General features: G+C 40.9%; 1 long non-coding RNA gene across 1 annotated transcript; it reads right to left on the bottom strand.

Annotated features, from left to right (window-relative positions):
• Positions 1-31,156: 31,156 nt before the first annotated feature.
• LOC139037027 (uncharacterized) lies at positions 31,157-69,421 on the bottom strand. The gene is made up of 3 exons (XR_011489808.1): positions 69,215-69,421; positions 33,006-33,199; positions 31,157-31,337 (listed from the first exon to the last, which is right to left on the bottom strand). It is a non-coding gene; the product is annotated as an uncharacterized lncRNA (long non-coding RNA).
• Positions 69,422-72,089: the final 2,668 nt, after the last annotated feature.

Below are 72,089 nucleotides of genomic sequence, written 5' to 3'. Positions count from 1 at the left end.
TTTATGGCTGAATAATATTCCATTGTATATATGTATCACAACTTCTTTATCTATTCATCTGCATTCATCATTCAAAGGGCATCTAGGTTGCTTCCATGTCCTAGCTATTGTAAACAGTGTTATGATGAATACTGGGGCATGTGTGTCTTTTTCAATTATGGTTTCCTCAGGGTATATGCCCAGTAGTGGAATTGTTGGGTCATACGGTGGTTTTATCAGTAGTTTTTTTTTTTTTTTTAAGAAATCTTCATACTGTTCTCCATAATGGCTGTACCAATTTACATTCCCACCAACAATGCAAGAAGATTCCCTCTCTCTGCATCCTCTCCAGCATGTATTATTTATAGATTTTTTAATGTAAACTTAAAAGATTTTGCACAGTGAAGGAAACTATAAACAAGGTGAAAAGACAGTCCTCAGAATGGGAGAAAATAATAGCAAACAAAAGAACTGACAAAGGATTAATTTCCAAAATATACAAGCAGCTCATTCAGCTCAATACCAGAAAAACAAACAACTTAATCAAAAGTGGGCAGAAGATCTAAACAGACGTTTCTCCAAAGAAGACACATATGACAAATAGACACATGAAAAGATGCCCAACATTGCTCATTATTAGAGAAATGCTAATCAAAACTGCAACGAGGTATCATCTCACACTGGTCAGAATGGTCATTAACAAATTGCTATCTTTAAACATTGCAAATCCTGTCCTGCTATTTCCATCTTTAAAACCACCCACTGCCTCCTAATAGCCTGAAGCTGAACTTAGCGTAACCATAGGCTTTCTTCTGTGCCCAGGAGGCTGCTGCCGCTGCTAAGTTGCTTCAGTCGTGTCCGACTGTGCGACCCCATAGACGGCAGCCCACAGGCTCCCCTGTCCCTGGGATTCTCCAGGCAAGAACACCGGAGTGGGTTGCCATTTCCTTCTCCAATGCAAAAAAGTGGAAAGTGAAAACTAAAAGTGAAGTCGCTCAGTCGTGTCCGACTCTCCTCCGTCCATGGGATTTTCCAGGCAAGAGTAATGGAGTGGGGTGCCATTGCCTTCTCCAGCCCAGGAGGCTAGGAAAGTACAAACGTAAAACAGAGTTTATTAGGGGAAGGTGGCTTGGATAGCTTTTCCAGCTTCTGGGCACTAGTATTCTCTCCTCCGCTCTTTTGCAAAGTCATCAAAAACATGGCTTTTGTTTGGATTTCATACTTTTCAAAATACGACTGTTCCTACCGCTCCCTTACTTTTCTTTTAAAAAAGTGGGGATATATTTGCTTTACAATGTTATGTCAGTTTCTGCTGTACAACACAATGAATCAGCTGCAAGTGTGTGTATACACACACACACATACATATATATATACCCTCCCTCTTGAGCCTCTCTCCACCATTGCCTATACTGCTGCCCCCCATCTAGGTTATCACAGGGCACCAAGCTGAACTCCCTGCGTGTACAGCAGCTTCCCACTAGCTATCTATTCTATACTTAGTAATGGATATGTTACCCAGTCTGGGAGTAATTGACCGGCAGTCAAGTCCAGTCTCCCATTTCGTCCTGCCCTCTTCTCATCTCCTCTCCCAAGTCCACCCTTACTTTTATTTGAAGCTTCCTCTTCTTATGCCTCTATAGTCCTTTTCTGCACAGTTTGGATTTTTACTCCCAGAAGTTTCTTCTTGGCGCAATGCTTTGCCTCAGAAGCAAGATTTTGTTGGTTAACTCCAAGTTTTAGGGTCCAGACTGGTTCAGCACCATCTGTCATGATTGTACTCACCCACGTTGCACAGCCAATATTGCATTGTCTCTTTGCATGCACCCACAAATTGGCTCTTGTAGAATTCTTCCCCACTTTTGGCCTCTGTTCTCAGACTGGGCCTCCAGAATGCAAAAACTTTTGGCATCTTAAAGTTCTCATATCCTTGGGGCCATGAAAGCTCAACTGCCTTTCCTTTTTTCCTTCAGCACAGATGTTAATATCACTTGTTCTGATGATATTAGACTATTCTTTGATGGTTTGTTCCTACATACTGGGTATATATCAGGATTTCATGATTTCTCCTTTTGTTATAGATGTTTTCCATGATTCTTTGATTTTCATATTCCAGTTGCTATGTCTTTTTTTTTTAATGGGGAAATTAATGGAAAAAATGAAGATCATTCCATTTTTGTCACCATCTTCTTTTTAAAATATTAAAGGAATAGTTAGAAATCACTGATGACTCTGAATTCACCCCTACTTTTGTTAGAAAAAAAAGGATCTTATTGAAGTCTTGATGTTATGAAGAATGATGGATTTGCAGGGATCTCTTCAGCAACAAGCCAGCACCCTTCCTAAGTTGACAGTTTTGGCTTGGGTCCACCCAAAGTTTCCTTAGTTGGGCCCAATACAGCCTCTTTCTACTCATTGCTCTTTTCCTGTGGAAACAGATGCCACTTCTGATGCTCTTGAAAAAATTATAGGTGCTTCCTATGACATTACTAAGAACAGAGGCTAAGCTTTGTCATTGATGGTGTAGATGAATTCTATCTTTCATTTTCTTGTCACTTACTCAAGAGTTAAAATCTGGGGTGGGGAGGTTAGGTGCATCTTACTGGCAAAGTCTAGGCTTGTTCCTGTGATTTCCTTGCTAGGGAATAGAGGATGAAACTGATATTTCAGTGTCAGTAGTATAGGAGGTTAAGACTGCATAATAGGTGATTCCTTTACAATGAGAAAGGAGTTTGATGTCGGAAAGCAGTGGGAAAAGCTAAATCTCTATTGCAGTCCATCCCTTTGGTTGGTGAAAATCCATTTACTGTTCCTTAAATCTTAAAATTTTATCAGGAACAATAAAAATAAACAAAGGAGGGAAAGAAGAAAGGAAGAGAAGCAACTCAATAAAAGACACCTATCTTTTATACAAACAAAATGTCTTCCTTTGATCAAAGATAGACAGACTATGATCTTGCAGCTCTTGCTCCAGTTTTGGGTACAGGATTTTGGTGATGCTGTCTTAGGGTTGGCTCACCAAGTTGTGAAGTTCACCACCACCAATGCACATTATACCAAATCATGAAAAAAAGGAAAGAAAAAGAAAGTAAAATATATTACACCACAAATAAAGAAAGATAAAGGCTATGTCTGTTTTTTCCAAAGCTGATTATGACATTGTAGTTAATTTTTATGACTTCCTTTCTCTATTACCAATTCCTGTTTCCATGCTCTTTAATTAGCACCTTAACTAGTTGGAATTCCTTCCTGAGTGAGGTGGTGCATATGACGTTCATTTCTGAGGGACGTGAGCTCTTGATAATCCTGAGCGTAGAGCCTTCTATGAATTTTCACCATTGCAAACAATGGTACTGGGAGGAGTACTAGAAGAGCCTCTGAATTACTTCTTTCTCCTTCTTCCTCCCCTTTTATAAGTCACTCAGTTGTGTCCAGCTCTTTGTCATCCCATGGACTATAGCCTTCCAGATTCCTCTGTCCATGGAATTCTCCAGGCAAGAATACTGGGGTGGGTTGCCATTCCCTTCTCCACCCCTTTTATAGTAGAAACCTTATTTATTTCATCTTGATACTGAGAATTAGCCATCCTATATAACACTACAAAATTATTATTTTTTTGCATGTTGTCTCAGGAACATGAGAAACCTGAAACATCCAGGAGACAATTACAACTTCCAACTTGATTAAATAATTGTATTTCCTCATGGGAACATTCCTCCATTGAGAGGTATTGTAGCATAGTGGTTAAGGGCCTGAGCATTCAAACTCCAGTTCCACCATTTACCACTTCACTGCATTCAATTTCCTAATGTGCAAAATGTGGACAATATAGTACTTCAGTGGAGTCATTATGATGACTAAATGAGATATTCCACATAAGTCACATAGGACAGTGCCCCTCACAGGAGTGTTTTTAAAATATAAACTTTTAATTACCACTGAGGTGCTAAACACGCAGAGTACAGTTACAAGAAAGGGAAACAAACAAAATCAAGATTATGGGTGTAACAGCCCCTCACCACTCTATGTACATACATTTTCACATCTTCATTTCTTCATTAGGTTAATAGAAATAGCACCATATATCTGTTGCCTACTCAAAGCACCCAATTTACCCTATACCACGTGCTATAACCTCCCAAGATTCCCCCACAACTGGCACTGATTTTTATAAAGGTCCATATTCTTTTTCCATAAAGTCACCTATTTCTGGGTGATGTGCATATGTTGTGATCAATGAATCCCATGGGTATCGATCCATTGTCAATTCTTTCCTGTACAAATATCAATTATTAATTCTATTATTTGAATTATTTGATAAGAAATAGTAATGTGTGACTGTCATTATGATGCATAAGGCAACAATTAGATCATAGATGACATGTTAAGAAGGAAAGAAACTCTTAATGCAGAATAACTTTCTCTTCCATAGGGGTAAATCATTGCCCCTTCATAACAGAAGGGTTCATTGTAATCAACCTGCCAACAGGAGGCTAACTGGGCCTTTGATATATCATATTAGGGGATAGGGATATTGGTTGCTGCTCTACAAATTATTGAGGATAATCCTTATTCTTAGTCTGTGTTTCTGTCAGCTCTTGGTCCCATGCTTATATGGATCTGGTGTTACATGTGTGGAATAGCACTCTATATTGTCCACTCATTCAGATCATCAGCATGTACTCTGAAGAATAGAATCCCAATAACAACTTTGCTTTGTTCATAAAAATAATAAGCAATGTTTAATTTTCTAATGATGTCATAAAAATTACCACAGATTTAATGGCTTGAAACAATACAAATTTTTAATCTCACAGTTCTGTAGGTCAGAACTCTGACATGGGTCTCTTGTATCTAAAACCAAAGTGTCAGCATGTCTGTATTTCTTTCTAGAGGCTCTAAGAAAAATCTGTTTTAATGCTCATTCAAGGAGTCAATAGAATTCAATTCCTTGAGGTTGTAGGACTGAGGCCCCTACTTCCTTGCTGGTTGTCAGTTGAAGGTTGTCCTCAGCATTTAGAGGCCCCTGTATTGCCTCCTCTATCCATCTTCAAATCTAGTAATTGTGAGTTGAATTCCTTTCACACTTTGAATCTCTCCTGCCTCTTTTATTACATACCTCATACTCTTCTTTCAGGAAATGTTCTTTACTTTTAAGGACTTAAGTTATTTGATTGGGTCCACTAGGATACTACAGGATAATCTTCCAGGCTCAAGATCCAAAGCCTTAACCACATCTGAAAAATTCCTTTTGCTAAGTAGCAAAACATAATAAGGTCCAGGGATCAGGGCATGGCCACCCTTGAAGAGCCATTATTTTGTCTACCACAAGCAAGCGTTGTAGAAGAAAGCTAATACCGTCTGACTCTCTGCAGTAGGAAACTTTGATGATTATTCACAAGAGACATAATATCATCCTTCCAATCCCCAAATGTTGATCCTTCTCACTTATAAATAATTTTGCTAAACCATTAGCAAACACCTAGTTCCTTAACTCAGCTTATCACTCTTTCCAGGCAAAGTGGAAAAAGATGTCCTAGTCAAGGAGAGTTGAGACATCTCTGAGAAAGTCATAAAGGTGTACATTTGTCCCATCAAGTAAAAGAAAATTGCTTCTAGTGTCCTCCATTTGTTGGAAATTGAGGAGAAAAAAAGCATTTGTCAGATTAATAACTTCATACTCAATATCAAGGGCTGTACTGATTTGTTCTAATAAGGAGACCATGAAGGGAAATGTACCTGCAGTTAGAGTCATACATTATTAAACTGACAATAATCCACTGCCATTCTCCAAGGTTCATCTACCCTTGGCAGGATAAACCAAAGAACCAAACGGGCCTGTGGATTGAAGTGCTTTTCGAGTATTTTATGGTGACACTGATTTCCATGATTCTCCTAAGGATGTGGTTTGTGTTCTGGCTTATTTTTTTGGTAGGAAGCACAAAGTGTAGAGGCTTCCTCTTGTCTCTTTCTTTCATGATCTCCCTGCCTCCATTGGTAAAGGGTACTGATAGAGGATCATTGCTGTGTGTATTTATTTCATTTATTGACATGTGTTTTGATAACCATTGGCCCACTACCATGCTTTAGATCAAAACTCCACTTGTCACCTGCCTTGTGTAAGCTTCCATTCAGGGTATTAGATCACTGTGGTGTTCTGAGAACATAAGCAGTAGTGTCAGTTTAGACCTGATGGGTAATGTACATAAAAAGTTTAGATATCTATCTTTTTCTGAGGATAAATATCCATATCTACCTTTGGAGAAGAATAAGGGGAAGATTCTAAGTGTACACTTGGATATTTTTGCAGGATAATCCCTCAAGTGTACCCAGTCTTCATCTGCAAGTTTCTGTTTCTTTGAACATGAGTCTAGGAATTGCATGAAGGATCAGGATTATCATAACATGCTGGTAGTTGAGGTCAGGCCTCCAATTATTCAGTAATATCCATAATGTAGGACTTCAGTAGGTATGGCAGAAAAAGTAATGTTCACAAGTATTCTATATGGTCTATCCATTTCCCTTTCCCCTTGTAGTTAAGTGCTGCCATGTGATTAGCTCTGCTCAATGGGCTGTGAGCAGAAGTGACATGTGAAACTTCTGGCTGGAGCCCAGAAAAGCAGGCATAAGCTCTTGATGCGGTCTCTTCCTCTACCATGGAAGCTAAGAGATCAGATCACAACATGAAACAAACTTGGCCTCTAGTCACTCTATGATCAAAAGCCCAAGGGAGTCACTCAGACCTATAGCAGACTTATGTACAGGAGAAATAAACTTTTAACTGCTAAACCACTGACACCTGGGGGTCATTTTTATTAGCATAGCATTTCCTCATTCATTCTTCATTGGGGAACCAGTCCTTACAGTCAAAGGATCCCATGAACGATCAACCATCATCAATGATCTTGTGGGTTAGACCATTTTATCTACCATAATGATACTTCCTTCTGTTAATGGTAATCAAGCTCATTCTGCCTCTGCCAGTTAAGTGTCTCTGCTTTTTTTTTTCCCATTCTGAAATCCTCACATCACACTGAAACCTGGGGGCCTATTTTAACTGTAGCATCTTCCTCAACATCTTTGGACTACACAGCCATCAGAGTGTTTCTCAAAGATGCTCATACTTCTTTTACCAATATTGATCTCAAGGTTTCATTGAGGAGAGATTTTTTTCCTGGGTTCTCCCTAGGGACTTAGGAAGTGGGTGGTTGCATTGTGATTAATTTCAGACTTCCTACATCCCTCCAATTAAACTTCCTTTATATACATTAGATCAAAATATTTTCGGTATTTGGATTTTATTTAGTGAGGATCAGCTAAGAACATAGATGCAAACGTTCATTAACAAGATATACAAATTACTACAACACATACCAGCAAGAACACAAAAACTGGCTGTCTAGTAAGCCCATTCATAGTGATAACTTGAGTCCAATCTAAAGCTAGTTTCTTCCAATTTGGTGTGTGTGTGTTCAGCTGCTTAGTCATGGCCGACTCTTTGCAACTCCCTGGACTGTGGCCAGCCAGACTCCTCTGTCCATGGAACTTTCCAGGCAAGAATACTGGAGTGGATTGCCATTTCCTACCCCAGGGGATCTTCCCAACTCTGGGATAGAACCTGCATCTTTTGCTTTGCCTACACTGGCAGACAGATTCTTAACCACTGCACCATCTGGGAAGCCTCCTTTCAGTTTGGTGAGAACCCTCTAAATTTGTTCCCATACACATTCCAAAGACCTTTGCAAATAAAATGGAAGTCCTGCAATTCTTTGGAATAGATTCTTCTCTTTGATTTTATTTATCATTTCCTGCTTAGGGTATGCTGTGATCTAATTTAATTGTGACTTTGGAGAAAAGAAGGGTGTGTGAGGGGTTAGAGAGGGTAGTTGAAAGATAAAATGGTTTGTTGTTGTCAGGTAGCTCTTTCATTCATGGGCACAGGAAGATTATTTCCAAGAGCATGGGAAGTTCAGTGATGGGTAAGGGTTCTATATACCAAGACATCGCCTAATCCTGCGACATACATCTAATCCAATGTTTCAGTGTTCTCTTTTTTCCTGATACATGGCCCTACTGAAGAGACATTACAAGCTGGTTAATTCAACAGATGTCACAATTTGGCAGTCCGCAGGGGAAAAAAATTATCTCTGATAAATTTGGTATTCACTTATCTCAGTCCTAAAGATGCAACTAAAAATTTATTCTTTCACAGTGTTCGTAGAAAGCCTGAGAATTTAGAAATTTAAATGCTTCATTTTCTTTTTAAAAAATCATCAAATCCCAAGATAAGTAATTCCTTTACCCTCTAGTCTTTGCATTAGCAACAACAATCTCCCAAGCTTTGCCCTCCATGAACACTTTATTCTGATAACTCTGGGTAATCTTTAACTATTTGCTGCTGTGTGCCATAAACTAGGATTCCATCCTGGAATTGTGATAGGATGTCCATTGCTTTCTGCTGTATCAGGCTAGATACCCAATCCCAGCTTTTCTATACTTTATTGGAGATGTGTTAATTACAATGTGCTTACTTTGTGCCAGGTGCTGTTCCGAGTTGTTCTCGGAACACATTAACTCTTTAAGCATTAAAACAAACCAGTGAGATTGGCACTGTTATTATCCACACTTAAAAATGAGACACTGATACATCTATAGGTTAGTTCACAGAGCTTGTAAGTAGCAAAGCTGGAGATTTAAATCCAGGCAGTCTGACGCCTCCATGTGCTTTGCTGCTTCTCAATTTGAAAGTGAATTCTTATCAGTTAGTTTGCTGTCATTTTGTGAGAAATAGAAACTAATTTTTGCTATCTTAACAAAATGATGTTTTATTGGAATGTCGTCAGAATTGACAGAAAAAACTACAAGAGCAGCCTTGGGTAATAAACAAGATGGAGCTGAGGTCTCTTTAGTGGGCCAAAGAAAAGAAAAGCAGTAACTATTCTGCTGAGAAAATAGTCTGGCCAGGACACCACTCTTTTCACTACATCTGCCATCACTGCTAACTTCATGACAGAGTTCTAATCACTTCATCATCGTACTGCCACTCACTCGCGTGCCAAACTTCAGGGCAGAAGCCTCTGATGTGCTGAGCTTATTCACCTGCCTGTACTGGGGCTGCCAAAGAATGAAGAGAAGGAGGATTGAAAGTTTTTGGCTTCCTTAGTGGGAAAGAGATGAAGCCTAGCTTCACAATGAGACTAAATACAGTGAGGAAATCTTACAAGTGGTAAAGAGGTTGCTTAAGAGACATCAAAATACTAACTGATCATTGTGATTTGTAAAGATCTGAAAGGATCGGTACCGTATAATCTCATTTGTGTCTGAAAACCAAGAAACCAAACAGATATTGCTCAGCCTTCCCACTCTCCAAATCTCTCCCCGCTCCACTGTATAGTTGGATAGACTTCACTGAAAAGAAGTAAACCAGCTCTCCCTGACTCCATCCCTGAAACACAGCAAGCTAGATTCAAATTCTAGGCTCAGTCCATTTAATAGGAGGCTATTTTTTTTTTTTCCAAAAATTTTGCAAACCCAAGACACACCCTTGTCTATTCTGAGCTTGGGGCTGTTTCTCACATTTCTTTGTGGAAATGGTTACCCACAATCTCAGCAGTCCCAGACCAAGCCCCAAACCACTGAATTCAGCCATCAGACTTTCAGATAAAATTTGGTAGAAACAGCCCTAAGTGGTCCAATTTCTCAGAATAGATAGGTCCCTTACACTTTCTTTGCTCAACCCCAATCTCCCAGGAAATACTGTAAAAGGAAGCAAGAAGACATAAACTTGATAGGTGAGGCTGTAGATATAAAAAGAAAATAAGGAGTGAGTGAGAAGAAAGAATGTAGCTCCATTCAAAAGAAAAATGCTTCCCAAATTACTCCATCTCCAGAGTGCTGCCCTCTTATTTTGGAAAATTTCACTATTCCTAGCCCATCTGCTTCCGAGAAGGCAATGCCAACCCACTTCAGTCCTCTAGCCTGGAAAATCCCTTGAACGGAGGAGCCTGGTAGGGTGCAATCCATGGGGTCGCTAAGTCAGACACTACTGAGCGACCTCACTTTCACTTTTTACTTTCATGCATTGGAGAAGGAAATGGCAACCCACTCCACTGTTCTTGCCTGGAGAATCCCAGGGACGGGGGAGCCTGGCGGGCTGCTGTCTATGGGGTCGCACAGAGTCGGACACGACTGAAGCAACTTAGTGGCAGCAGCAGCAGCCTGCCTGCTTGCCTCCTGTTTACCCAGAAGCCTGCAGATAACTGCCTATCAACATTTGCAGTAAATTTTCCCCATGTGCAGTTGCAAACATAAGGACTGGGCTCATGAAACCTACATCAGCTTACTAAACAAATGAATGGGGCTCTTCATTCATAAGTATTAATAAACAACCACTAGATATATGACTAAAACCTATGATAGGAAGTAAACGTGCAAGGTGAACAAGAAGAGCTGACCATAGATGAAAGAGAGATGATAATGGAGCAGAAGAGAACTTGATATATACTTGAGAGGTCATTGCAGCCATAAAAGGATGCAATCAAAGAGCAACAAAGAGTTAGCAAATCTGTTATTAGTGTAAACTGTGAAGGGAAATCAACAAACCAGTAAATAATAAAACGGACAAAGTAAGCTGGGTACTTCTGGACAACAATTGAGAAAATCAATAATATAATAAATGGATTATATTACATTACAACAAAGTTGAGACTTGGTGAATAGAATTCTGTTCTGAATAAAAGAATTTCTGGGGAAAAAAAGAGTGGAGAAAATATCAAACATAAACAGAAAAATAGTTTCCAGAAAAAAACAAAGACATACACTAACAATAATTTTGATTTTTCCATGTTTTCTTTTTTTTCTTATTGTGAATGTATCTCATTCCTATTTTCTGTCCCTTTAATTATCTGTTTCTTCTGTGGTTTGTTCTGTTTACTTTGTAAGTGTGAGCAAAATTGATTTTAAAAGACTACACCTGAAACTCTGGTTCCAATCAGATTGCAGTACCTTCCATAAACAACTCTAAGAGCTAGACAAAAAATATAAAAACTTTTTCTAGGTATTAGAGAACAACTATAGCAGAAATATAATATAGGAAGTGAACACTTCATTTATACTCACTCTGTCTCCAAAGGCATTTTCTAAACTGAGGTGCAGAGAACCCACACAGAGAGTGGTGGTTTATTCAAGCAGAAGAGACATTCATTGTTTAGATCTGCCAAGAGAACTTTAACTGAAAGATTATAACAGTAAAGGAAAGACCTGCAGTTGAGTCTCTATAATATTTTCCTAGTTCTTTGAATAATTTCTAAATTATTTGTGCATAAGGAGAACCTCTCGAAAAAGAACCACAATTTGGGAGGTAGAGATTAGAATTTTGACATAAATAAAATGGAAATATCTTGGTGAACCCCATAGACTTTCAGTCAAGAGCTAAGAAAGGTCATATCCTAATAAGCGGCAAATGTTAGGAGTCCTAGCTACATCCTCAGAATAGTGCAAAACTGAAGTAAACCTGATTAACAAATCCTAAAAGGCCTCTACAGGATAAAACTGATCTTCCAGTAAATTTTTCTATTTTATATTTAAAATAATTTTACTGACATTTAATTTACATTCAATAATGCATTTTAGCAACTGGTTTGAATTGTAAAACTTCATGGCAAATGCTTACATCCATATAATCACTACTCCAAAAAAGATATACATGCTTTCTATCACCCCAGTTTTCTTTTTTTAAAAAAATTTTATTGATATATAGTTGATTTACAATGTTGTGTTAATTTCTTCTGTTTAGCAGTGTTTTGATTATACATATATATTTAATATATATATATTCTTGCTCATATTCCTTTCCATTATGGTTCATTATGGGATATTGAATATAATTCCCTGCACTATACAATAGGACCATACTGTTTATCCATCCTATATATAATAGTTTGCTTCTACTAATCCAAAACTTCTAATCCTTCCCTGTCCTACCACTGCTTCCCCTTGGCAACCACAAATCTGTTCTCTATATCTGTGAGTCTGTTTTGGTTTCACAGATATTGCTTCGGTGGTTTGTATTATATTTTAGATTCCACATATATTTTAGATTCCACATGTAAGAAAGTCTTTCTCTTTCTGACTTATGATAATCTCTAGTTCCATCCATCTTGCTGTAAATGGCATCAAAAAGAATGAAATAATGACATTTGTATCACCCTAAAGTTTCTTTGTGACTTTTTGCAGACAATGACCCCTCTGATTCCTCTAGATTTCTCTAGAAAACTACTAATATGCTTTTTATTAGTGGATAAATTTTGCCTTTTAAAAAAGAACATCTTTTCATGTCTGGTTTATTTCACTCAGCATAATGTTTTGAAATCATATATATTGTTGTGTGTATTAGAAGTTTGGCCCTTTTGCTTTCTGAATAGTGTTGCATTATATAAATATACTACAATAATTTACCTACTGGTAGGCATTTAGGTTATTTTCATTTTTTGCTATAGTAAATAAAGCAGCTATAAACATTTATGCATAAACTTTTCTTATGAGACTTTTCATACTAGCCAAAGCTATGGTTTTTCCATTATTCATGTATGGATGTGAAAGTTGGGCTATAAAGAAAGCTGAGAACCAAAGAATTGATGCTTTTGAACTGTGGTGTTGGAGAAGACTCTTGAGTCCCTTGGGCTGCAAGGAGATCCAACCAGTCAATCCTAAAGGAAATCAGTCCTTTCATTGGAAGGACTGAGGCTGAAGCTGAAGCTCCAAGACTTTGGCCACCTGATGGGAAGAACTGACTCATTGGAAAAGACCCTGATGCTGGGAAAAATTGAAGGCAGGAGAAGAAGGGGACGACAGAGGATGAGATGGTTGGGTGGCATCACCAACTCAATGGACATGAGTTTGGGCAAGCTCCAGGAGTTGGTGATTGGCAGGGAAGCCTGGCATGCTGCAGTCCATGGGGTTGCAAAGAACTGGACATGACTGAGTGACTGAACTGAGCTGAACTGAATGGGTATGGAATACTTTTCTATTTGGTTTTTAATTTGCATTTCCCTGGTGACTAATAATTTAAGTATGTTTCAGATGGTATTGGTTATTGCATATCTTCTTTTGTGAGGCTCTGTTCAAATATTTAGCCCGTGCTTTAAAATGCAGCTGTTTGTGCTTTTGTCATTGAGCTGTAATGTTTCTTTATGTGTCCTAGATGCAAGTTCTGTATCAGATAAATATATATAGTGTGTGTGTTGTGTGCTTAGTCGCTCAGTTGTGTCTGATTCTTTGTGACCCCCAGGCTCCTCTGTCAATGGGGATTCTCCAGAAGAGAACACTGGAGTGGGTTGCCATGCCCTCCTCCAGGGGATCTTCCCAACCCAGGATCGAACTCAGGTCTCCCACATTGCAGGCAGATTCTTTACCATCTAAGCCACCAGGGAAGCCCAAGAATAGTGGAGTGGATAGCCTATCCCTTCTCCAGGGGATCTTCCTGCCTCAGGAATTGAACCAGGGCCTCTTGCATTGCCATTATGTGTATATATATATATATATATATATGTATATATATATATATATACACACATAAAATATCTTCTCTGAGTGTATAGATTGTCTTTTAACTTTCTTACTGAAATCTTTTGAAGAGTAGAAATTTAAAATTTTGATGAAGTTATATTTATAATTTTTTATTTTCTCATTTGTTTGTGTTCTATCTAAGAAACTTTTGCCTATACTCAGGTCACAAACATTTTCTCCTCTTTTGTTTCAGAGGTCCATAATTTTATCTTTTACAGAGGTTCATGATCCATTTTGAGTAAATATGTGTTCATGTTGCGACTTAAGAAATGAAGTTCATTTTTATCCAAACAGATATCCAGTTGTTTCAACACCATTTCCCCATTGGATTGCCTTGTTGAAAATAAATTGAACATGTATATTTTTTTCCAAGTGAACTTTTGATGTTTCATTTGTTTCTGTTTTAGAATTGCAATTAATATAATTATTATGATTATAGTTTCTATAAATTCTTGAGTTTTTAAAATAAAAAAGTGTTTTAAATTGTTTGCTAGTTACATCATTTTTCTTATTCCTAACTATGCTTTGTTAACTGATTTTCTCCTGATTATGAGTTGTATTCTCCTACTCTTGATATGTCTATTAAATTATGATTGTATACTAGACGTGAATGTTACACTATTGAATGACTGGATTTTGTTAATGTCCTTAAAGAGCATTTATTTGGGGCTGGGGGGGAGGGTGGAAGTAGATAAATTATTTATTGTTCAGCTTAATCCTTTTGAGATGTTTCAAAGACTTTTGCATGTACACACCTTTAATTTACCTACTAGCAAATGATTCTATTGAGATCTCTATTTAATATCCTGAGTATTCAATAAATTCTCTCTACTGTAATTGACTAGAATATAGATGTCTCCCAGTTCTATATGAATTCTAAAGTGTTTTTTTTAACTTATAGCAAACTAAAGATTGTAATTTTTGCAGCATCAAGGAATTTCACTTGATAATATGTAATAAATACTCAGCTAAGAATCAAGAATACTCCTAGGTAGATTTCTGAAGCTCTCCATCTGCATAGTTCTCTCCTCTACAGTACTATGCCCTGCAAATCCCAGTCACATTAGCCTCTGGCAAATTCTGCTTATGTCTTCCCAAGTCAGCAAAACTCCTTTTGTCTGCTTGAGTTTCTTTTCCTTTGAAAAAGTCTAGAAGTCTCTTCCCTGGAAGAAGGCTAGAGTGAATAGAGCTTAAGAGACATGAAGGTATCTAAAGTCACATATGTACTTGATTCACCAGAAGAGAGGATATATAATGAAATGAGGCAATATTTGAAGAAATAGCACTGAGAAATTTCCAAATCTGACGAAATCATCAACCTACAGATTCAAAAAAACTCAGAATATAATTTTAAAAAGCTTCATCTAAGCATGTACTAGTCAAAATGCTGAAAACCAAAAATGAGGAGAATATCCTAAAATATTCAGAAAAAAAAGACAAGCAAAAACAACAATAAACTGATAAATTTTCAACATACATTATAAAAGTCAGAAGGCACTCAGTTCAGTTCAGTTGCTCAGTCATGTCTGGCTCTTTGTGACCCCATGAATCGCAGCACGCCAGGCCTCCCTGTCCATCACCAACTCCTGGTGTTTACTCAAACTCATGTCCATCAAGTCGGTGATGCCATTCAACCATATCATCTTCAGTCGTCCCCCTCTCCTCCTGCCCCCAATCCCTCCCAGCATCATGGTCTTTTCCAATGAGTCAACTCTTCACATGAGGTGGCCAAAGTTTTGGAGCTTCAGTTTTATCATCAGTCCTTCCAATGAATATTCAGGACTGATTTCCTTTAGGATGGACTGGTTGGATCCCCTTGCTGTTCAAGAGACTCTCAAGAGTCTTCTCCAACACCACAGTTCAAAAGCATCAATTCTTGGGCACTCAGCATTCTTTATGGTCCAACTCTTACATCCATACATGACTACTGGAAAAACCATAGCTTTGACTATATGAACCTTTGTTGGTATGTCTCTGCTTTTTAATATGTTGTCTAGATTGGTCATAGCTTTTCTTCCAAGGAGCAAGTGTCTTTTAATTTCATGGCTACAGTAACCATCTGAGAGATTTTGGAGCCCAAGAAAATAAAATCTGTCACTGTTTCCATCGTTTCCCTATCTATCTGCCATGAAGCAACAGGACTGGATGCCATGACCTTCATTTTTTGAAAGTTGAGTTTTAAACCAGCTTTTTCAGTCTCCTCTTTCATTTTCATCAAGAAGCTCTTTAGCTCTTCTTTGCTTTCTGCCATAAGGATGGGGTCATCTGCATATCTGATATTATTGATATTTCTCCCAGCTATCTTGATTCCAGCTTGTGCTTGCTTCATCCCACCCGGCATTTTGCATGATGTACTCCGCATACAAGTTAAATAAGCAAGGTGACAATATACAGCCTTAAGGTGTTCTTTTCCCAATTAGGAACCACTCCGTTGTTCCACGTCTGGTTCTAACTGTTGCTTTTTCACCTGCATACAGTTTTCTCAGGAGGCAGGTAAGGTGGTCTGGCATTCTCAGCTCTAGAAGAATTTTCCACATTTTGTTATCATCCACACAATCAAAGGGCTTTCCCAGTGGCAGGTAAAGAATTCACTGGCAATGTGGGAGACCTGGGTTTGAACCCTGGGTTGGGAAGATTCCGTGGAAAAGGGAATGGCTATTCACTCCAGTATTCTGGCCTGGAGAATCTCATAGACTGTATAGTCCATGGAGTCACAAAGAGTCACACATGACTGAGAAACTTTCACTCACACAGTCAAAGGCTTTAGCATAGTCAGGAAACAGAATTAGATGTTTTTCTGGAATTCTTTTGCTTTTTCTATGATCCAATGGATGTTGACAGTTTGATCTCTGGTTTCTCTGCCTTTTCTAAATCCAGCTTGAACATCTGGAAGTTCACAGTTCATGTACTGTTAAAGCCTAGCTTGGGGAATTTTGAGCATTTTGCTAGCATGTGAGATGAGTACATTTGTGCAGTAGTTTGAACATTCTTTGGCATTGCCTTTCTTTGGGATTGGAATGAAAATTGACCTTTTGCAGTCCTGTGGCCACTGCTGAGTTTTCCAAATTTGCTGGCATATTGAGTGCAGCACTTTAACAGCATCATCTTTTAAGATTTGAAACAGCTCAGTTGGAATTCCATCACCTCCACTAGCTTTGTTTGTAGTGATGCCTCCTAAGGCGCACTTGACTTTGCACTCCAGGATGTCTGGCTCTAGGTGAGTGATCACACCATCATGGTTATCTGGGTCATGAAGATCTTTTTTGTATAGGTCTGTGTATTCTTGCCATCTCTTTTTAATATCTTCTGCTTCTGTTAGGTCCATACCATTTCTGTCCGTTATTGTGCCCATCTTTACATGAAATGTTCCCTTGGTATCTCTAATTTTCTTGAAGAGATCACTAGTCTTTCTCCTATTGTTTTCCTCTATTTCTTTGCATTGATCACTGAGGAAGCCTTTCTTATCTCTACTTGCTACTCTTTGGAACTCTGCATTTAGATGGATATATCTTTCCTTTTCTCCTTTGCCTTTTGCTTCTCTTCTTTGCTCAGTTATTTGTTAGGCCTCCTCAGACAACCTTTTTGCATTTCTTCATCTTGGGGATGGTTTTGATCACCACCTCCTGTGTGATGTTATGAACCTTCATCCATAGTTCTTCAGGCATTCTATCTATCAGATCTAATCCCTTCAATCTGTTTGTCACTTCCACTATATAATCATAAGGGATTTGATTTAGGTCATCCCTGAATGGTCTACTACTTTCTTCAATTTAAGTTTGAATTTTGCAGTAAGGTAGTTAAATATAGTCATATTAATTTTTTAAAGAATTTTTTTATGAGGACCATTTTTAAAGCCTTTATTGAATTTGTTCCAATATTGATTCTATTTTATGTTTCAGTTTTTTGGCTGCAAGGCATGTGGGATCTTGGCTCCCAGATCAGGGATTGAACCTGCACCCTCTGCATTGAAAGGCAAATTTAAAACACATGTCAGATTTAAAACATATAGAACTAAACTATTGGGCAACAATAGCACAAAGAGAATGAAGGGAATCTCATTGAATTAAACTGTTGTAAGAGTATTGCATTGTTTAAAAATTAACGTAAGCATTAATTTAAATGCACTGTAATAAATTAAGGATAAATACTGAAATATTCAGTATTTAAAAGAATATAAAATCATTTTTTAAATTTCCATATAAAAGAACAATAAAAGAATATACAAAAAAAAGAACAAAAAGGGAGAAAAATTGAAATATGAATAAACTTGATTGATTATAAATAAACTTAATTGATTTAGAAGGGAGCAAGAAATTAAGAATAAAAAACAAATAAAAACATGAAACAGAACACAAAAACCAAAATGAAAGACAGTGCTGACTAGATTGGTAAGCTATATTAGGGATAAATGATTTAAAGAGTTACATTATAAATGAAATCATTAAGTAGTATAATTAAAACTGAGCTTGTAAGAATGGATAAACAAATAAACTTCAGCTACATGCTATTTATAAATGGTATTCTTCATTAAAAGCCACTGAAAATTAAAAATAGAAATATAGAGAAGGATATTCTAAGTAATCACTAACTCAACTAAAGCTGGTATAGTTAACTATATAAATATCAAGTAAAGTAGACTTTAAGGCAAGACATCACAAATACGCAATATCAAATGTAGCAGTGGTAGTTTAGTTGCTAAGTCATCTCCAACTCTTGGGACCCCATGAACTGTAGCTCACCAGACTCCTCTGTCCATCGGATTTTCCAGGCAAGAATACTGGAGTACGTAGTATATATAATTAATGCCATTTCATTTTGTAATAGTGAAAAGTCGACAATCAAAAAAAGATGGAAAATATTGCATAATTTGTGTGCAATCAATAACAGTTTCAAAATATTTGGTTGGCCAAAAACTTCATTTGAGTTTTTCTGCAATAGCTGAATTTTTAAAAATGTTATTGGCTCTAAATGTAAGACCAGAAACTATAAAATTCCTAGAGGAAAACATAGGTAAAACACTCTCTGACATAAATCACAGCAAGATCCTCTATGACCCACCTCCCAGAGTGATGGAAATAAAAGCAAAAATAAACAAATGGGACCTAATTAAACTTAAAAGCTTTTGCACAAAGAAGGAAACTATAAGCAAGGTGAAAAGACTGCCTTCAGAGTGGGAGAAAATAGTAGCAAATGAAGCAACTGACAAAGAATTGATCTCAAAAATATACAAACAGCTTATCCAGCTCAATACCAGAAAAATATAAACGACCCAATCAAAAAATGGGCCAAAGAACTAAACAAACATTTCTCCAAAGAAGACCTACAGATGGCTAACAAACACAAGAAAAAATGCACAACATCACTCACTATCAGAGAAATGCAAATCAAAACCACAGTGAGGTACCATCTCACACTGGTCAGAATGGCTGCTATCAAAAAATCTACAAACAATAAATGCTGGAAAGGGTGTGGGGAAAAGGGAATCCTCTTACACTGTTGGTGGGAATGCAAACTAGTACAGCCACTATGGAGAACAGTGTGGAGATTCTTTAAAAAACTGGAAATAGAACTGCCACACGACCCAGCAATCCCACTCCTGGGCATACACACCGAGGAAACCAGATCTGAAAGAGACACATGTACCCCCAATATTCCTCGCAGCACTGTTGATAATAGCCAGGACATGGAAGCAACCTAGATGCCCATCAGCAGATGAATGGATAAGGAAGCTGTGGTACATATACACCATGGAATATTACTCAGCTATTAGAAAGAACACATTTGAATCAGATCTAATGAGGTGGATGAAACTGGAGCCTATTATACAGAGTGAAATAAGTCAGAAAGAAAAACACCAATACAGTATACATGGTAACGACGATCCTATGTGTGAGACAGCAAAGGTTACACAGATATAAAGAACTGACTTTTGGACTCTGTGGGACAAGGTGAGGATGGGATGATTTGAGAGACTAGCATTGAAACATGTATATTACCGTATGTGAAACAGATCACCAGTCCAGGTTAGAGGCATGAAACAGGGCACTCAGTCGGTGCACTGGGACAACCCTGAGGGATGGGGTGGGGAGGGAGGTGGGAGGGGGGTTCAGGATGGGGGACACATGTCCACCCGTGGCTGATTCAGGTCAGTGTATGGCAAAAACCACCACAATATTGTAAAGTAATTACCCTCTAATTAAATAAATTAATTTTTAAAAAGTTATTTATTTTTAATTGAAGGGTAATTGCTTTTCAATATTGTGTTGGTTTTTGCCATCATCAATATGAATCACCCATAGGTATACATAAGCCCCTCTCTCCTAAACCTCCCTCCCACCATCCCTTGGAAGAACTTTTTGGTAAACTCAGTATATAAAGCCAAAGTTGACAGAACTAGGAGGAGGCAGATGAACATACAACCAGCTCTCAGTGGGAGAGATTATCATCAACAACGTAGTAGGTGAATAAGTACACTTCAGAGGGTAGCACCATGGCTGGCCAGAGACCAGAGGCTCTGCGCCTATCATGATTGCCCTGTGAACCCCGGAACGTAGACAAGGTTGTGGGAGAAGGGCTCAAAAGGAAGAAATCTAGAGTTACTGACCTTAAACCTGAATTACTGAGTGAATCCTAAAATGAGATTACTAGAATTGACGAGGTTATCTTTCCAGTTGCCACACAAAATAAGGAATTGAAATACAGATTACTTAGAGTTACAGAAAATAGTAGAGTCACTATTTTTTGCATAATCCATTATGTGGCTATAAAATTCAAACCCCATATAGTTCTCTAATTAAAAATGATAGGTTATGATACACTGACAAAAGGGATTACCATACAGAAGTTTAAAGAATAAAACATATCTGTAGGTACTATCATAGGAGAGATGTTGACAAGATATTAAATTTTGAAAAGTTTGTATAAAGGTATAATATACTAGGATACCAATTACGTAAAAACAAACATAGATGTGTATTCATGTCTTTATATGTACACACATATATGCAAGCTTTCAACTGTGCTTAATCAACCGTGTTGATTCCTGAGAAGAGGTATTTGAGTGGGCCTTAGAAAGCATCACTACGAACAAGGCTAGTGAATGTGATGGAATTCCAGTTGAGCTATTTCAAATCCTGAAAGATGATGCTGTGAAAGTGCTGCACTCAATATGCCAGCAAATTTGGAAGACTCAGCAGTGGCCACAGGACTGGAAAAGGTCAGTTTTCATTTCAATCCCTAAGAAAGGCAATCCCAAAGAATGCTCAAACTACCGCACAATTACACTCATCTCACACGCTAGTAAAGTAATGCTCAAAATTCTCCAAGCCAGGCTTCAGCAATACTTGAACCGAGAACTTCCAGATGTTCAAGCTGGTTTCTGAAAAGGCAGAGGAACCAGAGATCAAATTGCCAATATCTGCTGGATCATCGAAAAAGCAAGAGAGTTCCAGAAAAACATCTGTTTCTGCTTTATTGACTATGCCAAAGCCTTCGACTGTGTGGATCACAATAAACTGTGGAAAATTCTGAAAGAGATGGGGATACCAGACCACCTGACCTGCCTCTTGAGAAACCTGTATGCAGGTCAGGAAGCAACAGTTAGAACTGGAAATGGAACAACAGACTGGTTCCAAATAGGAAAAGGAGTACATCAAGGCTGTATATTGTCACCCTGCTTATTTAACTTTCATGCAGAGTACATCATGAGAAACGCTGGGCTGGAAGAAGCACAAGCTGGAATCAAGATTGCCGGGAGAAATATCAATAACCTCAGATATGCAGATGACACCACCCTTATGGCAGAGAGTGAAGAGGAACTAAAAAGCCTGTTGATGAAAGTGAAAGAGGAGAGTGAAAAAGTTGGCTTAAAGCTCAACATTCAGAAAACTAAGATCATGGCATCTGGTCCAATCACCTCATGGGAAATAGATGGGGAGACAGTGGAAACAGTGTCAGACTTTATTTTTCTGGGCTCCAAAATCAGCACAGATGGTGATTGCAGCCATGAAATTAAAAGACGCTTACTCCTTGGAAGGAAGGTTATGACCTACCTAGACAGCATATTAAAAAGCAGAGACATTACTTTGCCAACAAAGGTCCGTCTGGTCAAGGCTATGGTTTTCCCAGTGGTCATGTATGGATGTGAGAGTTGGACTGTGAAGAAAGCTGAGCACCAAAAAATTGATGCTTTTGAACTGATGTGTTGGAGAAGACTCTTGAGAGTCCCTTGGACTGCAAGGAGATCCAACCAGTCCATCCTAAGGAAGATCAGTCCTGGGTATTCATTGGAAGGACTGATGCTGAAGCTGAAACTCCAGTACTTTGGTCACCTGATGCGAAGAGCTGACTCACTGGAAAAGACCCTGATGCTTGGAGGGATTGGGGGCAGGAGGAGAAGGGGACGACAGAGGATGAGATGGCTGGATAGCATCACCGACTCGATGGGCATGAGTTTGAGTAAACTCCGGGAGTTGGTGATGGACAGGGAGGCCTGGTGTGCTGCGATTCATGGTGTCGCAAAGAGTCGGACACGACTGAGCGACTGAACTGACTGAACTGAACTGATGCCAAGACAGGGTATCTTCACTTTTTAATAATGAATATCTGTACTGTCATACATTTTCTTTTTTAATAGCTACTTGTGGCTCAGCTTGTAAAGAATCCACCTGCAGTGTGGGAGACCTGGGTTCAAACCCTGGGTTGGGACAATTCCCTGGAGAAGGGAAAGGCTACCTACTCCAGTATTCTGGCCTGGAGAATTTCATGGACTGTATAGTCCACAGGGTCACAAAGAGTTGGACCTGACTGGGTGAGCATTTACTAGCAAGCATTACTTAAATGTACTTTTTTTGTTGTTGTTGATTAATCAGTGTGCATGACATAGAGGGGTGATGGTGGTTTAGTCGTTAAGTTGCGTCTGATTTTTTGCTAACCAGGCTCCTCTGTCCATGAGATTTCCCAGGCAAGAATACTGGAGTGGGTTGACATTTTCTCCTCTGGGGGATCTTTTGGTCCCAAGGATTGAACCCTCGTCTCCTGCATTGCTAGGTGGATTCTTTACCACTGAGCCACCAGGGAAGCCTGCATCGCACAGAGTTGGCAGTCAATATATGATAGCTATTATTTAAAGAGGGTAATTTTTACCCAGCTTACTATGTTTCAGGAATTAGATAAATAACTTGTATATAAACTATGTCCTCTAACCCTCTCTAATAGCTAATTGTGAGAACTGACACCAGGATTCCAGTTCCAGGCCTTCAGCTGATGTCTTCCTGTTACATCTTCTTCAACCATAGGCAAACCCCAGATTTCTGTGGCTGCTCTAAGTCTGCAAAGAGTCTCTTTGACATGATGCTGGCCTCTTCCAGGGAGAGTGGAAACCAGAGCAGCACTGGCACTGCCTGGGGGGGCAGAGGTGTGCAGGCAGCATGCCCAGGACAATTAGAAGCGGATTAAGAGGGAAACAGTGTGGGGGCCAGGCATGATGTGTTTTTGCCGTCTTGTCTGGGATTAGTAGTAATATATCTGCTGGTGTGATGGACACATCTGCTTTCGTTTATTCTGAGCCCTGTCAAGCTCACAGGCCTGGATTAAAGCAAAATCACGCTGAGTGAACATTGCTAATTTAGCTATTTTTTTCCCCCTCTTTTTCTTCCTCATCTTCAAATTTTAATGTGAATGCTGCAAGAAGCCATTTCTTTCCAGCCAAATGATTTGGGGAAGGAGCCTCAAATTCATAGATCCTGAAGGGGAGAGGGATGAGGAGATTTGGACCAGAAGGTGGAGATGAGGGAATCATGACCATATCCAGAGGAAAAGGGGAGAAAGGAGAGACAGTAGGATGGGAGGGGAGTAGAGGAAATGTGAATTTCTACAGTACTTCCTGGGATGAATAGATTTGGAACACTTCCCCTTAAAGCAAAAAACAACCATCTCCTCTTGCAGTGAAGAAAGCCCATGTGTATTTCAGTTCACAGTTCTCTTCCACCTCCCAGAGAATCAGACTCTTCCCTCTCTGTAGCCCTGTCCTTGAGGCTGGCTCCTACTTCCTCAGTCTCTTCCTTGCTGGATACATGCATGCATGCTCAGTCGCTTCAGTCATGTCTGACTCTTTGCAACCCCATGGACTATAGCTGGCCAGGCTCCTCTATCCATGGGCTTTTCCAGACATGGAGTGGGTTGCCATGCCCTCCTCCAGGGGATCTTCCTGACCCAGAAATAGAACTCTCTTATGTCTCCCACACTGGCAGCTGGGTTCTTTACCACTAATGCCACGTGGGAAGCCCTTGTCTGATACTTCCCTGCAAAAGAATTTCACTGCAGTGTGAGCTGCTCATGGTACCTCAGTTACAGGTCCACTGTCTCATTTCTGAAGCTCAGTTCTCAACAAGTTTGCATTTCTTACTGGCTGCCCAAATTCTGCTTCTAAATGTTGAGTCAAAGAACTCCTTTCGCAACTTTCAGAATCTGATCTTGGAGATTCTTTTCTTAGTTTCTGCCCAGGACCTATACATCAAAGTCATGTCTTCAGGTACTTTTTCTTGGTCTAGAAAAGACCTTGGGATTTCCCCTCTCTCCACCCTAGTTAGGTTTCTTTCATAGACAAATAAGCTCCTTTCTGCTTTTCCTTTCTGCTATCTTTGGGTGTCTGATTTGCATCAATTCATTCCTCTTTGGTTTCTTGTACCTTTCTCAACTTCCCTTTCCTTTTAACATCTTTGAGACAGCAACATCTTTATTTACCAAGAAGAAACATTATATGAAAACATATTTCTGGCTTTGAAATGTGATAGCCAGATGCAGAAATAGTAAATAAGCTCTAAGAATAAATGCCAGGATGCCAGATAAAGGGGATTAAGGTGTGAACAGTCTTTAAAAGCGTAATAAAATCAAGCTGAAATTCAGCATGGTGTCTTGGGACAAAGGGAAGGGATGTCAGGGATTAGGCTAAGATTAGGGGTGCAGAAGGAGACACAGCTGATCTCAAACCAGGAAGTGGAGGGGAGAGACAGGAGGCAGGGCTGCAGCCTACCTGTCCAGGAGTCAGGCAGGCTTTGGGTCAAAGATATTAACTGAGGGATTGGCTCTCTTTTACCCTCTGCAAGGCTCGGGACATCGACAGCCCCAGAGTGCTGTTTGCCTATTCCCCAACCCTATCTAGGAGGGCAGGGACCGTTTAGTAAGGCAGTCCCTCTGGCTACTGCTCCACGCCATTTCCAGCAAAACAAAAGGCACTTGAAAAGGGCTAAATCAAATTCACCTTCAGAACCAGCAGAATCTGGCTAATGTGATTTCAAGCTCCCCCTCCCTTCCCCTAGAGCTCACCACCTTCTTGCTGAAGTCTCAAATTCTTTTTAACAAGAGAAAAAGTCTTTCATGCCACAATTAGGGATAAAAGACATAAAATGCAAACGCCTGGCTGAGCTCCAGTTGGAGAATAATCAATCAATCCTTGGAATATAAATTACTAATATCAGATTCTTTCCTGGTATGACAGAGGGAGGAGGGTTAAAGACCAGGATGATGGTGACACCTGAAAAGGATGTTGCCAAGGAGATGGGAGCCGAGGAGGGGGGGGGCAATCCCTTCTAGGTACACAACACCTTAAGATTTGAAGAGTGTATGTGTGTGTGTGTGTGTGTGTGTGTGTGTGTGTTTTGAATCACTACTGCTCACAGCCCTGGGAGGCAAGCATATGTGTCCTTTTCATCAAGCATGAGAGGAAACTGAGGCTCAGAGTTGTCCAGAAACCATTGCCAGGACCAAAGGTTGCCAAACTAGAGATCTTTATCTTATATTTGAACCTAAGGTTCTGATTGCAAGCCCAGTGATCTTTAAAATATATCAAAGCTGCAGAATGAAACTGACAACAGAAGAAATATCCTACCAACTTTTAGAATTTTGGCTGAGACTTGTTGACTTTCAAATGGGGGAGGACACATGACTGTGTGTGGAGTAATTTTAGGATGGAGCTGCCAAGGCAAGTAGCCTGCTTTGCATGATTTATGAAGACTTTTAAAAAAAGAGAAATAGGTTGTGCGTTGACTTTGTTAAAAAGGAGCTTCATTTTCTGGGAATTTACTATTTGAAGTACACCCACATTTTCATGAATTTATCCTCTCCTCACAAAACTCCATTGACCTTTTCTTTCCCATCCATGGAGGGAGTCCAGAGCTTAAGCTATTTCTAGTTTAGTATGGATATTCATGCTTATTTTTCTTAATTTTTAAAAATAAACATGTGAAGTATAATACTCATACAGAAATATGTACACAGCATGAAACTATAGCTCTATAAATTATCATAAAACAAATCTCAGTGAAGTTATTACCCGATAGGAAAATAAAACATCTGCAGTACCCCCAGAAACCTCCTTCTTAATCCCTCCTCATCACTAGTCTCTCTTCCCCCTAAAGGTTACTCTTATCCTCACTTCTGAGATCACAGGCTGGTATTGCTTGTTTTGGGGACTTTAAATGGAGTCATACTAAGTATATTAGATGCATATGACTTATTTTGATCCATATCATACACATGAGGGGCTTCTGGCGCTAGTGGTAAAGAACCCACCTGCCAATGCAGGAGAGGTAAGAGACACGGGTTTGATTCCTGGGTCGGGAAGATCCCTTGGAGAAGGCTGTGGCAACCCACTCCAGTATTCTTCCCTGGAGAATCCCATGGACAGAGGAGCCTGTCAGGCTGCAGTCTATAGGGCTGCAAAGATTTGAACACAACTGAAGTGACTTAGCACATGCACATACATGGAAGATTCATTCTCATTGTTGAATACTCATTGCTGGGTAGTATACCATTGTACAAATATACAACATTCATTTACCTATTCTACTGTTGGTGGAATTTGAATTGCTTCAGTTTGTGCTATTATGAGCAATGTCACTATGAATATCCTCATGCATGTATTTTTATGCATATACACATTATTCTACTCTACACATACCTTGGATTGAAACTGCTGGATCATGAAGTATGCATAAGTTTAAGTTTAGTAGTAAGCTGTTTTCCAAATAATTCTACCAAAGAACAGTCCCATCAACAAAGTATGAGTGTTTCAGTTGCTCCACACCCTTGCCAACACTTGTTACTTATTACCAATCTGTGTAATTTTAGCTGTTCTGGTGGGTATGTAGTGGCATTTTACTGTGGTTTTAGTCTTTATTTCCTTAATTACTAATAAGTTTAATTATTTTCATGTGTTAACTGGTCATTAAAATATTCTCATTTACTAAGTATCTTTCTCATCTTTTTTTAATAATTGTACTTTCCTTATTGATTTATAAGTTCTTTACTTATTTTGGATTGAGTCCTTTGTCAGTTTATGTGGCTTGCAAATAATGTTTCTGACTCTGTACTTGCTTTTTCTCTCTTAATAGTATATTTTGATGAATAGAAGTTCCAATTTATGCAGTCTAATTTATCCATCTTTTCCTTTATGTTTAACACTTTTGTGTCCTTTCAAATAATCCTTTTTTTTGTTTGTTTCTTGCTCCTGGGTCATGAAGATCCCCTGGAGAAGGAAATGACAGCGCACTCCTGTATTCTTGCCTGGAAAATCCCATGGATGGTGGAGCTTGGCGGGCTACAGTCCATAGTATGGCAAAGAGTTGGACATGACTGAGTAACATTTCATAGAGATGGTATCTTAGATTGTCATGTAGAAACTTCATGGTGTTGCCTTTTACTTTTAGATAAATAAGCCATCTGAAATTGATTTCTATATATGCTATATTATAAAAATCAAGTTTTATTTTGTTCTATATGGATATCCAAGGGTCTAGCACGGTTAAAGAAAATATTGCGTTATCTCTACTATTCTGCAATGTCAGACCCAGTGATCATATATGCATAGTAGATTCTGGACTCTCTTCTGTTCCATTGGTCTATTTCTCTATCTTCGTGCTAATACTATGCTGTCTTAATTATTGTCACTTAATGATATGTTCTACTTTTTTGTTCTTTGTCAAGAATGTCTTAGCTTCTTGACCTTTTGCACTTCCATATGGATTGTAGAATAATATTTTCAATTTCAAAAAGAAAACAGGAAAGAAGGGAGAATTCACTGGCATTTTGATTAGGATTAAATTGAATATATAGCTAAACTTGGAGATGATATCATTGCACAATTTAGTGTTTAATCCTTGAGAATTTTTTGAATCTCATTGAATTTAGGAGAGCTTCTCTGGTGGCTCAGCACTAAGGAATCCACCTGCAATCCTGGAGATAGGAAGATGTAGGTTCAATCCCTGGGTCAGGAAGATGCCCTGGAGTTGGAAATGGCAATCCACTCCAGTATTCTTGCGTGGGAAATTCCATGGACAGAGGAGACTGGTGGGCTACAGCCCAGGGGGTCTCAAAGAGTCAGACATGACTGAGTGACTGAGCATGCATGCATGCATGCATTGGATCTAGACCCATTTTTCCAATAACATTTTAATAGGGATTTCTTTTGGTATGTTTTTTGCTTGTTGTTTTGTTGTTGAAGGTGGTGGTAATATATGTATATGTAGAAGTCTTTCATATCTTTCATTAGTTTTAATTGTAGGTATTTTGTTTGCTGATGCTGTTATGAATGCCTTATAATTATCTGAAAAACAATTCATACTCTCTTTGTTTATATTATACAAGCATATAATTGATTTTTGTATGTTGTCCTTATATCCAGCCACTTGCTAAATAATTTTACAATTCTGATTATTTACCTGTATACTCTTTCAGATTATCTATGTACAAAACAGTATTATATGCAAATGTTATCTCTTTATAGATTTAGTTATCACTTTATAATTGTGATCTTTTTTCTAAAAATTTTCACATTGGCTATTGTCTAGCCATTGGATATTGTCTAACCAATTCTATTACAATTTTGAATGGAAGCAAACCCTTGCTTTATTCCCCCTTTCAAAGGGATATCTTCAGTATTTTCCATTAAGAATGGTGCTTGCTATTTCTGCCTTGCAAATAAGTTAATCTGTATCATTTTTCCAGATTTCACATATAAACAATATTTTATGATACTCTTTCCTTTTTCTGATTTACTTCACCCTATATGACAGTCTCTAGGTCCTTTCACATCTCTGCAAATGGCACAATTTTGTTCCTTTTTATGAGATACAGATATAGAAAATGGATGTGTGGATACCAAGGTGGGAGAAGAAAGGGTGGAATGAATGGGGAGATTAGGATGAACATATGCACACCATTATGTGTAAAATAGATAACTAATGAGAACCTACTGTGTAGCACAGGGAACTCTATATGGTGCTCTATGGTGACCTAAATGAAAAGGAAATCCAAAAAAGAGAGAGAATGCATGTGTATGTACAACTGATTCACTTCGCTCTACCGCAGAAACTGCAGTAGAAACTAACCAACAGTTTAAAGCAACTATCTCCAATAAAAATTAATTTAAAAAAGATGGTGATTGCTATTTTATAGATATTTTTTCTCATAAAATAATTTTATTCTGTTTCTGTTTTGCTTAGAGCTTTTATCATCAATATGTGTTAGATTTTATTAATAATCGTTCTTGCTTCTATTGAGAGGGCTGTATAAAATTTCTTCTTTTTTCTATTATTATTGTGAACTAGAATTGTTTTCAAATATTAAATCAGCTTTTCATTTTTACAGTAAATATTCCTTGGTCTTAATAGTCTTCTTTTCACATATTCCTGAATTCTGTTTGATGATGCTACTTAGGATTTTTGTATCTGTGTTTGTGAGTCCAATTAATTTAGACTTCCTCTTTTGTAATATCCTTGTCAGCTTTTAATATCAAGGTTGCTAACCTCTTAAATGAGTTAGGAAGTATTCCCTCTTTTTAGGGACTTACTGGTGGTTCAGGCAGTAAAGAATCTGCCTACAATACAGGAGACCTGGGTTTGATCTTTGGGTCAGGAAGATCCCCTGAAGAAGGGAATGGCTACCCACTTCAGTATTCTTGCCTGGAGAATCCCATGGACAGAGGAGCCTGGTGGGCTACAATCCTTGGGGTTGCAAAGAATTAAACTCAACTAAGCACACACACACCCCCTCTTTTTAAAGTTTCTGAAAAAGCTTTTGTAAAATTGTTGCCTTAAATTTGTAGATTTCAATACAGAAGCAACCTAGGTCTGCAGTGTGTGTGTGTCAATGTTTTTAACTGTAGATTTGACTTCTGATTAGATGTGGAACTATCATATTCTCTTTCTTTTTGTGTTAGTTTTAATAAGTTATTTTTTAAGGAATATATTCATTATCTCTATAGTTTCAAATGTATTGGTATAAAGTTTTTATATTAGCTTCATGTTTTTAGTCCTGTAGAATCTGTAATAATACCACCTTTTCAGATACTGTTCTTTTATCAGAAGGAGAGGATTTTTTCAGAGCCTAGGCCTTAATAAATGAAGAAATGTTGACTTTGTGTTACTATTCCCAGCACCCAGTTCTGATCTCCTAACATCATCTTCAGGTACCAACTCTAGGCTGAGAAAGGTAGACGGAGTCTTCCTTAGTATTGATGCTACAGGCCATCATCAACAATCTCTTCAATTCTAGTATTTTTAGATGAAAATTTATGAAAGCATAATATATATACACAAAAGTGTATATATCACCTAACTCAATGAATTCCGAGAAATACATCTGTATAAGTGATTATTCATCTATATGATCAGTGCACATATTAAAAAATAAAACATCACTAGCCTCCAAAAATCCTTCCCATGCTTCCTTCAAATTATACTTACTACAATCCAGACTTCAAACATCATGAACTGGTTTTGTTTTCATATAAATATCTGTTGTCTTTTACACAAAATTATGAGAATTTTGAATTCTCATAATCTTGAGAATTATTCCTATTGTTACATACATACAGTAGTAGAAGGTTTATTCTCTTTACTGTATAGTATTCCATTATCTTAACATATGATAATTTATTTATCTATTGTACTATTGATGGATATTGGTATATTATCCAGATTGGTATCATAGTTCCACGATAAAAACTCTTGTACATATTTTATGCACACATTTTTCTTGGTTCTATACTTAGGAGTGGAATTACTAAATCATGGTTTGCGTATGTTCCACAATAGTGTAAATACCATAACTACCAAAAAGTTTTAAAAAGTGATTCTATGAATTTACTCCTTACTATCAATGGACGAGAGTTACATTTGCTCTTCATCCATGACAACACTTGATCTTTTCCATCTTCTTCATTTTGCCATTTGGCTACCTGTCTAGTGGAATTGCACTGTGAATTTTGAAAGCTGTTCTCTTGATTTCTAATTGGGTCAAGCATCTTTTTGTATGTCTGTTGACTACTTGGAGATCTTCTTTTGTGTTTATTCAAGTGTTTTGCTCATATTTCTATTGGGTTGATATTTGTTTTATAATTATAAATAATGATATTTTATAACATTTATGTTCATGATAGAAAATTTGGAAAACACGGAAGAGTATCAAAGCAACATTAAAAAAAGCCTATAATTCCAATAATATTTAAATAACTCAATATTCTAATTCTACCACATTATATCATACAATATAGTAGTTATAGTTGTAAAGTAGTTATAAAATAATATAGCAATGTTCATACTCTTTGAAACAATTACATTGACTCCTGTTTTATTTAAGGCTCTCCAAAGTACGCAAATGGGACATGAAGGGAGGTACTCTTTTTCTCTCAGCCTTAAAAGGGTTGAGGATATTAACCCCTTAATCTCATCCCTAATCAGAGGAACATCATTAGCTGATCACAAGGTCAGTCCTATTCCCAGCGTCTCTGGTATCTGAAAAAAAACACATTTGGGGAAAAAAACAAAAACACATTTGGGGATCATTTATGTCAAGTTTGTTTCTCCTCTCTGAGCTCATGGGATCACCACCCTCCCTCTTTCCTGAGTCAGACACCCAAGTCAACTCTTATTCCTTTATTTCACAAAGCTGAATTTTCACTGAGCCCAAAACCTCTTCTTCCCCGCTGCTAGTTCCCTAATTTGAGCCTTATCTGTTCCCCGAATCACTTCTACCCCACTTGCCTCTTGTTCTGGTTCTTACCTCTAGTCTTACCCTACTGCTTGCCTCCCCTTCCACCCCAGGCCATTCTTCAGATGCTAGGCAGCTTTTCTAAATGCAAATCTGACCATGTCACTTCCCTGCTTATACCCTCTAAGAGGCTTCCCAATGCCCTCTGATAAGGTCCCACGGCTCTGCATTGATTGCTTGCATGCTTCTAGTCTGGTTTTTGCTTTCTTTAGCCTCATCTCCTGCCACTGACAGATCACACACTTCTAGGCATCAGAGCCTTTGTTCAAAGTCTCGCTGCTGAAATGCCCTCTCCTGGTGTCTCTGCCGTGGAGACATCCTGGGCACATTTTCAAGGCCAGGGTCAAGTGCCATCTGAGCTCCTAGACAGGATTCATCTGTCCCTCTCAGTTGGTTGTATAAACCACTTAGCCCATTGAATTGCTATAGTATCTTTCCCATCCTTGCCACACAATGCATTTCTCAAATCTTTATCTCTTGACTTTCAAGTGTTTGGCACAAGATCCAGCTTATAAAAGATGTTCAATAAACATTGAAAGAACACCCAAAGGAATTAATCAAAGGTAAAAAGAAAAAGGAACAACATTTATTAGAAACTTGCCACATAGCAGACACATTTCCTATGTTCTCTCTTTTAAACTCCCCCAACAGTCTTATTAATTAGATGGTCTTATGCCCATTTTTAGGAATAAGGAGATTAAGGCATAGATAAATTTAATAATCTTTTGCTCAAAGTTACACAGCTAATATATAGCAGAGCCAAGATTTAAATCTAAGTCTGAAAACAAAACTGGTTGTTTACCCTTAAACAGGTTATTATAATAATAATCATGATTATTTTAATGATGGTACTAAGAAATGGCCAGAGCACTTTACATGCATTTCTCAGTGGTTAGTTCATAGATCACTTTCCCATCCATTATTGTTCTTGAGTCCCATCACAAACAGATGAAATCAGAATTAGCCTCCAACTCTGATAAAAACAGTTAAGTATGAGGGTTTAAAGTGCCTCATCTGATTTACTTCACTTAGCGTGATAATCTCTAGGTCATGTTTCTGCAAATGGCATTATTTCACTCTTTTTAATGGCTAAGTAATATTCCATTGTGTATATATACCGCATATTCTTTATCCATCCTTCTTTCGACGGACATTTAGGTTGCTTCCATGACTTGGTTAGTGTAAACAACACTGCAATGAACATGGGGTGCATGTATCCTACTGTTAGCACAAAGAACTCAGCTCAGTATTCTGTAACAACCGTATGAGAAAAAATTTTTGAAAAAGGATAGATAGATACATGTAAATGTATAACTGAATCACTTTGTTGTACACCCAATATCCAACCTTGTTAATCAACTATAGTCCAATATAAGATAGCAAGTTAAAAAAAGATAAATCAATTGCCTCACCTAAGGTCACACAGTCCTAGTAAGCAGTGTGGCTGGATCTCAAATCCAGGTCTTCCAGCTCTAAGTCCAGTGGGGACTGGCGAGGAGGACTGAATCTCAAAAGAGGGAGCGCTTTGAAATAATAAGCTGGCTGCTCACTCTGGCACATATCCTGTCCATTTCCCTTTGCAAGACTGCCGGAGCCATGGCAGCTTCTAGAAGGTGGAAAAAAAAAAAAGAAAAAAAATCTCAGGCTGAAGCGGTCTACCATTTCGGGAGGATTGGGAATTCTTTGCATGAAAGCCATTGTTTGACTTGGCAAGAAAAAAAATTTTTTTTTAATGAAAAGAAGAGAAACCAGTATATATAAACATTCTAAAAAGCGGCATGGAGGCTGGACCAGCACAGCGAGAAGAACAGCTCTCTTGGGCTGCTGCCCTGCGTGAACCACCCCCAGGTAACCCCCTGTAGGCACTGCCCACCAGGCCTGCCTAGGGAATCTCCAATCTCGGGGAAGAAAAGGATAAAACAACATGAATTCTCCAGGAGCCTCATTATTCAAACAGTTCCAGAGGCAGTGAGAGGACAGCGGTGACTTTGGGAGAAGCACAATCTTATCTCCAGGGTGAATAGGACCATTTGTTGTTTATGTCCAGGAAAGCGGGCCCCGCACAAAAAGAGTGGGGGAGAACTCGGAGGAGAAGGGTGCCAAAAGCCAGTGGCTGATCTAAAAATCCTCTGCAGAAACAATGGCTCCTCCCGGGATGAGCCGCAGCCCCTTCAGAAAACAAAAGCTCTCGTGGAGGAAACTGGTCTTTTGTGGCTCTGGCAAGAAGCGACCCAGATAAAGCTAACCTAGCCTGACCCTCTCCCTTCCAGCAGAGGAGACACAGAACTTGTTGGGAAGTGGGGACACGTTGGCGGAGCGCCCTGACTTCTATCTGCTCTTCCAGCTTCCTGGGTCCTCCACAGAGACCTCCACTCTTTTCGCAGTAAGGCCCCAGGACATCCTGGCCACCCGCCCTCCAGCCCCCTTTCTGTGTCCCTCTGAGGCATGTGGTTTCTGTCCCTCTCGTTCCAGCCAAAACCAAAAGCTGCTGTTGGCCCTGGGGCCCTTGAAAGTTTTTCTGACAATTTTTTGAGCTTGTGCTAAAAATACACCCTGGCCTGGGACTTCGAAGCCAGCCCAACCTCGCCCTAACTTGAACCCGTTTGGCCCTTTTCAGCCGGCCAGCAGAAGCCCCCAAATTTCAAAGGGAGCCCAGCTGGGACACGGAACAGGCTGCCAGCCAGCATCTCCCCCCTCCTCCTGGGTCACCAGGGTCCCTGGGATGGCCCAAGTTCCCCTTTGTACCCTGAGCCCTGGCCCTGGGGTGGCCTTTGAGCTGACTCTGCAGAATTGTTTTTATGATACTTCCCGCATTTGTGTTTAGACAGGACTTAGGAGAAGTAATCTGTTAAGAAGAGCATCCTGAGGACCTTGTCTTGAGATGATGTTTGCCTTACAAGGGAGTGGTTTTTTATTTAGATTGCTGGTCTAATTGGGGAGATTGCTGGGGGAGGAAGGCCAGCAGGGGTTTCCAAGCCACCCGGATGCAGTTGTTTCTATTAATGACCACATCAGTGGCAGGGAGGGGAAACCACACCCAGGAGCAGAGCAGAATTCATTCCACCCATAGTCTGGGGGAGGGTCGGGGGAAGCCAGGCTATTACTAAGGCTTCTATGGGGAAGCGCTCAGGCACCTATGATGCCTTAGGCCAGCTTTGGAGAAGGGAGAAAGAATCATTTCCTCAAGGAAATGCTGAGGCTCCTTCTCTGCCCTGGGAAAGGGCAGGAGAGAAGCCATGATGGGTGCTGCCTCTGGGCACACGGGACAGTGACCAGACTGAATCAACCAGTGTTTGTCAATAATAGTAACCAGCTTGCACCTTATTCTTTGGAGCTAGTGAAGTACTTCCTCATACTTTATCTTATAAAGTTCTTCCATTGAGAACATGAGGTAGCATGACTATAATCAAAGCTGTCTCTTATTGAGTACCTACTATGTACTGGGCAGTGTTCAGTGCTTACAAAAGCAGGAGATTTTAGCATAGTGAGTGATAGACTCCGCCAACAGAGCTAGAATGGACTTTAGGGTCTCCGTAAAGAGTTGAAATTCTAGGAACAATCTTGCATTTAAGCAAAAATGACTGAACTCATTTCTGGAGTGAAAGGCCATGACTTCCAGCCTGTTCTTAAAGGCATTTAGGAATAATAAATGATGAGAACCACTGCTTTAGAAACAAGATTTCAGGTTCTATGTTGGTTTGATACTGGGGTCAGTCCCTCTTCTGACAGGTTTATAAACCTTTTTTCTGTTCTCACATTGCACTTTGCACGTGCCTTCATTGGAGCAATTATAAATGCTTATTGTATTTTTGAATCCTCACCTTTTATTCATTAGACTACAAATTTTTGAAGTTAGGAACTGCATCTTTTCAAAAAGTCTTTATTGAATTTGTTACAGTACTGTTCCTGTTTTATGTTTTGATTTTTTGGCCTCAAGGCATGTGCAATTTTAGCTCCCCAGGAACCGAACCCACACCCCCGCTTTGGAAGGTGAAGTCTTGACCAATGGACTGCCAGGGGAAGTCTCCAGGTATTGTATTTTATTCACAATTTTATCTTTGATGCCTAAAGTAAGTTCAGGTACTTAGTAAATGCTCAATAAGATTTCAGTGCATTAAATTAACACAACATTGTAACCTGACTATATTTCAATTAAAAAAAAAAGATTTTGGTGCATGAATGACTGAATGACTATAAAGGCCCCAGTAGAGAAGCTGCTCTCTTTTCAATATGTGAATGTGTAGGAGAGTGTATTGTGGGTGGGGAGTGTTGGGTCCTCTCAGACATGGTGACAGAAGGTGTGTGTGTGTGGAATGACTGGGGCTAGTTTGCAGGAAACCACAGGCAGCCTCAGTGTTGGGCACAGAGCCAAGGGAAGCTGTGTCCGTGTATCCCGGTGGCACTTGGATTTGGCTCCAGACCGGAACATCTCAAGCGCGCTTCTCCCTGCCAGCACCCCTGTGCCTTCACTTTCCTCGGCATCTATTAATGATAAAAGTCCCTGTGGTTTATAATTACCAGTTTGACAAGTTCAGGAGTTCTCTGTTAATTATTATAATTAGCTTTCACTCAGTGTGACTTCGGGAGTTTAACAACAATATTAACAACAGGAGGATGACGATCAGGAATTGACTACAAAGAATTGACTAGAAAGACTTCCTTCTGCTGTCAGGGAAACTTATTAATGAAGGCAGAACCTACACAGCAGCTCGCCTCTGTCTGCCTTAACTCTAGTGATCAGATCTAAATCTGCCTTGGGGAACTGAAAACAATGGTAGTGGCCAGAGCTTGCAAGCCCCAAGTTTAAAATTAACCAGGGAAGAAAGAAGAAGCCACTGAACTGACAGCTGTGGGCTACTCCTTGAGCAGAAACCCAGCAAAGGCGGCGGCCAGAGAGGAAAGCACGAACCAAAGCAGCCAGCCGTGGCTCCAGATCTGGTTGGTAGGGACTGCAGATGTGTCCAAGGTATTACGAGGGGAAAGGAGGGCAGGGCTGGGCATTCCTGGGGGCAGCCAACTTACCCTGACACTGACAGCGAAGGCCACTTTTTCTGCCCATCTCTCAATGCTATTTATTCCCACAGCTATTCCCTGAGTTATGACCCTCAGTCTCTTTCTCCTCGATGTTACTGGACTTAATTGGTTTCCACTCCATTTTCTAAATCTGCTTCAAGCTCACAGACTTATCAGATTACTCATCCTTAAAGATGGCTTTGTGACTTCAACTTCATACCACCGAAGTCTTGGACGGGTTCTAATTGCTCATCAAATACAGCCCAGAGTCCTCATTTTGGCACCAAAGTATGGGCCCAACTTGTCTTTCTAATACTGAATGTGTGTCAATTGCTCAGTTGTGCCTGACTCTTTGCAACCCCAAGGACTGTGAAGCCCGCCAGGCTCCTCTGTCCATGGAATTCTCCAGGCAAGAATACTGAAGTGAGCAGTCAATCCCTTCTCCAGGGCATCTTCCCAACCCAGGGATCAAACTCAGGTCTCCTGCATTGCAGGCAGATTCTTACCATCTGAGCCACCAGGGAAGCCCCTTTCCAATACTATCTTCTAATTATTCTCTTAGTCTGTCACTCAGACAATAAACACCTACTCAATATCAGACAGTGTTCCAGATGCTGCAGCCTCAGTGGACAGCAAGACAGATGAGTACTTGCCTCAGTGGCTTTTTAACTCTAGTGCAGGACATCAGAAAATAGACAAATACACTAATAAATAGTATCATCCAAAGAGATGATAAGTCCTCCGTTGTCATTTTAACCAAAAATCTAAAGGCACTGAGCCTGAAGCAGGGATTTCTAAAGAAACTAACATTTATTCAGACTCTATCATAGGCCAGATGTGATGATAGCCCTTTGAGGAAGCTATTCTCCTTTAGGTTAAGCAGGTATTTTTCTACCTGCTGTTTTCCAGCCTCCTCCCTGCCATGCTCCAATGACCATCAAGGAATAGAAAAAGAAGAAATCCATGGCAACAAAGGGATCAGACAAGTAGGATGGTGGAGCAAAGAATGAAAGATATCAACAATTTTTTGACAATGGATGGCAGGCTGGAGTGTTAATGATGCAGCAGACTGAAGAGCTGACATCTGAGAGCCTGCAGAGAGGTTTGCCAATGAGAAGTGAGAGGCAGTCCCTGGAAGCCTTAGGTGATCGGGAGTACCAGAGCCCTGAGGGCATGGATCAAGAGTGAGGTGCACCCAGGGAGATGAGTTAAGGAGCATTTGGACCCCCAGATCTTCTTCATTCTGTGCAGCCAGACTGTACCTCTCCAACCTGGCAAAAAGCTCTGTCTTCTGGAGAAATTAAGAGTGAAGGAAGTTCTATATTAGGGACAACAGGTGAGGGTGAAGGTAAAGAGATGCACTGTGGGAAAAAGATATTATGATAAAGTACACTCTGAATTCTTCCAGTGGCTGCTCCTCTTCTCTGTTCCCTCAGCTCTGTCAGGAGGTAGGAAGACTGTGCTCTGGGAAAGACTCTTCCCAGAAAAAAGCCCTGTGGACACTAATGTTTGAGAATCTCAAAGATGTGGGTACTGCCCTACAGACTAGTGGACCCAAGAGGTTGACAACCCCACACACATGGAATTTCCAGTCAGATTTTAGTGCCTCATCCTAAGGACCACCAAGGATCACCACACATTTGGGGAAAACTTAAAAGCAGTGCCCAAACTATCAGGGAAAGAAATTCAGAGGAAAAGAAAGCAACATAGGGAGCAGAAGAGAAATACGAGGAAAAAGAATCCCTGTCAAATCTGTGGAAAGAGAATACTTCTTGTTTCTTGTATTCCAGAAACAAGAACAGGATACTATTTTTTTTTCCTAAGGAACAATATCATAACAGCAAAGAACTCTTGAAAGATAAAAGTTATTGTGACCAAAATTTAAAAAAGATAAATTGAAGATCTGTGAAATAAAAAAGAATGTACTTCCTAGAAAGTGTGAAAGCAGAAGACAGCAGAAAAGTGAAATGGAAGGGAAAAGATAAACATATTTGAAGTAAGTGACTGTGTTTTATTGAACCATTATAATAGCTGTATAGGTTAGGTGTAATTTCTTCTATTTTGTCGAAGAGAAACTGAGGCTTCAGGGAGCTTTAGTAGTCTTCCCCAGATCACACATAGTGAAATGGCAGAGCTGGAATGTGACTCAAGTCTTAGGACTCCAAAGCCATATGTGTCTGCTCAGTTGTCCCATCAGAAAAGCAGACTCAGCAGAAACCTGGAAGGTGGGTTGGGAACTGAGACTGCAGTTTTAGTGAAAGCCCTAATATTTGCACCTTTCTGCTCCATGGTAACACTAAGACCCATGCTTCTCCAAAGCTTTTTGTGATTATTTAACAGAGATATCACACATAGTGTACAGGGCCTCAAAATATGGTTCTTCTCTTTTCTTACCTGCTGCTTAGCTAGAATCCCAGTAACTCTTTGTCCTGGGATTTTATCTGATAAAGTTGTGAGCATTCAAAACACACAGTTGTCCTTTGATCAGACTTAGTGGGGCAGTGGGATCTAAAAGTGACAGTGGGATCTAAAAGATGGTTCTATATCAGACCTTTCATCCAGTTGGATTAGGCATGTATTCATGCCTTGACATGTATTTCAAGTCAGGGGGAAATGTAGTGTCAGAGGAAGCATAATCAATGACAACTGGGGCTGGCATGTCTTCTGATTTATGGGCCCCAGTTCAGCTGCTGATCGTGGGCAGTGGAAGGAGATAAGACCCTCAGCAGAACTGTCTCTTATTTCCTGGGAGAAAAGGGAATGGAAGAGAAAACTTAGGCTTCTTATGGATCAAATGAGGCCTAATAAGATAGATGGTGTGAGGTTCTACAGTCCATAGAAGTTTCCACTCTTTTGCTTTCCTATCCTCTGTCTCCCTTCCTTTATTCCCTCCCTCCCTCCCTTCCTCCCTTCTTCCCTTCTTCCTTCCTTTATTTTTCATTTCTTCTTTCCTTTTTTCCTCCCTCCTTCCCTCTTTCCTTAAAGGAGGCAGAAGACAGAGCTCAACACAATCACCTTGGTTATCAATACAGATTAGTTTGAGGACATGACTTAAATATGTGAAAACAATGGGCTTCCAGACACTGACCTAGAAGAGAGAGGTGAGATGGATGTCAGAAGAGTTGGCTGACTGATGCATCAGTCAGTCAGTTCCTGGGGCAGAGATGTTATCCACCCCACCTGTCTAGGGAAGAGGGGTAAGGAAAGGAGAAGGAGTGCTATGCTAATCAGTGCTCCTCCATAGAAGAAAGCCTCAGAAGTGAGGACTATGCTCCCTCTAGGTTACAAGTAAACACTGGCATGAAAGATATTTCATGGGGTAGGGTGGAACATTGTGAAGTACCAGGGAGACAGGGCTTTTGCAGAGGGGTGTGTAAGAGCACTGGGGTTTTTGTTTTCTTTTTGCTCCCTTCCTGGGGTACGTTTTGATAAATGCTTGGCAACTCTGAAATGATTAATTTCTACTTCTCTCTACTAGTAGCTGGGAATCTTGTAGATATCACTATACCACCCCCTGCCATTTATTCTAACATCTTGGGTTCCATCTGGCCTGTCTGGAAGTTGGGCATAGCTCTGACTGCCTCGTTCACCTTCCAGGGTTGCTGTGGGGATCAAAATGCAACATTGCTGTGAAAAAGCATCACAAACACGTAACAATGCCGAGGATTGTCCCAGTGGTACCCAGTATGGCTCCAGACTTCTCCACAGCTCTGTCCGTGGATACTTCTGCACATGTGCTTCCTGTGTCTGGTCCACAGAGACTCTCAGGAGAACACCCTCCATGGCCGTCCATGGCCATCCATGGCCACAAAATAGGCATCCTCTCATCCATAGCCACGGAATAGGCATCCTCCCATCCATGGCCATGGAATAGGCATCCTCTCATCCATGGCCACGGAATAGGCATCCTCTCATCCATGGCCACAGAATAGGCATCCTCTCATCCATGGCCACGGAATAGGCATCCTCCCATCCATGGCCACGGAATAGGCATCCTCTCATCCATGGCTACGGAATAGGCATCCTCCCACCCATGGCCACGGAATAGGCATCCTCCCATCCATGGCCACGGAATAGGCATCCTCTCATCCATAGCCACGGAATAGGCATCCTCCCATCCATGGCTACGGAATAGGCATCCTCCCATCCATGGCCACGGAATAGGCATCCTCCCATCCATGGCCATGGAATAGGCATCCTCTCATCCATGGCCACGGAATAGGCATCCTCTGTTCTCCATCCTGCCCCCACTCTGAATACCTTGTGCTTTGGCAGCAGGGAGCAACCTGCCCAGCTACAACCAAAAGGAAAGAAAGAAGAAAAGAGATAAGAAAAACACACAAAAACAAACAAAAACCCCCCATATTCTGTACCTCTTGCTCAGAAATGGCACAGAGAGGGAGGTCTTAAGACAGAGAGATTAACTTTCTCCAAAAGCCAGCACACCTGGGAATACACAGCAAGACACAACAGGCTGAGCAAATATTAGACAAATATTCCTTTTCTGCATGGCCCACTTTGCTGGAGATGAATGGATTGACTTCTCAAACACTCTCAGAGTGAACCCAGCCTGCCTGGCTTCAAGATCAACATCACTTGTCTTTCTTTCCTTCCCACCCCTCCCTCATTTTCTAATTTCTGAAGCAAATGTACACAAAATATTTCTCTAGAATAGAGGCACTTAGAAAAAGCAAACTGTGCAGAGCTGATGATCTGAGACCCCAGTCTCTATTTCTCTGTGGGCTGGTACCTGTCTGGACTCCAACCTGGACTTGCAAGGCAGAAATACCTGGGGAAGGCTCGTGGCACTGCGGTGTTTCCAAGATGACGCTCTTTGGAGCCCTTTGACTCCTCCAGACAGAGGTGGGGAGGATGGTGTTGGGTAAGGAGCTGTGGACTCAGACAAGCAAAGAGCAGAGATGTGCTCTACGAAAGAGCTTAGTGGATTTAGGTTGAATGTGAGAAAATGTTGTCCAGTGGATACTGCTTGAATCTGAAATAAAGTGAAATGGGAAGGAAGGCTGTGGAATGACTTCCTGAGGTCCAACAAGCGCAGGGGGAGGGGAAGGGTCATGGGTGAGAGACGGTGCCTATAAATAAATGAAGACAGGATTGTCTTGGGGCAGAGATACATCCATTGTGACCTTTAGATGTCCCTGTCTGCTGGAACCAGATCGTAAGAAGCCGTCACTGGTTGGTCCCTTATGGTCGTGGTGCTTTATCAACAGTTGAGGAAAAAAGGCTCAGAGATATAAAGGGGGTTTTCTGGTGTCACACAGCAAGGTTGAGGCTAGGATTGCAGGCTTGCTCTGAGCCACAGCCTGCCCAGCTGAGCCCTAACTGCCTGTGCCTTCCCCTTCTGGGCTCAGTTGTCTCTGAGCTCCCAGCATATACTGGTTCTGCCCTGAAAAGACTGGTCCCCTGGGTCAGGAGCTACCGTTCTCTAACTTGGAGCATCCCTTGACTGCAAAGGAATGTCTAAGTTAGAGCATCGTATGCATCACCCCAGCCCAGCAACACGCTGTGTGTTACATGTCCTCATGTATTGAGGTGCTAGTCTCTTCCAAATAGGCTCTCTCTGCCCCAATCCTGGTCTTTCATGGTCCCAGCTTCTTTTCTTTTCCCACTGCCTAAGGCAAAGGTCCCAGCATGCCTTTCTGATGAGTCTGTTTGCATTAAGGCAAAAATGGGTGGAAGTAACATTTTCTCATGGCTCCAGGCCTCATAGGACAGTGGACGCTAGGATGTGACATTCGCATTTTTCCTGCAGGAGGAAGAGGGATTTTCATCTTCTCCCTGGAAGAGGAAATGACAGGAAAGCCACAGCAGCCAGGGCTGGAAGACAGGCTGTGGTTTCTCATCATTAGAAAAATTAAAGTATACAGACAGAAATGTGGTTTTGCTCCATAACTGTATCCTGTCAACTAAATATTTCATTTAGACCTAATGCCTGAGCCAAATGAGAATCTCGAGCAAAACTGCACTATTAGAATACACTTAATTATTGATTCAGCCAGGCAAAAAATAAAAAATAAAGAAACCGGGCGGTACTTTAATTCCTCTTATCAAGCATCTCGAGTGCTAATATGCACTTGAACAGCTGCTATTATCCTGGGGAGCCCACTGCCTTCAGCTGCAAAATGTACAACTTCACACCAGCCACATGGAGCCAGACTGAAGGCGACAATGGAAACACATCCTTTTTTTCCAGGCTCAATTCCTCTCTCAGGGAGAGGAGGGGGCAGAGGTCCTATGGTCAGCGCCAAAAGGGGAGCCTCCCCTTTCACTTCTTTCTGACTTGCTATCTCATATGTGTAGAAAATACCATATTATTTCAGTGGTTCCCAACTCGGAATTTATAGATGTGCCCCCAAATACTGCTCCTGTGCTATGTAAATGTCCTCTCTTTCACTTTATTAAAATTAAGAAAAGACAATGGTTTATGATCCTTGCACTAAAAGGGACTGTGGGCACCATCTGATTCAACCCTCTCATTGATGCAGATGGAGTTATTGAAACTAGGAGGTGGAGGTGATGAGTCCAAGGACCCATCATGTTAGTGGTAGTAATAGAACTAATTTAGTTTCATCTGAAACATTTTGTTGGTGATGGGAGAGGAAAGAGAGTAGAGAGGAGCTGGAAGGGGAATATGGAGGTATTGTTAGCTGTGATGTGTGTGTGTGTGTGGTTGGGTGATGTTGTGTTATATAATGTGTCTGTAAAAAGATATTGCTGGCATGTCAGTCTCAAAAACTTGAAAATGCAAACTTGTTTTATACTTTTTTTTCCTAGTCATATTATATAACTTCTTAGAGTTTTATTATTTTAGCCACTATAATTTCTCTATTTATCCATTCACTCATCCATCATTCCATTCACAAAGCTGCCATTCAATTTCACCTCTTTTCTTCCTCCCTCCCTCCCTCCGGTCCTTCCTTCCTTACCTTCTCCCTCCCTTTCTTCCATCTGTCTGTCCATCCATCCAGCTACCCATCCATTTATTTATCCCAGAAGAACCTATTGAAGCCCTACCAAGTACAAGATATTGAAACATAATTCTTCACAAGTAATACTACTTTGTTAAGAGTGTCTTCCTATGAGCACCCTGGGGGAAGGCACTGTGTTCTAAGTCACTTAACAGAACCAAAATATGGAATTTTCTGACGGATATGTGGCCAGTGAGACATTTATGACCAAAGCTGAGGAAATTTAAACGTCTCCTGAAGACAGAGGTAGTAGAACTAACGAGTTGGAAGGAGCCTGCAAAGATCATCCTGTTCCCTCAGCTTTCAGGGTCACTTTTGACCTAAATCCTACCATCTTGTCAAAATGGCCTCTTTAACGTTCCCATGGATGGTGTTAATTCAAGTTTCCCTTGCTTTGGGGTGACCAATGGTGTCAGTTTGCTCAGGACTGAGAGATTTCCCATCAAATGAGAGCGGCACCTACTTCCTTTGTTAAAACAGCTCCTTGTATTTATAGGAGGAGCTGTTTTCTTGCTTTTATTTATACACGTCCTTCTTAACTCAAGTCCTGCCACCTCCACAGAGATTTAGGTAGCTCCTTTTCCTTCTTTAAAATTTTATTGCAATTAGACTCCTTGCCAGACCATTCATATTAGTACAGTGAAGTTACAGTGGCCAGTCCTTTTCACTAGTGTATGAACATCACTGTGGAATCTCTAGCTACACTGGAAACTTCTCAGGTGAAGGGACTTGCCTAAATTCTGGCTTGTGTCCTGTTTACTGCAGCTCTTGCAGAAGAAAATCCTCCATTCTGTCTAACCTAATTCCTTCCTGATGAATTTGATCTTGAATTTCCTACTTGTTCCCCAGAAAAGATAGCCAGGAAGTCACTTTCCCACTGATGCTAGTCTTTCTAAAACATCGAGTCAATGACTAAAACCCTTCCTGTCCTTTCACTCTATCTTCTTCATGAGTGTCTTTCCTTTGGTCTGTCCTCCGAGGCACCATTTCTTTCTCACATTATCTCTTGTTTTCCTTTGCATTCCTTAAATTAGGAGTCCAGGCTGGACGCGGTGTCTAAAGGGAGACTGGCCAAGGGACGTGGCTGCTATGAGCCTGGCCGGCCAACTGGCCAGGAGCTGACGAGCTCTGTCACACAGTCTTGTGGAGGATGGAGCGGGGGAAAGGCCTGGGGAGCTCTAAACCGCGGCACTCTGCCTCTCAGAAGGATTGGCATGCAAGGGACCCAGCTTTCCTTGGGAAATCCCCACCTCCTGTCACCAGTAGAGCCTGGGATTGTTGGTCTTGCCCCGACACTCACTTTGGCTGCCTGGGGGAGTGACGCTTCTTCTTTGTGTGCTGATGTAAAAGAAAATGCCCTCAGAGGCCTGAGGGACACAGGAAACAACAGACAGTTGGTGGTGTTAGGAAAACAACACTGGAGATGCAGAGGATGGGAAAAAGAAAATCGATGGCTGGTGAAGACTAGGCAGAGCCTGGCTCTTGCCTGTGGCTGGTTGGTTGCTGTGAGTTGTGGCTGGATTTGTGCTATTTTATGGCTCCTGAAAAGTAGTGTGTCTCTGAACCCCCACCCATTTCAAACCAGGAGGAAACTATGGAGGCAGTTAGGACTCTTACAGGAGTGTGGTAGGTCAATTGCAAAAATGGCCGCATTTTTTGTATTCATGCCTTTTGCAATGTGACTTTGCAATTCTATCAGTTTTTCTATCCCTTAAATCTGGACTGAACTTTAAAGGAGCTCATTTGCCAATAAAATGCAGCTGAAGTAACAGGGTACCAGTTCTAAGTCTAGAACCCAAGAGCTTTTGCATGCTTCTGCTCTCCTGTGAAGACAGCATTGCCATGTATAAAGCCTGAGCTAGCTTGCTGAATGATGAGAGTTATGTGGCCCTGTCACTCCAATACTACAGCCAATAGCCAACCAGCAGACACAAATGAGGCATCTTGGACAAGCTGTCTCCCAGCCAGCTACCCACCAGCTGACCACAATTTCATTAGTGAACCCAGCCAAGATCAGCTAAGCCTGGCCCAAATCAGAACTACACAGTGGACTTATGGGTTTTGAGAGGAATAATAAAGGTTTGTTGTTTCAACTCACTGAGTTTGGGGCAGTTTGCTATGTAGCAAGAGCGAAGTGATGTGGGGATTGAGAGGGTGAAGGGGAAATAGGTATTGTCTTTTATAACAGATCCTAAAGGAATTAGAAAAAAATCTAGTTCTTAACTGCACACAGGAATCTCCATGATGTGGACTCCTTACATCTTTGACTTTACTTCTCACTACTAATATACCCTTCCCTCCTTATTTGCCTAGCTCCTCCCTCCCCCATACACACACCAAGCTTCAGCCTTCCTGGGCTCCTTGTAACAGTTTGAGCTCTGCTTTCAATTCTACTCTTTCCCCTTCCTGGTATATTGTCCCATTTCTCACCTTCTTTCCTTTGCCTGTCTGATTCCTGCTCAGTCCTCAGGCCTCAGTTTAGCTGTCTCTTCCATCCATCATTACCTTGTCTCTGTTCCTTGGTTCTCTTTAATGATGTCTCTTTTAACACTTACCACATTATATTGAGGTCTGAATGCCCCTCTTTCCTTCAAGGACCATTGTTCTCTGATTCAGAAAGTACTGATGCTAAGGTCCTAACTGAAAAATTAAATCATGTGGTTGAGCATTCACATATTTGAAAGCATCAGGTAGTTCTGATATGCAGTCAGAGCCGAGAACTACTGTAGGTCTAGTCTATTTGTGAAAAGGTGTGTGTGAAGGGAGTGGTCCCTGTCACCCACGTCTGAAGCTACTCCTCCATTTCTCTTCAGTTCTGTTTGGAGTTTCATCTGTGACCAACTGTGGTCTGGAATTTCAGTGTTCTTTACTTTCTCAGCGCCATGTTCTGCTGCCATCCTGGTCTCAACAGAGAAGTGATGTGAAGAGGATGAGGTTTCTCTTTGTTGTCCTGTCCAATAATTTACACAAAACCACAAACAGAGGCTACTTTGGTATCATATATTCTACTGAAGGGATAAAAGGCAAGGCAGAGGGATAGCACACAGTGAAGAACTTAGAACAAATTCTAGCTTGGCTTGAAAAGTTCCTGGAATTTTCCCACCACCATCACCTTCTCTGACTTTTGCCTCTTCTTGGTGTTGGGTTCTTTTCCCAAATGTGCTTGGCTTTCCCAATTTATATTCCTTCTAGCATCTTTACTCTTCCTGCTAGGGCTACCTATATGGATTAAAACTCCTCTTTAAAATGCAAAGCAGGGGGACTTCCCTGGTGGTCCAGGGGTTAAAAATGCAGCGAACACAGGCTTGATCCCTTGGGGGAACGAAGAATCCACTAAGGACCCACTAGCAACTGTTGGATTCTCTCCTCCTGGCAGGTCAGGATCTGGGCCTGACTTTTTTCCACAAATGACCCATCAAGGTATATTGCTAAACAGAAGAGAGCTCTTTACTTTTCATGAATTCTGCCTCGAGCTTTAACAGAAAAGTTATTGTTTTCTCTGCTACCTATAATCTTTGCCTGACTACTTATCTGTCTCCCCAGTGAACAGTGAGCCACTTAGGGGTTGGTTCAGATGGTCATGTTCACCAATGGGTTCTTAGAGCCAAGCTCAGATCAGAGGAGGCCTTCAAGCAATATTTGTCACATGAATGATGCTTGAATGAAAGAATGCAAGGGGTTGTATGAACCAGTCCAAAGCTCAGCCAAGGAGTATGTCTGAGCCTGTCAGAGTGGAAACACTTGATGGGGGGATCCATGAAGACTACCAAGGGTCAGAAACTGGGGAAGTGCAGTTCAGCTATCAGATCTATTAGGAAAAAGTTTGGTTTGAAATAAGCCAAGCTAAAGTGTCCTAAAATGAATAGCTTAGAATGAAGGAGGGGACAAAAGCATGGGTGAGAGTGGGAAAAAGTGAGAGACAGACTCAGGGACTGACAGACCTATAAGTCATCCCTTTTGCTACAGGGATAGAGGGCAGGAGGACTAAAGCAAAGCTGGGGAGGGCAATGGGTACTTCATCCCCCAAACCACTATTTCAGAATCATTTCTCTTTTCTCTAGTACAAACCTAGATGTGTATATTTGCACATACACACAGTCACACATACTTATGTATGGATCCCTTGGATCAGATTTTTAAGATCAGGTGTGAAAATGCGTCTGACAGAGCAGTTGTTTTCCCTTTTCAGGAGCGTGATGGAGTGCTTAAGAGAACTGAATTTTAGAGTCAGTACCTAGTGCCAGCTCCACCTCTCAGCAATTGTAGTACTCTAGGATGGGAAACTGCTGGGCCCTTAGCTTCTACGAGTCTTAGCCAAATCACATCATCTCCTGCACAGGTTTACTAGGAACCTTAGCCAGGAGAACATCTGTAAGGCATTTAGCATCATCCTTGCACTCAATAAATAAAGCTGTATTTAACAAATGCTCTGACTGCTGCCTCTGTGTCTGATGCTTTGCTAGGCTGGATACATGTGAAGAATAAAGCTGTAATCAGAGTTGTTGATGGGTAAAGACATCCTTTATATATTTCTCTTGTGCATACCATCTGAGGCCAGGAGGTAGCCATTAGGGTTTATCCTGAGTCTTGCATCCAAGTATTTAAAAACTTGGCTTCGGAAGACATTGGTGACCCTGGACCCAGAGAAGAAAAAGGTACCTCTTTCCAGGAGAGATAGTCATCTATGGGATAGCCCATTCAGTCGCATCCTAGGTTTTCCTAGGAGATTTCCCCACCATCCAAAAACCAATGAGGTCTGACCTTGCAAGATGGGCTGAGCTCCCAGCCCAGATCAGTGTGACTGCTGCTGAGGATGGGCCCATTCATAACCAGGCACAGACAGACCCGTTAGCGACATTGCTGCAGGCGGGCTATTACTTACAATATAGTTAGTGTCGCTTAACCAAAATGGATGGGATGCAGTGTTTGGGAGAAGAATCCTGAATCTGACCAAGAGGAAAATAAGTTACCGCAGTGGCGGGCTGGTCTAGGGAATCAGGGCAGGGGCAGGGGTTGCCATTGAAGTTGGGTCCTCCCTATGCAGTGTAATTGTTTTCCTTTTTTGATAAATGTCAAAGTTTGAAGTTTCCAGGGAAGGATCTGATGCAGGATTCAATATTGCTTGGGGAAAAAGTGGACAGGGCTGCAGTGAAAGTAAGAATCATACCGGAGAAAGAGCACTGGAGGTTAGAGACAATGGTGGCATGGCCACGAGGAGCAGGTAGTGCAAGCTGTAACTGGAAACTTCTCAAAGTCCTTCTGTCTACATAGCCAGTCAATATCTGCCACCTTAAGGGTATAGAGGAGAGTGAAAAAGTTGGCTTAAAGTTCAACATTCAGAAAACTAAGATCATGGCAGCCGGTCCCATCACTTCATGGCAAATAGATGGGGAAACATTGAGAGACTTTATTTTGGGGGGGCTCCAAAATTGCTGTATGCAGATGACACCACCCTTATGGCAGAAAGTGAAGAAGAAATAAAAAGCCTCTTGATGAAAGTGAAAGAGGAGAGTGAAAAAGTTGGCTTAAAGCTCAACATTCAGAAAACTAAGATCATGGCATCTGGTCCCATCACTTCATGGCAAATAGATGGGGAGACAGTGGAAACAGTGTCAGACTTTATTTTTCTGGGCTCCAAAATCACTGCAGGTGGTGATTGCAGCCATGAAATTAAAAGACGCTTACTCCTTGGAAGGAAAGTTATGACCTACCTAGACAGCATATTAAAAAGCAGAGACATTACTTTGCCAATGAAGGTTCATCTGGTCAAGGCTATGGTTTTTCCAGTGGTCATGTATGGATGTGAGATTTGGACTGTGAAGAAAGCTGAGTGCTGAAAAATTGATGCTTTTGAACTATGGTGTTGGAGAAGACTCTTGAGAGTCCCTTGGACTGCAAGGAGATCCAACCAGTCCATCCTAAAGGAGATCAGTCCTGGGTGTTCATTGGAAGGACTGATGCTGAAGCTGAAACTCCAGTACTTTGGCTACCTGATGTGAAGAGTTGACTCATTGGAAAAGACCCTGATGCTGGGAGGGATTGGGGGCAGGAGGAGAAGGGAACGACAGAGGATGAGATGGCTGGATGGCATCACCAACTCGATGGGCATGAGTTTGAGTAAACTCCAGGAGTTGGTGATGGACAGGGAGGCCTGGTGTGCTGCAATTCATGGGGTCGCAAAGAGTTGGACACAACTGAGGGACTGAACTGAACCGAACTGAAAATTGCTGTAGATGGTGACTGCAGCCATGAAATTAAAAGACGCTTATTCCTTGGAAGGGAGGTCATGATCAACCTAGACAGCATATTAAAAAGCAGCGACATCACTTTGTCAACAAAGGTCCGTCTAGTCAAGGCTATGGTTTTTCCAGTGGTCATGTATGGATGTGAGAGTTGGACTATAAAGAAAGCTGAGTACCGAAGAATTGATGCTTTTGAACTGAGGTGTTGGAGAAGACTCTTGAGAGCCCCTTGGGCTGCAAGGAGATCCAACCAGTCCATCCTAAAGGAGATCAGTCCTGGGTATTCATCGGAAGGACTGATGTTGAAGCTGAAACTCCAATACTTTGGCCACCTCATGTGAAGAGTTGACTCACTGGAAAAGACCCCAATGCTGGGAAAGATTGAGGGCAGGAGGAGAAGGGGACGACAGAGGATGAGATGGTTAGATGGCATCACTGACTCAATCAACATGAATTTGAGTAGACTCCGGGTGGTGATGATGGACAGGGAGGCCTGGCGTGCTATGGTTCATGGGATCACAAAGAGTCAGACATGACTGAGTGACTGAACTGAACTGAACTGAAGGCTCTACTAAGCAGTCTTCAGAGGTCAGAAAAGCTACCCCCCCCTGCAAAACCATCCAAAGCAACTCTGGGTTCTCTGCTGAGACTTTTTAAACTCTCAAGTTCTAAACCCAATTGTGATTTCTTTTCACTCAGGGAGTTCTTTCCCACCATGGGAACCAAGCCAGTCAATCCTAAAGGAAATTAACCCAGAATACTCATAGGAAGGTCTGATGCTGAAGCTGAATTTCCAATACTTTGCCATCTGATGCAAAGAGTCAACTGCTGGGAAAGAGCCTGATGCTGGGAAAAGGAGGCAAAAGGAGATTGAAGGATTGAAGGCAAAAGGAGAAGGGAGTAGCAGAGGATAATATGGTTAGATAGCATCATTGACTCAATGGACACAAATTTGAGCAAACTCCAGGAGATGGTGGAGAACAGGGGAGCTTGGCATGCTGTGGTCCATGGGGCTGTAAGGAGTTGAACATGACTTAACAACTGAAAAACAACACACCATCTAAAAATTCTAGAAAGATATAAGTAGATGAATTTCCCATTCTCCTCCAACCTTGTCCTTATTCTAAGTTCCTTGGAGATCATCAGGAATATCAAAGGCACAAGAAATATATGTGAACTTTTGCTCCTAAGAAATATTTTGTGGCCAATTCCTGGATAGGCTAAAACTCTAATGACCAGTTTGAGTCCCATCTCCCCAGTGAAGTCTTCCATGAACTCCCTTGACCCATTTTGTTTTTTTCTGTACTTGCTAAGAAGGTGGTAGTTGTGGAGATTAAGAGTATAGGCCTGGGTGAGACAAATGGTTTCCAATCTAAGGTCTACAATCTTTGAGCTATGTAAGCTTACTTATTCCTTTAGGCTTCAGATGCTCCCTATAAAACAGATTAATCACAGTGTGTTTTTCACAAAGCGGTTATGATTATTAAGAAAGTGTGTGTAGCATACTTAGCACTGTAAGCACTAAATAAAGGGTGCTATTTTTCTTTATTTCTTTATTTTCAGAATTAGGAAGCATCTGACAACTCTGTTCCAGGGATTAAGTGACTGAAGTTTTAGCTCCAGCTTCATCATTGAAAAGCAGGGTGACCTTGGATCAGTCATTAACCTTTCAATTTTTAAACTTATAAAAGAGAGATGATAATTTCCCAGATTTGCTATGAGGATCGAAAGATAAAATGGATGGTTGAGTGCTTTGAAAGGTATTGAGATGGAGGATATTAAACATTGGAAAGCATCTGCTGAGAGATTATCTAGCCCAGCCTTCCAACATTCTTTGAGACTTGGTATGGAACTTTCATTAACAGGAAAATCACTCTCAAGCCACACTGTTTTGTTGTCAGCAGATGCACAGATTCTTAAACATTATTTTTAGAATTTTATTTAGCTAATATTATGGAGTATCATTCCCTTCTCCAGTGGACCACATTCTGTCAGACCTCTCCACCATGACCCGTCGGTCTTGGGTGGCCCCACATGGCATGGCTTAGTTTCATTGAGTTAGACAAGGCTGTGGTCCTGTGATCAGATTGGCTAGTTTCTGTGATTATGGTTTTAGTGTGTCTGCCCTCTGATGCCCTCTCGCAACACCTAGCGTCTTACTTGGGTTTTTCTTACCTTGGACGTGGGATATTTCTTCATGGCTGCTCCAGCAAAGCACAGCCGCTGTTCCTTATCTTGGATGAGGGGTATCTCCTCACGGCCGCCCCTCCTGACCTTGAACTGGAGTAGCTCTTCTCAGCCCTCCTGCGCCCTTGCAGCCCCTGCTCCTTGGACGTGGGGTTGCTCCTCTCAGCCACTGCCCCTGACCTCAGGCGTGGGGTAACTCCTCTCGGCCGCTCCATCGCGGTCACCGCACTTGGCAAACTACTTCAGTATTTTTGCCTTGAGAACCCCATGAACAGTATGAAAAGGCAAAATGATAGGATACTGAAAGAGGAATTCCCCAGGTTGGTAGGTACCCAATATGCTACTGGAGATCAGTGGAGAAATAACTCCAGAAAGAATGAAGGGATGGAGCCAAAGCAAAAACAATACCCAGTTGTGGATGTGACTGGTGATAGAAGCAAGGTCCAATGCTGTAAAAAGCAATATTGCATAGGAACCTGGAATGTTAGGTCCATGAATCAAGGCAAATTGGAAGTGGTCAAACAGGAGATGGCAAGAGTGAACGTTGACATTCTAGGAATCAGCGAACTAAAATGAACTGGAATGGGTGAATTTAACTCAGATGACCGTTATATCTACTACTGTGGGCAGGAATCCCTTAGAAGAAATGGAGTAGCCATCATGGTCAACAAGAGAGTCCAAAATGGAGTACTTGGATGCAATCTCAAAAACGACATAATGATCTCTGTTCATTTCCAAGGCAAACCATTCAATATCACGGTAATCTAAGATGGGGTATTCTTATGCCCCAACCAGTAATGCTGAAGAAGCTGAAGTTGAACAGTTCCATGAAGACCTACAAGACCTTTTAGAACTAACACCCCAAAAAGATATCCTTTTCATTATAAGGGACTGGAATGTAAAAGTAGGAAGTGGAGTAACAGGCAAATTTGGCCTTGGAGTACAGAATGAAGCAGGGCAAAGGCTAACAGAGTTCTGCCAAGAGAACACACTGGTCATAGCAAACATCCTCTTCCAACAACATAAGAGAAGACTCTACACATGGACATCACCAGATGGTCAACACCAAAATCAGATCGATTATATTCTTTGCAGCCAAAGATGGAGAAGCTCTATACAGTCAGCAAAAACAAGACAGGGAGCTGACCGTGGCTCAGATCATGAACTCCTTATTGACTTAAAGTGAAGAAAGTGGGGAAAACCACTAGACCTTTCAGGTATGACCTAAATCAAATCCCTTTTGATTATACAGTAGAAGTGAGAAATAGATTTGAGGGACTAGATCTGATAGACAGAGTGCCTGATGAACTATGGACAGAGGTTCATGACATTGTACAGGTGACAGGGATCAAGACCATCCCCAAGAAAAAGAAATGCAAAAAAGCAAAATGGCTATCAGAGGAGGCCTTATAAATAGCTGTGAAAAGAACAGAAGCAAAAAGAAAAGGAGAAAAGGAAAGATATTCCCATCTAAATACAGAGTTGCAAAGAATAGCAAGGAGAGATAAGAAAGCCTTCCTCAGTGATCAATGCAAAGAAATAGAGGAAAACAACAGAATGGGAAAGACTAGAGATCTCTTCAAGAAAATTAGAGATACAAAGGGAACATTTGATGCAAAGATTGGCACAATAGAGGACAAAAATGGCATGGACCTAACAGAAGCAGAAGATATTAAGAAGAGGTGGCAAGAATACACAGAAGAACTGTACAAAACAGACCTTCATGACCCAGATAATCACGATGGTGTGATCACTCACCTAGAGCCAGACATTCTGGAATGGGAAGTCAAGTGGGCCTTAGGAAGCATCACTACAAACAAAGCTAGTGGACGTGATGGCATTCCAGTTGAGCTATTTCAAATCCTGAAAGATGATGCTGTGAAAGTGCTGCACTCAATATGTCAGCAAATTTGGAAAAATCAGTAGTGTCCACAGGACTGGAAAAGGTCCGTTTTCATTCCAACCCCAAAGAAAGGCAATCCCAAAGAATGCTCAAACTACCGCACAATTGCACTCATCTCACACACTAGTAAAGTAATGCTCAAAATTCTCCAAACCAGGCTTCAGCAATACGTGAACCATGAACTTCCAGATGTTCAAGCTGGTTTTAGAAAAGGCAGAGGAACCAGAGATCAAATTATCAACATCCGCTGGATCATAAGAAAAGCAAGAGAATTCCATAAAAACATCTATTTCTGCTTTATTGACTATGCCAAAGCATTTGACTGTGCCGATCACAATAAACTGTGGAAAATTCTGAAAGAGATGGGAATACCAGACCACCTGACCTGCCTCTTGAGAAACCTATATGCAGGTCAGGAAGCAACAGTTAGAACTGGACATGGAACAACAGACTGGTTTCAAATAGGAAAAGGAGTACATCAAGGCTGTATATTGTCACCCTGCTTATTTAACTTATATGCAGAATACATCATGAGAAATGCTGGGCTGGAAGAAGCACAAGCTGGAATCAAGATTGCAGGAGAAATATCAATAACTTCAGATATGCAGATGACAGCACCCTTACGGCAGAAAGTGAAGAAGAACTAAAGAGCCTCTTGATGAAAGTGAAAGAGGAGAGTGAAAAAGTTGGCTTAAAGCTCAACATTCAGAAAACTAAGATCATGGCATCTGGCCCCATCACTTCATGGGAGATAGATGGTGAAACAGTGGAAACAGTGGCTGATTTTATTTTTCTGGGCTCCAAAATCAGTGCAAATGGTGATTGCAGCTATGAAATTAAAAGACACTTACTCCTTGGAAGGAAAGTTATGACCAACCTAGACAGTACATTAAAAAGCAGAGACATTACTTTGCCAACAAAGGTCCGTCTGGTCAAGGCTATGGTTTTTCCAGTAGTCATGTATGGATGTGAAAGTTGGACTGTAAAGAAAGCTGAGTGCTAAAAAATTGATGCTTTTGAACTGATGTGTTGGAGAAGACTCTTGAGAGTCCCTTGGACTGCAAGGAGATCCAACCAGTCCATCCTAAAGGAGATCAGTCCTGGGTGTTCATTGGAAGGACTGATGCTGAAGCTGAAACTCCAATATTTTGGCCACCTGATGTGAAGAGTTGACTCATTGGAAAAGACCCTGATGCTGGGAGGGATTGGAGGCAGGAGGAGAAGGGGACGACAGGGGATGAGATGGCTGGATGGCATCACTGACTCGATGGACATGAATTTGAGTTAACCCCGGGAGTTGGTGATGGACAGGGAGGCCTGGCGTGCTGCTATTCATGGGGTCGCAAAGAGTCAGACACAACTGAGTGACTGAACTGAACTGAACTGATGGAGTATCAACTTTTGGGCTAGCTATTACGATTTCTCTGAGAGGACAGCATTGAACCAGGTAAATATGATGTCTGTTTCATGGAACATGCATATGGTGCCATTTGGAGAAGATATTCCATTCATTGAAGGCAATTGGGTTTCCTGTAACTTCCAATAACTGACTAATCCTTCCCTATCAATTAATAACCACCACCATCTCCCCAAACACACACACACACACACACACACACACACACACAAGCCTTCTGAGTTTCAGCTTTCTTCAACTGTTCCTCATGACTTATGAGTTAGGATGAGCAGCACCTCCCCCCCCCATCTTCCACCACCATAGATTAGAGTGATAAGAAATTGGCATTTGGTTCCACAGTTATTTTTCCAAGGAAATAATATAGTAGTTAAGGTAACTCTTGCTTCTGTAACAAATAAGTCCCCCAAATCCGGCTTAGTACAAGAGAAATTTGTCTTCTTATTCACTTAACAACTTAATTCTGGAAGCCATTGCTGATGGTATTTTATTTTATTTTATTTTATATTTGCTGATGGTATTTTAGAGTTCAAAGTCCTTTAGTATGTTTCTGTTCATGCCTAGGGACTTGGAAACCCTCTGCATTTGGCTGATGGATTAGAGAAAAGAGACTGGAGGATGTGCATTCGCTTTTTAAGCTCCAAGACTTAAAGGTGTTGCTATCACTTCTGTTTGCATTCCAGTGGTAAGAACTTTTATCATATGGTCCTTCCTAGCTTCAAGTGGGGCTAAGAAATTATAGCTCCTAACTGGCAAAACTGTTTGCCAGTATTAAATCTCCAGGTCAGAAGCCAGCTATCTCTGCAACAAATAAGGCTAAATTTATGTCAATAAGAGCCATATGCTTTTGAGGGTTGATGGGTCGTCTTTGGAAGGGAACTGTCACTGTGACAAACTTAATTTGAGGATCTTCTCCAAGCCTTCTTCCACCATATTTGCAGCATAGGGTTTATCTTTCTCCCCCATTGTGGAGCCAGTAAGATCCTGAGCAGAGGAGAATGTCTAAAGCTGCAGAATGTAAAAGTCAATGAACTGTAGACAGGCCCTTTTTTAATCTAGTCTCCAGAATAGGCATATGGGACAGAAATACCAGTTCAGGGAGGAATTAGAGGGCAAGGACTATGAGAAAGAAGATGAGCAAAGAGGTGTATGTAGGAGAGTTAGAGCACTTATGTGGGATGCCTTCTGAAGGCCTAGGTCCCTATCCTTTTATGTGGTATTAGAGATGAGTAAGCTTAAACCATGCTCTATTTTCCTTTTCCTCTCTACTTTTTCCTTTTCTTCTTTGGGGACAACCACTTAAACCTTTTACAAAAGAACTGTTTAAATGTCCATGGGATCCAATGTATTTTGATTAAGACAAGTAAGCTATGTGGTATTTAGAATGGGTAAAAGGTAGACCTACTCTTCAGTCTGAGGACAAGCATCAGCCCACACCCTCGGCTTGAAGTAATCAAAAGTGAGGAATAACTAAGAGCAGATCACCAAATTGAGAGATATAAAGTCAGTTCTCTCAGTGCTCATCTCCCCAAAGCAATCACTATAGATAGATTCTGAAAGCCATGAGAGTTTCCAGCCCATTATATTCTGACCATTATTCTGTTGCTTCTTGCTATTATTTCAGTGAAGGCATTGGATGTGTGTGTTTAGTTGTTCAGTTGTGTCCAACTCTTTGGCAACCACATGGACTGCAGTGGTCTCCTCTGTCCATGGGATTCTCCAGGCAAGAATACTGGAGTGGGTAGTCATTCCCACCTCCATGGGATCTTTCCTACTCAGGGGTCAAACCCAGGTTTCTTACAATGCAGGCATATTCTTTACCATCTGAGCCACCAGGGAAGCCCATGGCATTGGAACGGAGCACAATTAGCCCTATGTGTGTGGACAGTTCAGTGCACAGTAGGCTGAGATTATCAACTTCATTACTCAGGATACTACATTTCTATTAATGTTACTTTGGTTTTGTTGAAAGTCATGTACCATACTATTACATAATGAGCTTACCATCAACTAATCCCCCATTACTTTGTTTTATATGAATTTCTGGAAAACTAAGGCTTCTCATTATAGTAGACTAGAATGCAAAAGTAGGAAGCCAAGAAGCACCTGGAGTAACAGGCAGATTTGGCCTTGGAGTACAGAATGAAGCAGTGCAAAGGCTAATAGAGTTTTGCCAAGAGAATGCACTGGTCATAACAAACACCCTCTTCCAACAACATAAGAGAAGACTCTACACATGGACATCACCAGATGGCCAACACCAAAATCAGTTCGATTATATTCTTTGCAGCCAAAGATGGAGAAGCTCTATACAGTCAGCTAGAACAAGACAGGGAGCTGACTGTGGCTCAGATCATGAACTCCTTATTGCCAAATTCAGACGTAAATTGAAGAAAGTGGGAAAAACCACTAGATCATTCAGGTATGACCTAAATCAAATGCCTTATGATTATACAGTGGAAGTGAGAAATAGATTTGAGGGACTAGATCTGATAGACAGAGTGCCTGAAGAACTATGAATGAAGGTTCATGACATTGTACAGGTGACAGGGATCAAGACCATCCCCAAGAAAAAGAAATGCAAATAAGCAAATTGGTTGTCTGAGGAGGCCTTACAATTAGCTGTGAAAAGAAGAGAAGCAAAAAACAAAGGAGAAAAGGAAAGATATACCCATTTGAATGCAGAGATCCAAAGAATAGCAAGAAAAGATAAGAAAGTCTTCCTCAGCAATCAATGCAAAGAAATAGAGAAAAATAATAGAATGGGAAAGACTAGAGATCTCTTAAAAAAAAATTAGAGATACCAAGGGAACATTTGATGCAAAGATGGGCTTAACAAAGGACAGAAATGGTATGGACCTAACAGAAGCAGAAGATATTAAGAAGAGGTGGCAAGAATACACAGAAGAACTGTACAAAACAGATCTTCATAACCCAGATGACCATGATGGTGTGATTACTCACCTAGAGCCAGACATCCTGGAATGGGAAGTCAAGTGGGCCTTAGGAAGCATCACTACAAACAAAGCTAGTGGAGGTGATGGAATTCCAGTTGAGCTATTTCAAATCCTGAAAGATGATGCTGTGAAAGTGCTGCACTCAATATGTCAGCAAATTTGGAAAACTCAACAGTGGACACAGGACTGGAAAAGGTCAGTTTTCATTCCAACCTCAAAGAAGGGTAATCCTAAAGAATGCTCAAACTACTGCACAATTGCACTCATCTCACACGCTAGTAAAGTAATGCTCAAAATTCTCCAAGCCAGGCTTCAGCAATACGTGAACCATGAACTTCCAGATGTTCAAGCTGGTTTTAGAAAAGGAAGAGGAACCAGAGATCAAATTGCTAACATCTGCTAGATCATCAGAAAAGCAAGAGTTCCAGAAAAACATCTATTTCTGCTTTATTGACTATGCCAAAGCCTTTGTGTGGATCACAATAAACAGTGGAAAATTCTGAAAGAGATGGGAATACCAGGCCACCTGACCTGCCTCTTGAGAAACCTGTATGCAGGAAAGGAAGCAACAGTTAGAACTGGACATGGAACAACAGACTGGTTCCAAATAGGAAAAGGAGTATGTCAAGGCTGTATATTGTCACCCTGCTTACTTAACTTATATGCATAGTACATCACGAGAAACGCTGGGCTGGAAGAAGCACAAGCTGGAATCAAGATTGCCGGGAGAAATATCAATAACCTCAGATATGCAGATGACATCACCCTTATGGCAGAAAGTGAAGAAGAACTAAAGAGCCTCTTGATGAAAGTGAAAGAGGAGAGTGAAAAAGTTGGCTTAAAGCTCAACATTCAGAAAACTAAGATCATGGCATCTGGTCTTGTCACTTCATGGGAAATAGATGGCGAAACAGTGGAAACAGTGTCAGACTTTATTTTTCTGGGCTCCAAAATCAGCACAGATGGTGATTGCAGCCATGAAATTAAAAGACGCTTACCCCTTGTAAAGAAGTTTATGAGCAACCTAGACAGCATATTAAAAAGCAGAACCATTACTTTGTCAACAAAGGTCCATCTAGTCAAGGCTATGGTTTTCCCAGTAGTCATGTATGGATGTGAGAGTTGGACTATAAAGAAAGTTGAGCGCCGAAGAATTGATGCTTTTGAACTGTGGTGTTGGAGAAGACTCTTAAGAGTCCCTTGGACTGCAGGGAGATCCAACCAGTCCATCCTAAGGGAGATCAGTCCTGGGTGTTCATTGGAAGGACTGATATTGAAGCTGAAACTCCAATACTTTGGCCACCTGATGTGACGAGCTGACTCATTTGCAAAGACCCTGATGCTGGGAAAGATTGAGGGCAGGAGGAGAAGGGGATGACAGAAGATAAGATGGTTGGATGGCTTCATCGACTCAATGGAGATGAGTTTGAGTAAACTCTGGAAGTTGGTGATGAACAGGGAGGCCTGGCGTGCTGCAGTATATGGGGTCGCAGAGAGTCAGACACAACTGAGTGACTGAACTGACTGACCAAGGCTTCTCCCATTGCACAAATAGTTTTGGATCTAAGGGTGGGATCTTAAGTGTCATTCTGATAAATTTCATCTTGTGTATTCTATCCTTCCCTGTTAGTCTGCCTTTTGAATCTAGATTTTGTCATCAGAGGTATTAGCTATCCCTCCCAGCTGAGTGCTGTGTGTAACTTTGATAAGCAAGCTTCCTGTATGCTAATATGCTTTAGACAGACTTTGTGATGGTCAAGTTTCAGCAGACCTCTTTTCTTCATAGAATGTTGCTAAAATGAGCTTGCATTCCTCTGCATATGTTACTCAATAAAAAGAAAATTAGTATGCCGAATTCAAATCAGCTTGTGGATGAGCTACTACTTGCAGACAAGTTACCTGCAAATTGACTCTATTTTACTTTTTGTGTTTCTCCTGAAAGATGGAAAGGTATATATATATTTATATAACTTATTGGTACTCATTTAATTTTTTTGTTATTTGAAGGCTGGTAGCTGTCTCATGGCATATTAACTTTCGAACATCCAAAGCAAGGGCATCCTAAGTGGTGCTAGTGGTAAAGAAACTGCCTGCCAATGCAGGAGATGTAAGAGTCACAGGTTTGATCCCTGGGTTGGGAAGATCCCCTGGAGGAGGGCATGGTAACCCATTCCAATATTCTTGCCTGGAGAATCCCATGGACAGAGAAGCCTGATAGGCTACAGTCCCTGGGTTGCAAAGAGCTGGACATGACTGAAGCGACTTAGCACAGCACAGCACATCCAAAGCAAAACCCTTATTTTGCTACTTAAGTCAGCTCCTCCCTTAGTCTTCCTTATTTCAGAAAATGATGCTTCCAGCCTTCCAATTGCCCAGGCCATAAAGTTTTGGCATAATCTCTGACTTGTCTTTTGTTTTCCCACCCCAAATTCAAGTCAACAGCAAATCATTTTGGTTCAATCTTTAGAAGATATCCAGGGCCTAATGACTTAACTGCTATCACCCCGTCCAAGCCGCCATGATCTTTTGCCCGGGTTACTGAAAAAAACCTCTTCACTTGGACCCTATTTCCATCCCTGCCCAACTATAGTCAATTCTTCAATTAGCAGCCAAAGTGATCCCTCAGCAAAACTGAGTCAGATCATGTCACTTCTTTGCTTAAAATCCTCCAAAGGCTCCCAGCTCGCTCAGAATAAGGTCCAAATGGCTTGCTGTGGTCTATTGGTTGTTGTTCAGTCACTCAGTCATGTCGGACTCTTTGCCACCCCATGGACTGCAGCACACCAGGCTTCCCTATCCTCCACTATCTCCTGGAGTTTGCTCAAATTCATGTCCGTTGAGTCAGAGATGCTATTTAACCATCTCATCCTCTGCTGCCGTCTTCTCCTTTTGTCTTCAATCTTTCCCAGCAAGGGTCTACAGCATCCCAAATGATCAGGCCCCTCTGATGTCTGAGAGCCCTTTCCAAGGCCTCCCCCTTGCTCACTACTCTTCAGCCACAGCTCTGGTTGTTCCTAGAATATTCCAGGCAGGAGCCTTTTCTGCCAGTGTTTCTCTGCTGGAATGCTCCTTTTCTAGTTATCTGCATCACCCACTTCCTCACTTCCTTCAGGTCTTTTTATGCTACCTTACACAAAGTTCTTCTCTGATCATCCCATGTAAAAGCACATCCCATCTGAAGCACATATTTATTTACTTTTAATTTTTATTTTTTGCCCCACATATTTTTCCTCTTCTTATTATATTTTAATTTTTTGTAACAGTCAGCACTACCTGACAGAGTGTATATTTGGGCTTCCCAGGTGGCTCAGTGGTAAAGAATCTGCCTGCCAATGCAGGAGACAGAGGAGATGCAGATTTGATCCCTGGGTTGGGAAGATTCCCTGGAGGAGGAAATGGCAACCCACTCCATTATTCTTGCCTGGAGAGTCCCATGGACAGAGGAGACTTGTGGGCTATAGTCCATGAGGTCACAAAGAATTGGGCAGAACTTAACAACTGAGCACACACAAACAGGACAGAGTGTATATTGATATCTGGTTCATTGTCTGTCACCTCCCCTTAAAATGGAAGCTCTCTGAGGATAAAGACTTGGTTTAGTTCACTGCTATACTCCCGTACCTAGAACACGCCTAGCACAAGTGGCTCCCCCCAGATATTTGTGGGCTAAATGAGCAGATAGCATTGGCAGAGACTTAAAGTTCTCTCTCTGGTCTCAGTTTCCCAAGTTATAATATAATGTATGTTCAATAGACTTCAAACTCTGTCCACCTTTCCAAGCTGGGGAACTCCTGCTTTAAGTGAACGCTTGAGCAAAAATCAAACAGACAATTTCAACCAGAAAAACTTCACTTTTAATTGTATTAATTAATTGTACTGAGTTCCATGTGACCCAGCAATTCTACTCATGGATATATATCTGGAGAAAATCAAAACACTAATTCCAAAAGACACATGCACCCCAATGTTTATAGCAGCACTATTTATGGTAGCCAAGCAAACCAAGTGCTCATCAATAGATGTGATGAGATAGATTAGATGCGATTAAATGTGATTAGATTAGATGAAGATATGGTATATACTATGGAATATGACTTAGCCATAAAAAAGAATGCTATTTGCAGCAATATGAATGAACCTAGAGAATATTATGCATGGTGAAATAAATCAGAAAGAGAAAGACAAATACTGTAAGATATCACTTATATGTGGCATCTGAAAAATAATGCAAATGAAAGTATATGCAGAACAGAAGTAGAGAGATACAGGAAACAAAATTGTGGTTATTAAAGGGAAGAGGGAAGAGGGGAGTGACAAACCAGAAGTAGGAAATTAACAGATGTAAACTGAAAGTATAAAATAGATAAGCAACAAAGAAATACTATATAGCACAAGGAATCATAGCCATTATCTTGTAATAACTTTTAATGGGGTACAATCTGAAAAAATACTGAATCACTATGCTGTACATCTGAAAATAACATGATATTTTTAATCAACTATACCTCGATTGAAAAATAGAATCTTCTGGTTCAAATGAGGGAAGAAAATAAGACACTCTTCCTTCCCTGCTCCATCTCTGTGTACACTCCAGAGTTTCCTCAGGGAGAAAGCTTGAAAAACCACAAAACCAAAACATCCTATAACTCTATCACTATTAAGACTGTCAGTCACTTGAACTTATCACCAAGAATAATTGTGATGTACTATCACTTACAATTTTTTAAAGGGAATAAATAATTTTTAAATTTGAGCTTAGTTCTCCCTTCTTACTCCCCTGTCCCCCCATTACTGGGGCAGCGGTGGGTGGATTGAATCTCTGAAGGTCTTGTTTCAGGATGAAGATTGTATGAACAGCTGGTGCTATCATAATGAATGCTCCCAGTTGAGAGAGGAAAAAAGGAGCTGTGGAATTCAGGGGACGGTGAAACTGAAATTTCCAATGTGACTCAACCCATTGCTGAAATGGAGGAACATCAAGTCTTCAAAGTTAAATGCAGATTCAATTAGAAATTTCACTGAAATTTCAAATTACAACCATCCCCCCCCCCCCCCCTTAAACGACAGAATTATATGGCGTCGCAGAGAAACTGACAGGTAATTTGGGAAACTAAAGGTTCCTTGGACTCTGTAGTTAATGGAGAGTTTAGCACCAATTCCTGTGTAATTTGCACTTCTGAGAAGCAGAATTATTATAAAGTCAGACATCTCTAGCACTTTCAACTCTTGGATCCGCCAGGCTCTAAGATGACCAGGAATGTAGAAGGGCTGAGGTCAGAGGTTGCCATTTCAATATCTGAGGCTCCCCGGCTCCCCCAAACTGGCATTTGAACTGAAGAGTCGAAAATTGGAGGTGACATTCAGAAGTCTCTGAAAATTATAACCCTGACTTCCTCCTTGAAAAGCTTATCTGAATCCTAGCTTATCCTTTGATGAGGTTACTGAAAAAGCACTCCGCTCTGAGCTCTTGAAAGATAACAGTCAGCCTAGGGAGGCCCGGCTGTGTCCCTTGGGGAGAAACAGTGGCAGATGGAATAAGCTGGGGACACTAATTAAATCGTCCGGGCAACTTTCTGGGGATAAGGGAGTCTGCCCCTTAAACCTTTCTCCCTGGACTCCTCCTGGCAGTGGTGCCCTAAGGGCCTGGGGCCCCAGTTAATAGAGGCAGTCCCCCGCTGCGGCCCCAGGAAGAAGGGCTTTTGTGCCTAAAATGGGGTTGCTCAGGAGAGCATGGCTTTCCCCCTGCTCCTTGGGCGGCTGCTCCGCTTGTCTTTGCCAAGCAGGGATGAAAGGGAAATGAAGAACTTCAGCGCCAAAGATAGTCCTTCTCCATGCATGCGGGCTCAGTCGCTTCAGTCGTGTCTGACTCTGTGCGACCCTATGGACTGAAGCACTCCAGGCTCCTCTGTCCATGGGGTTCTCCAGGCAAGAATACTGGAGTGGCCTCCTCCAGGGGATCTTCCCCAACCAGGGATCAAAACCACATCTCCTGCAGCGTCTGCACTGCAGGCAGATTCTTTACTGCTGAACCTCTGGGGAAGCCCAGTCCTTCTCCGAGCATCGTGAAAGTCAGCGGTCCTGAAGGCAGAACCACTGCCAGTGTCAGAATCAGTGCTCCTGACTCCTTCTAGAACTCAACTGGAATCGTCCCTGATTACTGCGCCTGGGCTGGTCTACCCTTTTCTGAACTCCATGCTGCTTAGGGTCTTAGCTGTTTATTTTGGCCCTTCTCATGATTATTTAAATACTTGCTCATGGATAACAAGACTCTCCAGCTAGGTGCTAAGCTCCATGAAAGCAGTGACTGTGTTTTACATTTCTACTGCTCCATATCTCCTTGTATGTTGCTGAGTACAAAATAGATCCTCAATAAATACTTTGTTGATTCAGCAAGTATTTAGTGAGTGCCTTCTTTTCAGAAGACATGACATGGTAAGTAGACGTCCCCCTGGGCTACAGTCCTGTCTCCTCTACTTCTTACTGGCTGTGTGACCTTGAATAAATGAGTTTATCCTTGTAATTTCAGTTTCCTTATCCTTTTAGCCTCAGTCATGAGAAGATAGAAAAACTAGGCTTGACTATTTTATTAGTGTCATAATAAACATGTAATAGGGCTTCCCAGCTAGCTATAGTGGTAGAGAATCTGCCTGCCAATCAGGAGATGTAAGGGACACAGGTTTGATCACTGGGTAGGGAAGATCCCCTGGAGAAGGGAATGGCAACCCACTCTAGTATTCTTGCCTGGAGAATCCCCATAGACAGAGGAACCTGGCAGGTTACAGTCCATAGTGTCGCAAAGAGTCGGACAAGACTAAAGCGACTTAGCAACAGCAGCAAACATGTGAGGCCCTAAGCAGTATGGATGTCAGAAAAGGGGTAGACCAACTCGAGGGCTGTAATCAGGGGTGATTCTAGTTGCTAAGTTGTAACCAACTCTTTGCAACCCCATGGGGTGTAGCCCACCAGGCTCCTCTGTCCATGGGATTTTCCAGGCAAGAATACTGGAGTGGGTTGCCATTACCTTCTCTAGGGGACATTTCTGACCCAGGAATCAGATTGGGGTCTCCTGCATCTCCTGCATTGCAGGCAGTTTCTTTACTGACTGAGCTACCAGGGAAGCCCTTACTTTATTAGAGCAGGTGTCATAAATATTTAAGGATTAAGTTAAGGCCTTTAGTTTCATGTTATTATTTTTGTTTATAAATAGGATTTAGATTAGACTTTTAGATACCTCTCTGATCCTCAGTTTTTTAAAAATAGTATTTATAATAATTTATAGTTTTAAAACTCCAGTACTTTGTCTACCTGATGCTAAGAACTGACTCGTTTGAACAGACCCTGATGCTAGGAAAGATTGAAGGTGGGAGGAGAAGGGGACGACAGAGGATGAGATGATTGGACGGCATCATCGACTCAGTGGACATGAGTTTAAGTAGGCTCCGGGAGTTGGTGATGGACAGGGAAGCCTGGTGTGCTGCAGTTCATGGGGTCGCAAAGAGTCGGACACAACTGAGAGACTGAACTGAACTGATAGTTCTAAAAATTTATTCATTGTTCAATAAATATGCAATGAGTACCCACTGTGTGCATTAATATAGTGCTATTAGGAATAAAAGTCTGAATCTAAGCCATGGGATGTGCTATGAGATCTTATCCTTGAGAGAGAGATAAGATGAAATAAATGCTAACAGATGAAATAAATGCTTCCTTATGTAAAAGAAGATAGATATTCCATGATAAACACTTGTATATAATATATATGACATAAATTAATCAATTATTGTTATGCATTATATTCATGTTGCATTAATTCTGCAAATGTATACCTATATAATTTCAAAGCATCAAATAAACCATAAAAATGTGTCTCCTTACCTTGTAAAACACAAATCAACTTGATTTGTAGGTGATTTTTAAATATTAAAGTAAGCTATTGTTTTGGGAATAAAGAGAAGCACCTTCGTTGTCTACCATATGAGTATCTCTATGGGGTAAGGATGGTGTTAGAAGACCCCCAGACAAGTTCACAGATAAAGGGGTTAGTGGACAGTTCAATTGACACCGAAGACCCAACTCCAATTTTGACTCCAATCCGGAAGCAGAACCACTGGCAGCTGAGCAGGGGTCACATCAGATGAGCCACCATTTGGCCATGGAAGGTTCCATGCTAAGGAAGGGAGGAGGCAGGGGGAGGCACCACTGTTCCGGAGCAGAGACTCCTCCAACCTGGGTCCCAGTTGAGGAGTAAGCAATCACTGACCTTGCAAACAGTGCTTTCTTTTCCAACCAAAGAATAATCTTACTGTGTGCACACTGTGGAAAGGACAGTTGGTCCCAGGGAGATCTTGTCGGCTATGGCCAGACACACAGATAAGAGTTATTGTCAGTTCTACCATCCTCTAAAATAAATGACAGACGAATGCAAATCTGCATAGCACACACTGTGATGTATGAACTCCATAAAGTCCTTGGGGAATATAAACATTTAATAGCCCAGATCATTGGTGTGGTAGGAAGAATCTGTAAGTAGTGTTTTAGAACAAATGAACTAAAGTTTGTGGTACCTGTATTATTTATTCACCTTGCCTAAATTTTAATTTCTTTATGTATGCTATCAATCCTTTCCCAAAATGCCCAGAAGAGTGTCTAGAAACAGTAGGTATCAACAAATTAATTTTACGATATTGTACCCAAATGTTGTGAAAACTAAATCAGTAGTGAGATATTCAGTCTATCTTATTCTGTTAAAAGTCAATCAATTGGATCAGCCATTTGTTTATCTTTCATTAGAAAATTGCTTCATGAGAGTAGGCTTTTTTTTCTGTGTTATCCACTGATGTATTCTGAGTGCCTACCACTGTGTTTGGCATACAGTAGGTACTCAGTAAATATTTATGATTTATGATTGAGTGAATAAACATTTACTGAGTGAGTAAATTGATTTCAAGTCATGGTCAACCAGTAAGGCAGCTCATGTACTAGTTGAACTGAAAGGCACATTAGCTATACAAGTAAAGTTCATTTCCTTATTCATTTATTCTCTATTAACTTATTCACTCATTCAAAAAACAACTTTTTAGTATTGCTTATGTTCAACTTACTGTGATGGGAGACACAAAGATGGACCAGAAGCATTTTCCACCTTCAGAGAAGTTATAATTTTGTTTGTGTCATGAAGAGAGGCATAACCATATAGAGTAATTCCGTAAGGGTTGAATTAGAAAGATAACCTCTCTGGTTTCTTATTCTGAGGTTTCATGATTCCTTGAGGTCAGTGCTGATTTCAAATAGTTTATATGACATATAAAACCTGAGGTTATTTTGGGCATACACACCGAGGAAACCAGATCTGACAGAGACACGTGCACCCCAATGTTCATCGCAGCACTGTTTATAATAGCCAGGACTTGGAAGCAACCTAGATGCCCATCAGCAGACGAATGGATAAGGAAGCTGTGGTACATATACACCATGGAATATTACTCAGCCATTAAAAAGAATTCATTTGAATCAGTTCTCATGAGATGGAGGAAACTGGAGCCCATTATACAGAGAGAAGTAAGCCAGAAAGATAAAGACCATTACAGTATACTAACACATATATATGGAATTTAGAAAGATGGTAACGATAACCCTATATGCAAAACAGAAAAAGAGACTCAGATGTATAGAACAGACTTGTGGACTCTGGGAGAAGGCGAGGGTGGGATGTTTCAAGAGAACAGCATCGAAACATGTATATTATCTAGGGTGAAACAGATCACCAGCCCAGGTTGGGTGCACGAGACAAGTGCTCGGGCCTGCTGCACTGGGAAGACCCAGAGGAATCGGGTGGAGAGGGAGGTGGGAGGGGGGACCGGGATGGGGGAATACATGTAAATCCATGGCTAATTCATTTCAATGTATGACAAAAACCACTGCAATGATGTAAAGTAATTAGCCTCCAACTAAAAAAAAATAAATGAAAAAAAAAAAATAAATAAAACCTGAGGCTACTGATATTTAAAGTTGTAACACTTTTAATGGCAAGGACTTTATGGAAAAGTGCATTTTAAGTGAATTGCTATCCAAAGCTAGATGACCATTGGGCTATTCTGGGTTCTGCATGGCTTCCAGATCATGAGGTCAGATGCTGCCTTCTGCATTTTTTTCCTTTTTCAACGTACAAGAGGTTTAATACATTAGCATTTACAAAATAAAAACTGTATTCCACATTTTTCATTTTTAATATATATCAAATGCAGTACATTAGCATTTACAAAAGAAAAACTTGAAAATTTTCTTGGGACCACTGGTTAAGAATCTGCCTTCCAATGCAGGAGATGTGGGTTCAATAACTGGTCAGGAAACTAAAATCCCACATGCCTTGGTGCTATGAAGAACAGACATAGTCAAATAAATAAAATATATAAACAATAAAAAGAGACTTTCCTGGTGGTTGAGTGGCTAAGACTATGTGCTGTCAATGCAGGGGGCCCAGGTTTGAGCCCTGGTCAGGAAACTAGATCCTTCACGCCAAAACTAAGGATTCCACGTGCCGCAACCAAGACATAGCACAGCTAAATAAATAAATATTAAAGAAAAAAAAACTTGAAATTTTTCTTGTGCTTCCTCTTTGTCACTAAACTTGAAAGACCCGAAAAGTATGATACTTAAGGAAACTGCTCAGTGGATTTAACCGTGCAGTCTGTGGGGCCCTGAAAGATAAATAAATGCTTGTTGCAGAAGTATGGTATCTTTAAAATTTGTTGCTTTTTACAGTCTACGAAGATGAACTGTAAGACACACACACAAACCAGCCCCCCAAAATTTCTCAAAATAGACTACAATACAAGAAATGTTTCATAAAAACCACTGAGATACTAATTGGTTCTATGACTAATATAAAAAACTGAAAACTCCTTTTGACTCATACTCACACTATTTCCACACATGAGAGTCCAAAGAGCGGCCTGAGTGCAGGATGGCCTTGGCCCAGCAAGCAGTCATCTTGTAGAGCAGGTCACCCTCTGGTGTACCTTACTTGGGTGAGTCATCATGATTCCGCAGCTAGAACATGGAAGAGGCGTGTGAAAGTCACAGACAGGCTAAGCTGGGGAAGATGACAGATACAAAAGGAAAGCTCGTAAAAGTCAGCCTTAGCAGAATGATCACTTCCGCTTTTACGGACGTTAGTTTCCAAAGCTCTTTTCTTATACGTCATCTCATTGGTCTTCTAAAATTTTTAGTTTCAATTTTTATCTTTATTGAGATACAGTTGATTTATAATATATAAGTTTCGGGTGCTCAGCATGGTGATTCACAAACTTTTTTTTTGATTCACAATTTTTAAAGGTTATGCTTCATTTATACTTAATATAAAATATCTGCTATATTCCCCAGGCGGTACAATATCCTTGTAGCTTACTTATTTTATACATAGTAGTTTGTACCTCTTATTTACCTAGCCCCATCTTGTCCCTCCCCACTTCCCTCTCCTCACAGGTGAACACTGGGTTGTTCTCTATATCTGTGAGTGTGCTTATTTTTTTTTTTTATTATAATCACTAGCTTATTTTATTTGTAGATTCCACTTATAAGTGATAATATATAGTATTTGTCTTTTTGTTTCTGATTTATTTCATTAAGCATAATACTTGAAAGTCCATCCATGTTGCTGCAAATTGCAAACTTTCATTCTTTTCATTCTTTCTTGTTGCTGAGTAATATTTCATTATACACACCTCATATATATATGCATGTGTATATACATATTGGGCTTTCCTGGTGGCTCAGAGGTTAAAGCGTCTGCCTGCAATGCGGCAGACCCGGGTTCGATCCCTGGGTCAGGAAGATCCCCTGGAGAAGGAAATGGCAACCCACTCCAGTATCCTTGCCTGGAGAATCCCAAGGACAGAGGAGCCTGGTAGGCTACAGTCCATGGGTTCTCAAAGAGTCGGACACGACTGAGCGACTTCACTTTACAATATATATACATATTTTATATATATAATTTCACATATTTTTTAACCATTCATCTCTTGATGGATACTTAGGCTGTTTCCATTTCTTGGTTATCATAAATAATGCTGCACTGAACATGGGGGTGCATGTACGCTTTCAAATTAGTGTTTTTCTTAACCTCAGATAAATACCTAGGGGTGGAATTCCCCTACATATAGTGTTTCTATTTTCTGTTTATTGAAGAACCTCCTTACTGTTTCACCAATTTACCTTCCCACCAACCGCATACAAGGGTTCCTTTCTCCCATCTTCACTGATACGGCTCTTTTGGAGTAGCTCTTTTTTTTCTCCACCCATTTGATTGAGGAGGTCACTGAGTCTCTAAGCGGGAATGTCACTTGCTCAAGGCAATGTGATTTATCAGCGGTAAAACTGGAGTCTGCTTTTCTCTCTACACTGTGAAGACCACTGTCTTGGATACTATGAGTCTGTGGGAGGGTGTAGAGTCCTTTCTCTGCATGGAGTGAGGTTTACTCTCCCCAAAACTGAGGCTGTAAAATAATTCAGTCACAAGTCCCTTCCTCGGTGCCAGCACTAGACAACATTTCTTCTGGACACCAGTGTGGCGTGGATCCACCCCAGTGGTCCAGTCAGCTGACAGTTGGAGGAGAGATGCTCCATCTTTTATGCCTGTCAACCCCATGAATGGATTAAGGTATCAAGAGAAGACAGCATCAGGGAGACTTTGGGCCACAGCCAAGACCAAAAGCATAAATTGAAGGGGCAGATGGGATTGGAAGATAAGTGCTCTTCTTCAGTTACCTAGCGGGATGGCAAGGGCAGCATTTCTGCCCCAAATCAGGCCAGGATGAGCTACTTTGGGGTACTTATGTCTATCTCTGCCCTTTATCTTTTGAAGCCACCACTATGAAGGGCGACTTTAAAGGACATGGCGGGGCGGTGTGGGTGTGGGGGGGTGGTGCGTATATGCAGTGGAGTCAGAAATCCTGGATTCAAATTCCACTTCTGCCTTTGGTATTGTGTGTGGCCTTGGGCAGGACCTCTTCCAAAATTTATCTGCAAATTTTGCAGATAAAGTGATATACCTGGCTTTTAAAGAGGATAAAATGAAACAGCATTTCTGAAAATTCCTTGTAAACATTTATATTCTACACAAACATGAGTATTTTCCCCGAGGCAGAAGGGCGCCCTGAGTTGTTCGCAACTTACCCTCCCACTTTCCACAGGACCTAGTGTCCCCACCACAGTCACTGCTCAGAAATCGGACAGGAGCTCAGCTAGATTACTGCTGAGAGAGCAGTTTTAGGCTTTCCAACACTGGTTCACAACCCAAGGGATAGAACTAGGAACAATAGGCATAAATTACAGGGAGACCGATCTTGACTTCCCATTAATTATTATAATAATACTAGTAACAACCAGTATATATTGGATGCCGACTCTCTGTAAAGTACTCTGCTAAGTTGTCAATATAAACTTATTTAATATGTTAAACAATGTTGCAGTCAATCAGTCACTCAATAAATGCTTACTAAATACAACCTATCAGGCTCTGAAATAGGAACAAAGCCACAGAGGTGAAAATATGCAGCTTCTGTCCTCAAGAAACTCATGATATGTGAAGAGAGAAATATACAAACGTAATGCAATGTGATAAAAAATGTAATGAGAATATGTGAAAATAAAGCCAGGGGGATGGAGGACCCAGGCTTGCCTGGAGAGGTCAAGCAAGGTCAAAGGAGGTAGCCCTTTTAGAAGGGCACATTTGTGACCAAGGCTAGACCTGCTTATATGTGTGACGTAGTCAGAATAAATATTGCTCTGTATCGT

The sequence above is a fragment of the Odocoileus virginianus genome, chromosome 10 (assembly GCF_023699985.2).
Source record: "Odocoileus virginianus isolate 20LAN1187 ecotype Illinois chromosome 10, Ovbor_1.2, whole genome shotgun sequence".
NCBI lineage: Eukaryota > Metazoa > Chordata > Mammalia > Artiodactyla > Cervidae > Odocoileus > Odocoileus virginianus.
The sequence above is the reverse complement of the archived record's forward strand: the minus strand, read 5'-3'. Positions and strand labels throughout refer to the sequence as shown.